The following is a 72,089-nucleotide window of genomic DNA, read 5'->3' as shown; positions in this document are numbered from 1 at the left end:
AACCATACTAGAAAATCATCTTAGTTAACACGTCCTTTTCCCCTTCAGGTCATGAGACCTTCCATATCCTGCATTGCTCAGAGACATTCTGAGCCGTTAGCACACTATTAAGTGGTGCAACGTAACTCCATTCCTTGTGTTGTTAATGGCCTAGTAAAAATGGCTACAATCTCGTGAAACTGTGCATTTCTTTTAAATGCATTATTTCTGTCTCTGATATCCCTCTTCATCTGTACACTCAATTCAAGTACCAAATACAACCGCCATTAAGAAGGTTAATTAGAATCCTGCTCTTTCCAAAGTTGTCACACTTTAAATAATTGCCTCATCAAAATTTTTAAGATCACACGAGAACTGTTCACATCAATATCGCAGTCCAGACATCTACAGGACGGATTGCAATAGCATGCAGGTTTTACAAAAACAATACTGCCACACAGACTATCAGTGTCAGTTTAAACAACTGGCTGACCTCTACACAAAACTGACTGCACTACGACTAGCTACCAGAACATTAAAAGTAAATGAGGACTAATTTTGTGTTCAAAGACTGCTCTTGAAAAAAGTTTCATTTACGTCCGACATAATTGGCCTTTTAAATAACTTGCTGACTGCACAGTATAAAGGGTTTAGAATCTCTTGTATGGATACCATCTCACAAATATAACCCAGCATAATGACAAACACTGCAGCCAAATTTGTGTGAAAGAAGGATGAAGGTGAAATAAACCTAGGTATCCTCATCTCTTAAAACTTTTGTTCCTAACAATCAGGTCCAACAGAAACTACACTTCCAACGGCCTGAAAACACCTGTATAAGAACCTGTGATTTGTTTAGATCCGAAACCTTTAAGTATGTTCAGCACAAAACGTCCACCACACTGACAGTACAGAAAATGTGTCAGGCCAAACCGACCTGCACAAGACGTTCTTAACATACTGAGATCCTGCACATTAACGACAATATATCAAGGCAACATTTGTCAGTAGACTTTGTAAAAGCCATCGACACACTGGCTTGACTACCAGAAAACAAGAATTATGAATGACCTTCCACTTCTGACCAAATATTTCTTTGACAACCACAAAATGAAAGTAAGATTCCTCCAGTACCCACACTGACTACTTTGACCGTAATCCTAGAGTGCCACAAGGCTGTGTACTGGCGCCAACTTTACACCACACACTACAGAGGGAGGGAAGGACGGTGAGGAGTGGCGGCCCTGCTAATAAGTCTCGAATTTCAAGGAGATGGGTACCCACGGCTGCGAGGAGTTCCGAGACTATGTAACAGGCACCATGACAATGGAAAGACCAAAGATAGCAGCTGAGATATATAACCCTCCATTAAATAACAGACCACCCGCAAGATTATGACAAACATAACAATACATATTATAACCGAAAGAGCAGACTTTGTCGCCAGTTAGAAATCGATCCCAACTCAATCATGGAGACTTCATCTATGGATAGATACAAGAACCGTATATTGGCACAGAATGAGCTAAACTATTGGACATTACAAGAAAATTTTTAAGCCAACATGTATGTGGACCCACGTGACTAAAGGTAATGATGAACCAGCTTGACTTTACCTAAATTTCACAAAACGATTCACTAAAGGGAAATGAATTCCGTGGCTCATGGAAATGAGTGATCACTGTATCGAAGTTTGAATATATTGTGGAAGTAGGGATAACTTACTCATGGAAGGGACCAGAAAGCCAAAGCCTGGCATACTGAAAGGGAAATTACAAGTTAACAAAATTTATAATATAAATACCATAGGTATCAAATCTCAATGATAAAGGCTGCATAGACAGAACCACTGAATCACCCCGTTAGAATATGGAGATGACAGTTTTGTCCTGGTATGAGGGAATGGAATTTCACGACTGTGTTAAGTTGTACGAGTGACTATGACCAGATGTATATCAGCGAGGAATCTCCAGGAGTGCATATCCATCCGAGCACTCTCCTGTATCGTCTGGGCTGGGACCAAAGTCAGCCTCGCTGGGTATCTATGGGCAGCCCTCGGGCTGGGATAGCCAAAGATATTACAAGAGTCGTTGCAATGACTTTATTACCAGGGTTGTTATTATAAGTCATCAGTGGAACTCAGGGGTTCCAGTCATAGGGACAGAACTTGGAGGGTTAGTTTCGTGCTCCCAGGGCCAGAAGGGTTCACTCACACGTTAAGGCAGGTCTCAAAACCTCACTGTGTACTTTTCCATGATATCAAGAAACAAAGATTACTTGTGTATGGAATTATCATTGGTTTAGGCATTTGTCTATTCGTTCATAGGATCATTGGACAAAGGTTAACTAGACCAAATGATGGACTTTTTCAGACAGGGGCTACCCGGCCAGTACCGTGCAGCAAGCACCGAACTGTTAGATCCACTCAACGGCATCATCTTAGAGAAAACCTGAAGCCAGGGAGTCTCTAACCTTGTCTGTATGTGATAATGATAGAACTAGTACTCCAAGCAGACCAAGATAAATTATGGACTAAGAATTTCAAGGCGTACCCAGGCCGTACTCTTACAGAAGGCTTACAGAACCATATTTTAACATCTAATAGAAGACGGTAGATTGGATGAAGTTTTAGAGCAATATCCTGATGAGGATACAAGTTGCTACTGAACTTAGAATGCAGGAATCAGATCTCCAGTTCAAGCAGATTGAGCTTGAGAAAATTAAGAGTGTAGAAGAGACTAAGCAGAGGTAGAGTTAGCTAAACACAGTAAACAAGAAGCTAAACATGGTAAAGAAGAAAAAACTAAGCAGTTATTAATTAAACAAATGGCTGAGGCGCAGAATATAGGAAACTAGAAGCTTCCTAAGAAGCTAGAAGGCAGTTCGTCAATTAGTGGACTTCATCTCCCTAAGGGTTTAGAGTTGCCCCAATTTAACGAGAAAGACCCAGAGCTATTTTTCCTGCACCTTGCCAAAGTTGCTACTAGTTTGAAGATTCTTGCCAGAAGATTCTTGGGTGACCATGATGCAAGGTCAGTTGCGAGGGAAAGTGCAGGAGATTTTTGCCGCCCTCTCCCTTTTAAGGATAGTTTTCACTACCCTACTGTAAAGAAACTGATTTTGCAAGCATTTGAATTAAATGCAGAAGCCTTAAGACAAAAGGTTAGGGGTCCTAAACGTACACCTGATCAGACTTACCAATTATGCTCGATTAAAAGTCATACTTTGACATGTGGTTAAATAGTAGGAATTCTCTTTATTTTGTTTCACTTAAACAGCTCATTAATAGAGGAACTCTCGTCTTGTTTGCCTGAGAAGTTGACCGTGGCACTAGCCACAGGTAAACGTGAATACAAAGATGTTCATGACCTAGCTATGTTGGCGGATGAGTACGAGACCATTCGTAGGATCTCTTATAGTAACCATCATATGGCACCTGTCAAAGTTCACCCCCTTCCAACCTGTGGTTGGGGTTGTCCCACGGGTCTTAGCTCCTCAGTACCGGTTGCCACTGCTCGCCCTTGGGCTCCCCCAGTCAACTAAGGGCTGGCCTTATACACCCCTAGCGAGTGGGGAGGTTCAAGCTTCTTATAACTCACTTAAACCTGCCTGTCCTGACACGAACATTTTCTCTTGCTTTATCTGGTCTGTCCTGAGGTCGCCAGCTGGGTGTTTATACTCGTGTCCCAGCAACACGTCAGTGGTCTCATTAATTATCTTGGCTAAGGACGCAATGTCACGTGCAGTGCAAGGTGTCACTAATGGTCTCAAATATATAATATATATAGCCCTAGAGAATGGAGGCTCACTTAAACTCCTCAATTAGTTTAAAAGTTTACTGAAGAAAAACATATATACACATAAATGGCATAATGAAATGTCTGTTTGGAATCATCCGCTGGCAGCAACCTTCTCGATGACACGTCTCTGGCAACACGGTCAGCTGGCTGGGTCCACTCCTCCAGCGCAGGCACATACTTCGCGCTTCTGGCAGCAGGATCAGCGGACGGCTCCAGCTGTCAGAACGTCGTGACTTTCCCACGCCTCCAGCGATGCGATCAGCTGTGCGTTTCAGAGTACGTTGCTGGCTCCTTGCACACCAACTACCCTTCCAGGAGCACTAACATCCCCCGCCTTAATGCTTACATACACCAACTCATGCCTAAATGAGTATTTGGCTCCTAGCCTAACGTCCTGTAACTTAGGCAATAAAATGATGAGTGGAAATATTCACAACATAAAATACTCTAACTCGCCTAGCTCTAAAAGGGGTAAGAGAGACAATTATCTACCTTATTTCACTCCAACCACAAAGCTGACTCGTCTTCTGTTGAGGGATGTTGAGGAGCCTGGTTCTGGCGTCTGCTCTGCCGACGATTAGCTCCCACCACACACACAGGTTCCTCCGTCGCCTTCGTGGTAACGCATCTTCACCGTGCTGACTACCAACAGGTACTGCCTTCCTCCTCCTCTTCTCTGGGGTACTGGAGACAGGTACCTCCGTTGTCGTCCTCCACTCTCACTGGCACTTTCGACACCTCACAGTCCAGCACACCTCCCCCTCGCCTTAACTGCCAGTAGATTTGGGCCCGGCCCTAGCTTCTCGCTTGATGTGTAAGACGTGGTCCTCTAGTGGGCGTCCCAGACGTCACCAGACCAACATTCCCTCTGCTGCAGACTCTTGATAGAGCTCTTGGCGCTCTCATCCAGTCCGTCCTTGCCTCTGGGCACTCTATGGAAGTTGGATGGCTTCTCAGACTGTCTGCAGAATCGAAGCGGAGCTTAAATCTACTGGTTAGGGCTCTCTAGGTCCGGAGATCGCTCGAGCGCTTCTCCCTTCTATGACGGCTCGTGACGTACTCTTCCCGCCCAGGTGCCAGCCGCCCCCAGAGCCCTCCGCCTCATGACGTCACACCGCCCGAGGGCTCTCTTCATTGGTCACTTCCGGCACGTGACCTCACCTGGCCAATCAGATGCCGGGAAGCGTCAGGACGTCTTGGCAGGAAACAGGATGGCTCGACACCGTCCTGTGCCTCAAAAGGCGTAACCCCCTTGCATTTTTAAACTTAGCAAGACACTTTTCAGCTAGCTATATCACGCTCCATGCTTTCCCACACATGAAAGTGTTCATTGAACATTTGGGAATACTTAGGCTACGGAGATATGACTAAGCTGGGAAGGAAGAAATACTGGGGTGGACACTGTCACACACCTAAAGGTTTCACTGCTAGACAAAATACTTCTGGGAAATCAGGGAGTAGTCAATATAATGCTAAGTCAGCTCTTACAGCCAGGGCAGACCAGGCATCTGGTAAATCTAAGGCAACTCTTAACTCGAATAGAGCCACCGCAGAGTCGAAAAATTCGACTGGTATAAACCAACGTACATTTTGTCATAAAAAAGAACAAGTTGTCCATAACTGCTTTAGATTACTCCGAGAATTACATCCAAATGCATTGATTGCGAGTAAACGAAGGCAGGGTTATCATTCAGAAACTTTTGATAAGGGCAAGCCAACATGGCTCGCTAGTTTTGACCATTTCATGATACATGCTAAAATGGTAGGAGTTGAAAATGAGTGTGCACTTTTAGTGCTCTTCAAGGATACTAGTGTATCTCTAACCTTCATAACTTCTCTTATGTTGTCCAAAGTCAAGAAGATTGACCTGGACGAAGTTATGGTTATACATGGCATAGCAGGGGTTGTCCAACATGTGCAAGTATATATTTCATCCACCTATACTCCTGGTCTATGTACTGTAGGTGTCAGAGATACCTTGCCCATACCTGGGGTAGATACAATTCTAGGTTATGACATTGTGGGCACCTCAATGAATAGTCATCTTTCCATTTTGATAAGTTATTTAGGTAAAGTTTTATCAGAGACCAGTCAAATTTCTCCAGTGGTGTATCCCACCTGCGCCGTCACCAGATCTCAAGCTGCCGTTTCTCAGATTGATGTTTCCAAATCTACAACTGGAGGGACGAGTGGAAAACCTCCAACGATAGAACCGGACATCGACTTGGCAGATACGTTTATGGCGCGTTTGGATGAGGTTAGTGCAGTTTAGAATGTTGTGTCAAGTGATGAAATTGTACCTTCTATGACTACCGATGCCCGTATTTCTACTGTTAAATCCCACACATTAGCTCAACTCCAGAAAAGTGATCCCAGTTTACGAGCATGTTTTTCCCGAACCTGTTCCAGAGGAAGAGCCTCTGACGGAGGATGTTGGTTATTTCTTCCGTAGTAAGATGTTGCTCAGACGATGGAAGTCCAAGTTATCTCCCTCTTCAGACGACTGAGAGGTTATCCAGCTCGTAGTTCCAAAAAAAAATAGAGAACAAATCCTCACAGCCACTCACGACGATTCCTTAAGCGGACACCAAGGGATAAGTAGCATGTTGTACCAGGTAACCAAATTCTTTTACTAGCCCAGTCTGAAGAAAGACATTTCCAGATATTGTAGACAGTGTGAAACCTATCTAGTGGTCGGAAAGCCCAACCAAGTTGTTCCAAAAGCTCCTTTACATCCAATTGTCATTCCACGTGAACCGTTCTCTCACATCGTGCTAGATTGTGTAGGACCTTTAAGTCGGACCAAGTCAGGTCATGTCTGCATAATAATTTGTGCGCTTTACAACAAGATTCGTTGAAGCTTATCCTGTACGTAATATCAGAGCGAAGAGTCATCCATCATATAGTCAAATTTTTTACCTTGTTCGGACTCCCTCGTGTGACAGTCCGACAATGGTAGTAATTTTTGTTCAGCAGAGTTACGACAATTTTGTGAGAAATTCCACGGAGAACATGGATTATCCAGTACGTATCACCCCTAAGGTCACGGTGTTCTCGAAAGATTTCATCAGACCATGAAGCAGATGTTGCGGACTGTTGGCGAAGACTCCGGCCGAAATTGGGATGAAGACTTGCCCTTTATTTTATTCGCAGCACGTAATGACTTACAACATTCTTTGGGATCGTCTCCAGTCCAGTTAGTGTTTGGACATCAAATGAGAGGCCCACTACAGTTGCTGCAGGAGAGAATGATAGGAAACGTTTCTCTCCAAGGGAAGTCGGATGTTGATTGACATTCATTCTAAGCTGAAGAAATGCCAAGCCGTGGCAAGTGAGCATCTGCAGATCTCGCAGCGTTAGATGAAACACCATGATAAAAAATTTCGGGTGCAGTTACGACATTTTAAACCAGGTGATATTGTTCGTGTTTTAAAAACTAGACAGGAGGCTACCCTAGAGCATCAATTTGATAATCCATTTGAAGTTTTGTGTAAACGCTCAGACTTAAGCAGGCGATGAGTGACAACGTGGCTGAAATATGTTGACCAGCCACACACTAGAAGTTGAAGGGACGACGACGTTTCGGTCCGTCCTGGACCATTCTCGAGTCGACTTGAGAATGGTCCAGGACGGACCGAAACGTCGTCGTCCCTTCAACTTCTAGTGTGTGGTCTGGTCATCAAGTCAGACTTAACTTATGAGGTCAAAAATATGCAGGACCCTTCCAAGATTCTAGTCCTACACATAAATTGCTTGAAGGCATTTAAAGGCACTAGGCCACTGACGTGTGTGGTGCAGGACAGTCTCCCGTGAGAACCATATCTCTAGCCGTACCTAATCCTACATTTTTCATTCTAGTTTTGAGGCGATGTTGAGACATTTGGATGAGGAGAAACGGAGAAATGAACTTATTAAGCCAGTACGAAAATTTGTTCGGGGACGTGCCTACCCAAACCCATGTATTAAGCCACGATATAAGGCTAACCGACACTATTTCGATTCGTATGCATCCATATCGTTTATCACCAGAAAAAAGGATATTAGGAAGGAAGTGGAGTTCCTTCTAGAGCATGGACTGGTAAAGCCTAGCCAGAGTTCTTGGTGTTCCCCCTTGCTTACTAGTCCCTAAACCAGTCGGGAAGTGGCGCCTTTGTACGGATTACAGGCAGTTAAATAAGACAACTGTAGTTGATTCCATTACCTTTGCTCGAGAAAGGTATTGAAAAGATTGGTCACTATAAACCCTTTGATATTTCTGGATAGGATGAAGGTATATACTTAGAAAATTTTACAGTGGTCATTGTATGTTCTGGCTGACGCCTTATCGTGTTTTCCTTGAGCAAACATTGCATTTGAAAAATTCACCCTAAAATTTCCTGCTTAATTAGTTTATATATTGTAATGGTTAAATTACGCATACCTTAGTACTTTTGTTTACTTTCCTATTGAGGCAGTAGTTGGTGCATGCACTACATGGGGTGCAGCACATGTGTTTGTTATGGTTTTCTTGTAGCACATACCTATGTTCATAAATTTCTTTTGCGGACCATGGCAAGAGAATGTAATCATCTCTTGCAATGGAGGGATATTTAATTGCTGTCCGTGGCAGGAGAATATTTACACCTCGTGTATCGTTGTACCCATTTTCTTGTGATGGAGAGATGTTACGACCCCACATAAACCATGTAAATATTAGTGTTCCTGTATGTGGAGGTCATAAGCTCAGTCACTTATTTAGGTTCATACACACATACTGAAGGCATGTATATACGGTGAATAAGTCATAACAATCAGTGACTGCGTAACTCCAGAAACTCCTCCATTATCCCCCTCTCCCCCCTTATCTTGGTAAGTAAGTAATTATCAAAAGAAGGCACCAAACCGGGAAGGCTATGTAGCACCATCAAATGCGCAAAATAATCAGAGGGCGCTAAATATCACCAAGGATGCCAATACAAGAACAAAAACGCATAAGGCGAACGATATCAAAAGTATCCGAGTCACCAAGAATTCTATTGAGGGACAGGTGACCGCGAGGGGCGGTCGAAAAGCAAGACACACGCTCGTCCTGGAAGTCAGGACATTCATGAGGGACATGCACTACATTAAGAGGGACAATGCAACCAGGACAATAAGGAGCAGGGCGGCGCTCCATCAAGTGATAATGGGTTAAGCGAGTATGGCCAATACGCAACCTCGCCAGAGCTGTTTCCCACCGCTGGTTACAGTGGAAGGAGGACGGCCACGAGGAAACACAATTAACAGTACGTAGTTTGTTACCAGTAACAGACAACCAAGAAGCCTGCCAACGGGTAAGGACGGAGGAATGGATAACCGTGTAAAAGTCAGAATACCTTTACCAGAGATGGTACAAGAGCGGACAGCTTCCTTGGCGGCAGGATCCGCACGCTCATTTAAAGACCCACCAATATGGCTGGGAACCCAACAAAACTCAACCGACTTAAATTTACTGTGAACAAGAAACAGCCAACGCTGAATCTCGACAACTACTGGATGAGCCGGATTAAAGGACCCAAGAGCCATGAGGGCACTACGAGAGTCAACAACTACAAAGGAAGACTGACAACGAGAAAGCAGGAGACGAAGAGCATAGAGAATAGCATAAAGCTCCGCTGTAAAGATGCTAGTCTCCGGAGGTAGGCGATACATATAAGTGCGATCAGGAAAAACAACAGTAGCCAACACCATCCGCAGACTTAGACCCATCGGTGAAGACAGAAACGGAGCGGGAGTAAGAAAAGTGCTCAAGGAAAAGGCGTTTTAGAACCGTAGGAGGGGTAAAAGCTTTAGTGATACGGGTCAAGGATGTACAAAACCGCGGGAGAGATACTCTCCACGGGGGCAAAGAAGGAACAACACGAGGAGAAACATTAGAAATACGAATGGAAAGAGTCCTGTAGGCGAGATAACCGGACAGAAAGAGGGAGGTAGTGAAGAGGAACAGGAACCGCAGGAGGGGTAAAAGTTAAAGCACGACAGAGGCGAGAGGAAGGATGTTGTAAGGACCGCGCAAGATAGCGAAGACAGTAGCGATCACGGCAGTCTTGGAGAGACAGGAAGCCAGTGTCAACATACAAGCTAAGGACGGGTGTCGAACGAAAGGCACCAGAACTGAGGTGCAACCCAGTATGGTGCAAAGCATCAAGACGGCGAAGAGTAGAAGGAGAAGCAGATGAGTAAGCAGGGCAACCATAATCGAGCTTAGACAGGACGAGAGAGGAATGTAAAGCAAGGAGTGCGCGCCTATCTGTCCCCCAAGAAGTATGGGACAAGACCCGAAGGAGGGTAAGGGCCATAGAGCACTCAACACGGAGGTAAGAGATATGGGGAGTCCAAGACAAACGAGTGTCAAGGAATAACCCCAAAAGCTTCGCGGAATCTTTGTACTCAAGGGGATGACCATAAAGTGACAGAGGGACGAAGAACGACCCGTTTCCGAGTAAAAGTCATGGCACAAGTCGTAGAAGTAGAGAACCTGAAGCCATGATCGGTGGCCCAAGACGACACGGCATCAATTGCAAGTTGAAGCCAGCACTAAAGGAGAGGCGAATCATCACCCTGACAGCAAAGGGTAAGATCATCGACAGAGAGCGGAGAAGACACCTGAAGGAAGAGAGGAAAGAACACCATTGAGGACAACCAGAAAAAAGAGTAGTGCTCAGAACACTACCCTGAGGCACACCTTCGTATTGCTGAAAAGAGGCAGAGAGAGCGGTACCAAGGCGTACCCGAAAGGAATGACGAGAGAGGAAGCTGCGGAGAAAGAGAGGGAGACGACCACAAAGGCCAAAAGAATGAAGTTCAGACAGAATATGATACCGCCAAGTGGTGTCGTAAGCCTTTTCCAGGTCAAAAAGGACGGCAACAACGGAGGTCTTCGCAGCAAAAGCAGTACGAATATAGACCTCCAAGTTCACCAGGACATCTGTCGTACTGCGGCACTTGCGGAAACCAAATTGAGAAGGGGAGGAGGAGTTGATGGTGTTCCAGGAACCACATCAGACGAACGTTAACCATACGTTCAAAGAGTTTGCAGACAACTTGTGAGGGCAACAGGCCGAAAGTCCTTAGGGGAAGTACCCAGAGACCCCAGTTTGCGAACAGGGAGGACAACGGCATCGAGCCAGTCCTCAGGGACTGACGACGACTCCCAGATCCTATTATACAGACTCGGTAAATACCGAGACGTGCACGGAGGGAGATGGCGAAGCATCTCAATGAATATCATCGGAGCCCGCTGCCGTAGAACCGCAGAGGGCCAGGGCAGAACGAAGTTCAGAGAGAGAGAAGGGATCATTATAGGGAAGCTGAAGACGAGTGCAGAAATCTAAAGGACGAGACTCAAGGACAGGTTTACGAAGAAGGAAAGATTGGCGAAGATGAAGACCAGAGCTAACAGAAGAAAAGTGGGAACCCAGTACGGAAGCGACCTACAACGGGTCTGTCACAAGAGTATCATGGAGGTGAAGGACCGGTGAAACATCGAGAACGAACTTACCCGCTATCTTGCGGATACGCTTCCAGATCTGGGCCAGAGGAGTTTCGGACGTAATTGTTGAGACAAGATGCCCAACACTCGCGTTTAGCCGTACGGATGGCCCTACGGGCCACCGCACTCGCTTTCCAAAAGAAAAGAAAAGAATCGGTCGTCTGCCTACAGTGGTGCCTCTTCCAGGCTGCACGCTTAAAGCGGACAGCCCGAGCACAGTCCGCATTCCACCAGGGAACGCACTTCCGTGGACCCCGAGAGAAAGAGCGAAGAATAGAGCGGAGGGCAGCATTGAAGACAGTGTCATGAAAAAGGAGGAGAGCGCGAGAGAGAGGCAGAAGGGAGAGGTCAGAGAGAGCAGCACTGAGGGTAAATAGCGTCCTGTTCGCCTTAGCAAACTGCCACCTAGGGAAAGAGAGGGAAGGGCGAAATGAGAAAAAGGAAACAAGGATGGGGAAATGATCACTTCCATGGAGGTCATCAAGAACCTGCTATGTGAAATCTAAGTAAAGAGAAGAAGAGCAGAGAGAAAGATCAAGACAAGAAAGGGTGCGAGTCCGAGAGTCCAAATGAGTGGGCTCACCAGAATTCAGAAGAGACTGGGAACAAGAGAGGAGAAACGGCTCAAGAAGGCGACCCCGGGTATTCGTCAGAACGTCACCTCAAAGAGAATGACGACAATTGAAGTCACCCAGCAGGAGCACAGGCTCCGGCAAGGAGTCTAGGTGGTGTTTCAAATGAGGAAGAGAAAGCGGGACACTCGGGGGGAGATAAATGGAACAAACTGTGTACCATTTCCCCACAAAGATACGAGCAGCAGAACAATGGAGAGGCGAAGGAAAAAGTAAAGGAACAAAGGGAACATCAGCACGAATCAAGAGAGCAGAAGAATTAGAAGCCCCAGCAACGACTGGGGGGGGGGGAGAGAAAGGAATAGCCACGAAAACGACCAGGACGAGCACCAAGCATCGGCTCCTGGCGACAGATACAAAGGGGCGAAAACCGCGAAATCAGAAGTTGGAGTTCGAGGAAATTGGCATAATAACCTCGAACGTTCCATTGAAGAATGGACAACGACGAGAAGAGAAAGGACAAAAACAGAGAACAAGGAAGAAACAAAGGCGAAAGAGCAACAGAGCACGTTAAAAAATATCAGGGTCGGGATCAGGGTCAGCAAAGTCAGGGTTAGGGGGCATGGGTAAACTGAGCAAAGACGGAGGGAACGAAACGGGAGAACAGATCAGGTGGGCGGGCGGGGTCCGGAGGAGGAGGAGGAAGAGGAGGAGACAACGGAGAGGAGCAGTCAAGGACAGCAGCAGGAAGAGGGGGGGGGGGTAGAAAGAGGGGAGCGCACCTCAGCAAGAGCAGCAACCGAAAAGGAAGCGGGGGCTAAAGAAACCTCCATAGCAGGAACAGGGGGCGCAACCACCGAAATGGGAAGGGAAGGAGCAAGAGAGGCAGAAGTAGGGGCCGAGGAAGAAAGCGAATCCTTCTTACCCGCCGGGGAGGAGGAAGGAGAGGAGCCAGGCTTACGCTTCTGACTTAAGGAGACAGGTGTCCCAGCAACCACGTACTGGGCAACGGATTCTAGCGTCTCAACAGGAGAAGCTGAACGAGAGCACACACGACGGCCGTTTGAAGAGCGATGGACATCAGCCCGCACCGACAGGCGGCGAGGAGAGTCAGGAGACGGAGGGGAAGGATGGGAAGGAGGAACGGAGGGAGACGAGGAAGAAGACACAGGAGACAAGACAGGCCGGGTAGAAAGAAGGGGAACCCCAGAAAGAGGACCAGGAGACGGATCCTTCGGGAGAGAACCCAAAGGAACAGAGGAGGGGGCAGTGGGTGTATCAGGGTCCAAGGCCCGGAAACGGTTGTGAGTCTGAGGAAGGCGGGAAGGACGAGGAGAGGAAGAGCGCAACACGCGAGCATAAGAGATATTAGCATAAGGCAGGAGTCGGCGAACCTGGCGTCTCGCCTCAGGAAAAGATAAACGCTCCTGGTGCTTCAAGTTGAGGACGGCTGCCTCAAGCTTGTAATGGACAAACGCACGGGAGAAGGTAGGATGGACCTCACTGCAGTTGAGGCAACGAGCTTGGGGAGAAGTGCACTCCGACTTGAGAGTGACCTTCACCCCCACACAAAGGACAGAGAAACAGTCCCAGAGCAGCGGAGGGCACCATGCCCAAACCTCCAGCACTTGTTACAGAGCCGAGGAGAAGGAATGTACTCCTGGACAGAGCACCTGGCACCAGCAAGAATGACAGAGGGTGGAAGGGTCCTACCATCAAAGGTAATCTTCACAACCCGGAGGGGTTGACAGCGACTAGAATGGCCCTGGGCAGCAAGGATATGTCGAATATCGTCGTGGCAGTCGCGCAGGTTCCGAACACCGGTCGCAACATGGGGCGGGAGCAGAATAGTGCCAACACTGGCATTCAACTGAGCATTCTTCGAGACCCGAACAGGGGTCTCGCCAAGGCAGGATAAGGCAGCCAAGCGGGAAGCAGCATCCTGAGAAGGAGCAGCAACGACACGTGTACCGAGACGAGTGGGGTTGAAAGTAATGGAGGCATCCACGGAATCAACGAGATGTCGATGGAGGGAGAAATCTTCAGGAGGCGGAGAATCAAGAGGGAGGAGATCAAAATATTTGGCCCACGAAGCGGGACCAAACAAGGCTTGATAGGTAGCAGAACTGGAAGGAATCGAGCAAGGGCGGCCATGACGAGGACGGCGGTGAGAACCCCCAGAGAGAGGGGTTAAAAGGCGCAGTAGTTACAACTAGAGATGGAGCCGCGCCAGGGGACGAGGTAGTCACCACTGAGGGTTTGGGGCTCGACCCAACCACAGAGGAGGGAGGGGAGCCAGGGGAAGGAGTCAGAGGCCAAAGGAGGAGCAAGGTCGGGGACCAATGCAGCGGAGGCTACAGAGCCTGGTCTTCCAACACGGACCGACTCGGGGGGGCTTGGTCGCCCACCCCACGAGCCTGAGAAGGAAAAGCAGAAACAGTCAAAACAGGGGTTATCATGACGAAAAGGAAAATTCAATCACGAATTTACCCCCACACCCACCATGGAGCCACAATTAGAGGCAGGACACCCAACAAGAAGCTATCGCCGATCTTGCCAGGGCCTCCTAGGGGTGCGTCGTGAGTATACGCCCCACAAGCGCAGTAGTAGGGATGGCAACGCACAGGCCCTTTTTTTCTGTGGAAAAAAGGGCCTGTGTGAGCCATGGTTTTCAGGTCCAAAGGGGAAAAAAGGGCCTGTGTGAGCCAGGGTTTTCAGGTAAATTTTAGAAATTCGTGTTTGTGAGCCAGGGTTTTTCAGGCGAATTTGGGCAGTCACAGATTTGGAATTAGGGAATTCTTATGAGAAAAGATAATTTCCGAGACTTTAGAAGTTTGTTGAAAGTTCTTGTGCTGAAAATAAGTTCATACAACTTTGTTAAAGTTCTTATGGGAGAAATTCAAATTCGTGTTTAAGAGCCAGCATTTCAAGGAGAACTCTACTGACATATTTTACCTGTTTTCAACTTACAAAATCCGTCTGTGTAAGCCATAGTTTTCATGTAAATTTAGAAATTCGTGTTTGCGAGCCAGGGTTTTCAGGTCTCGTACCTCACACCCCCTCCCTCCCCCCTTACCTCGCAATCTCTCGCGTCACCTTTATTTACCTTAGGCCCGGCCAGCCAGGTTACCTCTTATCATATCGTATCTTATCTTCCCCATAATATCTGGACCGTCCCTCCTCTCTCTCTCTCTCCTTTCATTCAGTTCAGCTATTTTCCAACATCGTATGTTTGCTCCTTTTCATTAAGCAAGTCAGTTTTTCACAAATAAATCGTGTTAGTAAGCAAGTTCTAGCTCACGTTTCCTGCCTTAGTCCCCTGTCGTATAATGAATACTATCATTCCAATCCCTCTAAAATTTAAAAATAATCATATTTCAAACGTATTTCAATACAGTAATTTAGTTACCGAGCTCCAGCGCTTGTCCTCCGCCTTAGCTCTCTCTCGTATCTTCGTTAATACCTATTCAAATTCCCCGAAAATTCTACCCGCTGTATTTCAGACATAGTTTAGTAAATGCAAACAATTATCAAACTCTAGCTCTTGTCCCCAGCTTAGTTCATTTGTACAAAATCATTAGTAACAGTCCAAATTCCCTGAGATTTTTACCCTCTGTATTTCAGACACCGTAAATAAGATCAAAACAGTTATCGAGCTCCAGCTCTTGTCCCCAGCTTAGTTCATTTGTACAAAATCATTAGTAACAGTCCAAATTCCCTGAGATTTTTCCGCTCTGTATTTCAGACACCGTAAATAAGATCAAAACAGTTATCGAGCTCCAGCTCTTGTCCCCAGCTTAGTTCATTTGTACAAAATCATTAGTAACAGATCAATTCCCCTGAAATTTTTTACCCTCTGTATTTCAGACACCGTAAATAAAATCAAGTAAGTTATCGAGCTCCAGCTCTCGCCCTCCACCTTAGTTCATTGTACAAGATCGTTAGTAACAGATCAATTCCCCTGAAATTTTTTACCCTCTGTATTTTCAGGCTCCGTAAATAAGATCAAAACAGTTATCGAGCTCCAGCTCTCATCCCCCGCCTTAGTTCGCTCTCGTATATTTGTAAATATCCCATCAATTTCCCTGAAATTTTTACCCTCTGTATTTCAGACATAGTAAATATGAAGTAAACAATTATAAAACTCTAGCTCTTGTCCTCTGTCCAAGTTCACTCCTGTAAATTCATTACTATCAGTCCAAATTCCCCTGAGATTTAAACACCCAACTACATTTTCAGACATAGTAAATAAAAACCAGTTCAGTTATCAAGTTTCAACTCTTGTCCCCCCCCAGCTTAGTTCATTTTGTACAAGTTCTTTATTTTCCAACTAAATCACCCAAAGATTTAAGATCACCTTATTTTCTAACGTAGTAAAATTAATCTGGACATTAACCAAGCTCCATTTCCTCAGCCTTAGATCATCAGACATAAATATATTCGATCAAGTTCGTCTCCAGCTTAACTCTTATCCGAGTACACACATAACCCCAACCTGTGTAATTATCTTTCACCCCCTCCCACCTTCCTCCATCTCATCTCACCTTATCCTTTCCCTCCCTTACCTTCTCATCCCCAACTTATCCAAACCTTCAATAATCGTACTGTATTTGCATATTTTCTCTATATTCACTGTGTTCTTCATATTCTCATCCGTGTTCACTCCATGTTCTTCAAATGTTCACAGTCCCATTCAGTTCATATTTTCACAAGTATCTCCATTTTTTCTGTAATCTTTCTCTTAGTCTCATTATGTTCTCTACAAATTCTAGTCATATTTTCTATGTTTTCATGTTCTCTTTACAACTTTTATACTCAATATTCATGCTAACTTCCATATTTTGTGTTCTTTGTCAATAATCATGTTCCTCTACAAGTTCATGTTCCTCACAAGATCACTTCGTTTTTCACCTTCACTTACATGTTTTCTACATTCTTTGTCATATTCTCCATGTTCTTCACAAGTCCATTGTTCATTCTTTGTATTCTCTATTCTCCTTATCATGTTTTCATGTTCTCTGTAATTTCATATTCCCAGCATGTTCACTGTATTCATCAACTTACATGTGTTCTTTGCCATGTTCCCCATATGTTCTCTGGGTTTTTCCCCTTACATGTTATTTAACGTTCCTTAACTAAAAAAATCTTTCGCCAATCAACTAAAACATAGTCACTTTCGTCATTTCTCAACTAAACTTATTATCCAGTCAACTAAAAATTGTAAAAGGAATCTTTCCAACACTGTTCATAACTAAACTTATTCCCCAGTCATCAGAAAATAACCGTGTTCATGTTTCATTGTCATTTCATAACTAAAAAATTATCCATCAATCAACAGAAAAAGCCATGTTCATCATGTTTTGTCTTTTTGCTTAATTAAAATTGTTTTGTCAAGTAAGAAAAAATAACCAAAGATATCTTTCATCGCTGTTCTTAACTGACATTATACTTTGGGGAGCACAAAAAATAGTCTCCCTCGTCATATTTTGTCTTTTTCCTTAACTAAAGTATTCATCAGTCAACTAAAAAATAGTTACTTCATCATGTTTCCTTGTCATTTCTTAACTGAAATATCACTTCTCTCATCTGAAAATAGTCAGGATTAATCTCATTCAACATCGTTCTTAACTAAAACAACCTTTCGCTTAGCTAAAAATTGTCAAAGGAATCTTTTCAGCACTGTTCATAACTAACTTTATCCATCGTCAAGTAAGAAAATATAGTCAAAGATATCTATCATCGTCGTTCTTAACTGACATTTATACTTTGTGGAGCACTAAAAAATAGTCAAATGTAACTTTTTCAACACTTTCGTAACTAAAATTTTATGTCGTTAAGTAAGAAAAATAGTCAAAAGTGCTCTCCGTAACACCAAAGTTACTCTTCGAGAAATCAAAGACACTCTTCGAGACATCAAGGACTTACTCAAAGACATCAAAGTTGCACTCAAAGACATCCTTTGAGACATCAAAGACATCCTTAAGACTTCAATGGGACTCTTCCATTCATCAAAGACATTCTCTAAGCCCTCAAAGTTATTCTCAGAGGCATAAAAGTCATTCTCAGAGCTATCAAAATTATTCTCGATGTCATCAAAAAGTATTTTCTCGTTCATCAAAGTTAATCTCAGAGTTAACAAAGGTAATCTCTAACTCACTCTCGTACATCAAAGTTGATCTCAGAGTTAACAAAGGTAATCTCAGAGTTATCCAAAGATATTCTCATGTCCACAAAAGTTATTCTGAGCTATCAAAGTTAATCTCAAACATCTCCGTTCATAAAAGTTATTCTCTAAGAGCTATCAAAAGTTATTCTCAGTCATCAAAGTTATTCCAAGAGACGTCAAAGTTAATCCAAGACATCATCTTTCATCAAAGATATTCTCTCTTAAGCCATCAATGTTCTTCTCTAAGACATAAAAGTTATTCTCTGTCATCAAAAAGTTATTCTCTGAGCTAACAAAATACTACTCATGTTCTCAAAGACATTCTCCAATTCATCAAAGTTGTTTCAAAGACATCAAAGTTAATCTCAGAGTTATCCAAAGACATTCTCAAAGTCATCTAAAGTTATTCTCTAAGACATCAAAGTTATTCTAAGAGTTATCAAAAGTTATTCTCAGTCATGATATGTTATTCTCTAACTCACTTCCATTCATCAAAGACATTCTCTAAGCCCTCAAAGTTATTCTCTAAGACAACAAAGTCATTCCCAGAGTCATCAAAAAGTTATTCTTCGAAACATAAAATTTGCTCTGTAAGACATCTTCGTTCATCAAACTTATTCTCAGAGATATCTAAAGTTATTCTCAGAACAATCAAAAGTTATTCTAAGACAACAAAAGTTATTCTCAGAGCTACCCAAAGCTATTCTCAGACTCACCTTCGTTCGTCAGAGAAACTTTCAAAACATCTTTGTTCATCAAACTTGTTTTCAAAGTCATCAAAAGTTAATCTAAGACATCTTTCATCAAAGTTATTTTCAGAGACATCTAAAAGTTATTCTCAGAGCTATCAAACTTGTTCTCAGAGTCATCAAATGTTATTCTCGAAGTCATCAAAGATATTTTCAGAGACATCTAAAGTTATTCTCAGAGACATAAAAGTTATTCTCATAGACATGAAAGTTATTTTCAGAGACATCTAAAGTTAATTTCTATGTTATAAAAGTTATTCTCAGAGACATCTAAAGTTAATCTTGCTCATCAAACTTGTTCTCTAAGACATAAAAGTTATTCTCAGAGTCATCAAAGTGATCTCCAATTCACCTTCGTTCTCCCAAAGTTGTTCTCTAAGACACCTTCGTTCATCAAAGAAACTCTCCTTCTTCCATCATGTTATTCTTTAAGACATCTTCAGTCATAAAATTTCTCTCCAAAATGTAACTAGTTCAGCTTTTCATACCAAACTTGCATTTCTGTTAAAATATATTTTCGCAGTCACTTCACCCTAAAACTGTTCTCTGAACTATCCTAACTTAAGTTACCTAATTTACCTAACTTATCCTGCTTAACCTAACTTTACCTATCCTAACTTACCTTACCTATCTTACCTAACTTTACCTATCTTACCTAACTTAACCTGCATAACCTAACCTGCTTAACTTTACTTACCTTACCTTACCTAACTTATTTAACTTATCTTACCTATCCTAACGTAACCTAACTTGCTTTACCTAACTTAATCTTACATTCCCAAACTGATGTATCCTAACTTATCTAGTCAAACCAGACATGATCTAACTTACATAAGTATTCCTTCTTGTCTTTTGTGTTTCGTCAATCATTGTCTCATATTCATTTACTCATTTCATTAGTTAATTTCTCAAATGGTCACTTATGCAGTTCAAGTGCTATTTGTTAGAGATTGGCTATTTAACCATTTCAAAGGATTTTTGTTATATATGGGAACTTACTCATTTCATTAGTTAATTTCTCAAATGGTCACTTATGCATTTCAAGTGCTATTTGTTAGAGATTGGATATTTAAGCATTTCAAAATTTTTTTGTTATATATGGGCATTTACTCATTTCAAGGGTTAATTTCTCAAATGGACGTTTTTGCATTTCAAGTGTTATTTGTTTAAGATTGGGTGTTTAACCATTTGAAAGGATTTTTGTTATATATGGGAATTTACTCGTTTCAAGGGCTAATTTCTCAAATGGTCATTTTTGCAGATCAAGGGTTATTTGTTAAAGTTCATCAAGTTGCTCATAAGTTGTATTTATTATGTTTATTATTTATTCTTATTCCCCAACCCCTTAACCTAACCTCTTGTAATCTTAGTTTATTTGGTAGGTTCTATCATATGTTCTTATTCCCCAACCCTTTAACCTAACCTTTCAGATGTAGTTTATTGTGTTTTTGACATATTTGTTGAATATATTATCCTTTTCCTAACCTTTCAGAAGTAGTTTTGTTTCTCCTTTTTGTATATTTTTACCCAAACCCACCATCCCACTTAACCTTCTTTTACTTTGTTTTCACATATAAGTTCATTCTTTATCATAGTAATAATAAAAATTACAATAGTAAAGAATCAGATCTACTAAGACTTGAAATTGAGAAACAAGAGCTCAAGGGAGTGAGAGCATGAAAGAAGAGCAAGGAGTAAGAGAGAGGGGGTGGAAGAAAATGGGACCAAAGAAGAGAGAATGAGAGAGAGTGTGGGCATGGGAGCACTAAGACTTGAATTTGAGAAAAAGAAAAACTAAGTGAATGAGAGTGAGGGTGTGAGAATGGGAGCACTAAGACTTGAATTTGAGAAAAAGAAAAACTAAGTGAATGAGAGTGAGGGTGTGAGAATGGGAGCATTAAGACTTGAATTTGAGAAACAAGAGAGCAAGTGAGTGAGAGCATGAAAAGAGGAGAAAAGAGTAAGAGAGAGGGGGAGGAAGAGCATGGGAGCACTAAGACTTGAATTTGAGAAAAAGAAAAACTAAGTGAATGAGAGTGAGGGTGAGAGAATGGGAGCATTAAGACTTGAATTTGAGAAAGAAGAGAGCATTTGAGCAAATGAGGGAGAGAGAGGGGGAGGAAGAGAGAGAATAAGGGAGAGAGATAGAAAAGGAGGTTAGAAGGAATAGGAGAATCAAAGTAAAAGAAGGAAAGAAGGTTTGGGTAAAAATATACAAAAGGAGAAACAAAACTACATCTGAAAGGTTAGGAAAAGGATAATATATTCAACAAATACGTCAAAAACACAATAAACTACATCTGAAAGGTTAGGTTAAAGGGTTGGGGAATAAGAACATATGATAGAACCTACCAAATAAACTAAGATTACAAGAGGTTAGGTTAAGGGGTTGGGGAATAAGAATAAATGATAAACATAATAAATACAACTTATGAGCAACTTGATGAACTTTAACAAATAACCCTTGATCTGCAAAAATGACCATTTGAGAAATTAGCCCTTGAAACGAGTAAATTCCCATATATAACAAAAATCCTTTCAAATGGTTAAACACCCAATCTTAAACAAATAACACTTGAAATGCAAAAACGTCCATTTGAGAAATTAACCCTTGAAATGAGTAAATGCCCATATATAACAAAAAAATTTTGAAATGCTTAAATATCCAATCTCTAACAAATAGCACTTGAAATGCATAAGTGACCATTTGAGAAATTAACTAATGAAATGAGTAAGTTCCCATATATAACAAAAATCCTTTGAAATGGTTAAATAGCCAATCTCTAACAAATAGCACTTGAACTGCATAAGTGACCATTTGAGAAATTAACTAATGAAATGAGTAAATGAATATGAGACAATGATTGACGAAACACAAAAGACAAGAAGGAATACTTATGTAAGTTAGATCATGTCTGGTTTGACTAGATAAGTTAGGATACATCAGTTTGGGAATGTAAGATTAAGTTAGGTAAAGCAAGTTAGGTTACGTTAGGACAGGTAAGATAAGTTAAATAAGTTAGGTAAGGTAAGGTAAGTTAAGTTAAGCAGGTTAGGTTATGCAGGTTAAGTTAGGTAAGATAGGTAAAGTTAGGTAAGATAGGTAAGGTAAGTTAGGATAGGTAAAGTTAGGTTAAGCAGGATAAGTTAGGTAAATTAGGTAACTTAAGTTAGGATAGTTCAGAGAACAGTTTTAGGGTGAAGTGACTGCGAAAATATATTTTAACAGAAATGCAAGTTTGGTATGAAAAGCTGAACTAGTTACATTTTGGAGAGAAATTTTATGACTGAAGATGTCTTAAAGAATAACATGATGGAAGAAGGAGAGTTTCTTTGATGAACGAAGGTGTCTTAGAGAACAACTTTGGGAGAACGAAGGTGAATTAGAGATCACTTTGATGACTGAGAATAACTTTTATGTCTTAGAGAACAAGTTTGATGAGCAAGATTAACTTTAGATGTCTCTGAGAATAACTTTTATAACATAGAAATTAACTTTAGATGTCTCTGAAAATAACTTTCATGTCTGAGAATAACTTTTATGTCTCTGAGAATAACTTTTATAACATAGAAATTAACTTTAGATGTCTCTGAAAATATCTTTGATGACTTCGAGAATAACATTTGATGACTCTGAGAACAAGTTTGATAGCTCTGAGAATAACTTTAGATGTCTCTGAAAATAACTTTGATGAAAGAAGATGTCTTAGATTAACTTTTGATGACTTTGAAAACAAGTTTGATGAACAAAGATGTTTTGAAAGTTTCTCTGACGAACGAAGGTGAGTCTGAGAATAGCTTTGGGTAGCTCTGAGAATAACTTTTGTTGTCTTAGAATAACTTTTGTTGTCTTAGAATAACTTTTGATTGTTCTGAGAATAACTTTAGATATCTCTGAGAATAAGTTTGATGAACGAAGATGTCTTACAGAGCAAATTTTATGTTTCGAAGAATAACTTTTTGATGACTCTGGGAATGACTTTGTTGTCTTAGAGAATAACTTTGAGGGCTTAGAGAATGTCTTTGATGAATGGAAGTGAGTTAGAGAATAACATATCATGACTGAGAATAACTTTTGATAACTCTTAGAATAACTTTGATGTCTTAGAGAATAACTTTAGATGACTTTGAGAATGTCTTTGGATAACTCTGAGATTAACTTTGATGTCTTTGAAACAACTTTGATGAATTGGAGAATGTCTTTGAGAACATGAGTAGTATTTTGTTAGCTCAGAGAATAACTTTTTGATGACAGAATAACTTTTATGTCTTAGAGAAGAACATTGATGGCTTAGAGAGAATATCTTTGATGAAAGATGATGTCTTGGATTAACTTTGACGTCTCTTGGAATAACTTTGATGACTGAGAATAACTTTTGATAGCTCTTAGAGAATAACTTTTATGAACGGAGATGTTTGAGATTAACTTTGATAGCTCAGAATAACTTTTGTGGACATGAGAATATCTTTGGATAACTCTGAGATTACCTTTGTTAACTCTGAGATCAACTTTGATGTACGAGAGTGAGTTAGAGATTACCTTTGTTAACTCTGAGATTAACTTTGATGAACGAGAAAATACTTTTTGATGACATCGAGAATAATTTTGATAGCTCTGAGAATGACTTTTATGCCTCTGAGAATAACTTTGAGGGCTTAGAGAATGTCTTTGATGAATGGAAGAGTCCCATTGAAGTCTTAAGGATGTCTTTGATGTCTCAAAGGATGTCTTTGAGTGCAACTTTGATGTCTTTGAGTAAGTCCTTGATGTCTCGAAGAGTGTCTGATTTCTCGAAGAGTAACTTTGGTGTTACGGAGAGCACCTTTGACTATTTTTCTTACTTAACGACATAAAATTTTAGTTACGAAAGTGTTGAAAAAGTTACATTTGACTATTTTTCTTACTTGGCGACATATAATTTTAGTTACGAAAGTGTTGAAAAAGTTACATTTGACTATTTTTTAGTGCTCCACAAAGTATAAATGTCAGTTAAGAACGACGATGATAGATATCTTTGACTATATTTTCTTACTTGACGATGGATAAAGTTAGTTATGAACAGTGCTGAAAAGATTCCTTTGACAATTTTTAGCTAAGAGAAAGGTTGTTTTAGTTAAGAACGGTGTTGAATGAGATTAATCCTGACTATTTTCAGATGAGAGAAGTGATATTTCAGTTAAGAAATGACAAGGAAACATGATGAAGTAACTATTTTTTAGTTGACTGATGAATACTTTAGTTAAGGAAAAAGACAAAATATGACGAGGGAGACTATTTTTTGTGCTCCCCAAAGTATAATGTCAGTTAAGAACAGCGATGAAAGATATCTTTGGTTATTTTTTCTTACTTGACAAAACATAATTTTAATTAAGCAAAAAGACAAAACATGATGAACATGGCTTTTTCTGTTGATTGATGGATAATTTTTTAGTTATGAAATGACAATGAAACATGAAGAACACGGTTATTTTCTGATGACTGGGGAATAAGTTTAGTTATGAACAGTGTTGGAAAGATTCCTTTGACAATTTTTAGTTGACTGGATAATAAGTTTAGTTGAGAAATGACGAAAGTGACTGTTTTAGTTGATTGGCGAAAGATTTTTTTAGTTAAGGAACGTTAAATAACATGTAAGGGGAAAAACCCAGAGAACATATGGGGAACATGGCAAAGAACACATGTAAGAAAAGTTGATGAATACAGTGAACATGCTGGGAATATGAAATTACAGAGAACATGAAAACATGATAAGGAGAATAGGGAATACAAAGAATGAACAATGGACTTGTGAAGAACATGGAGAATATGACAAAGAATGTAGAAAACATGTAAGTGAAGGTGAAAAACGAAGTGATCTTGTGAGGAACATGAACTTGTAGAGAAACATGATTATTGACAAAGAACACAAAATATGGAAGTTAGCATGAATATTGAGTATAAAAGTTGTAAAGAGAACATGTGATGAACATGAAAACATAGAAAATATGACTAGAATTTGTAGAGAACATAATGAGACTAAGAGAAAGATTACAGAAAAAATGGAGATACTTGTGAAAATATGAACTGAATGGGACTGTGAACATTTGAAGAACATGGAGTGAACACGGATGAGAATATGAAGAACACAGTGAATATAGAGAAAATATGCAAATACAGTACGATTATTGAAGGTTTGGATAAGTTGGGGATGAGAAGGTAAGGGAGGGAAAGGGTAAGGTGAGATGAGATGGAGGAAGGTGGGAGGGGGTGAAAGATAATTACACAGGTTGGGGTTATGTGTGTACTCGGATAAGAGTTAAGCTGGAGACGAACTTGATCGAATATATTTATGTCTGATGATCTAAGGCTGAGGAAATGGAGCTTGGTTAATGTCCAGATTAATTTTACTACGTTAGAAAATAAGGTGATCTTAAATCTTTGGGTGATTTAGTTGGAAAATAAAGAACTTGTACAAAATGAACTAAGCTGGGGGGACAAGAGTTGAAACTTGATAACTGAACTGGTTTTTATTTACTATGTCTGAAAATGTAGTTGGGTGTTTAAATCTCAGGGGAATTTGGACTGATAGTAATGAATTTACAGGAGTGAACTTGGACAGAGGACAAGAGCTAGAGTTTTATAATTGTTTACTTCATATTTACTATGTCTGAAATACAGAGGGTAAAAATTTCAGGGAAATTGATGGGATATTTACAAATATACGAGAGCGAACTAAGGCGGGGGATGAGAGCTGGAGCTCGATAACTGTTTTGATCTTATTTACGGAGCCTGAAAATACAGAGGGTAAAAAATTTCAGGGGAATTGATCTGTTACTAACGATCTTGTACAATGAACTAAGGTGGAGGACGAGAGCTGGAGCTCAATAACTTACTTGATTTTATTTACGGTGTCTGAAATACAGAGGGTTAAAAATTTCAGGGGAATTGATCTGTTACTAATGATTTTGTACAAATGAACTAAGGTGGGGGACGAGAGCTGGAGCTCGATAACTGTTTTGATCTTATTTACGGTGTCTGAAATACAGAGGGTAAAAATCTCAGGGAATTTGGACTGTTACTAATGATTTTGTACAAATGAACTAAGCTGGGGACAAGAGCTGGAGCTCGATAACTGTTTTGATCTTATTTACGGTGTCTGAAATACAGAGGGTAAAAATCTCAGGGAATTTGGACTGTTACTAATGATTTTGTACAAATGAACTAAGCTGGGGACAAGAGCTAGAGTTGGATAATTGTTTGCATTTACTAAACTATGTCTGAAATACAGCGGGTAGAAATTTCGGGGAATTTGAATAGGTATTAACGAAGATACGAGAGAGAGCTAAGGCGGAGGACAAGCGCTGGAGCTCGGTAACTAAATTACTGTATTGAAATACGTTTGAAATATGATTATTTTTAAATTTTAGAGGGATTGGAATGATAGTATTCATTATACGACAGGGGACTAAGGCAGGGAACGTGAGCTAGAACTTGCTTACTAACACGATTTATTTGTGTAAAACTGACTTGCTTAATGAAAAGGAGCAAACATACGATGTTGGAAAATAGCTGAACTGAATGAAAGGAGAGAGAGAGAGGAGGGACGGTCCAGATATTATGGAGAAGATAAGATACGATATGATAAGAGGTAACCTGGCTGGCCGGGCCTAAGGTAAATAAAGGTGACGCGAGAGATTGCGAGGTAAGGGGGGAGGGAGGGGGTGTGAGGTACGAGACCTGAAAACCCTGGCTCGCAAACACGAATTTCTAAATTTACATGAAAACTATGGCTTACACAGACGGATTTTGTAAGTTGAAAACAGGTAAAATATGTCCGTAGAGTTCTCCTTGAAATGCTGGCTCTTAAACACGAATTTGAATTTCTCCCATAAGAACTTTAACAAAGTTGTATGAACTTATTTTCAGCACAAGAACTTTTAACAAACTTCTAAAGTCTCGGAAATTATCTTTTCTCATAAGAATTCCCTAATTCCAAATCTGTGACTGCCCAAATTCGCCTGAAAAACCCTGGCTCACAAACACGAATTTCTAAAATTTACCTGAAAACCCTGGCTCACACAGGCCCTTTTTTCCCCTTTGGACCTGAAAACCATGGCTCACACAGGCCCTTTTTTCCCCAGAAAAAAAAGGGCCTGTGCGTTGCCATCCCTACTACTAAGCGCCACCTTAAGAACCGACAGTCCGTCGTGATCGGGTTCAGTGACGAAAGGGGGATTGACAATAAAAGGTTCCCCTCGCTCTCGACGTCGGGTACTGCAGTTCTACGGGTGCAAGAGTATGCCTCTTCCAGCACCCGGGCGTCAAAATAGAAGTAGTCCAAGGGAAGAACCAGAACAAGCAAAAGGTCGGCAGGAAACGGCAAGCAGATAGGAGAAGAGGGGGGAGAAAAACGAAACAGAAGGAAAAGGAAAATGTGCTCAGCAGAATTGGAGAGGACGGCAGCAGGAGCACAAGGCTAGAAAAGGACAGAGGACTGTCCCAAGGAGCATCACACTCCGGCAGCCGCCCACTAAGCCCCCCCTCACGGCAACAACGAGCCGAGCGGGGAGGGGGGTGACCCTTGGTAAACTTCTCCAGCAGGTGTACCAACTGTATATAAAAAATGACTTGCGTGTTCCCACATTGACGTATATGTCTATCATACGTCTAGTCCTCTGGTTGTATAGTATATTATCTTATAATGTGCATTTATTTCTTAATGTTGAGTTTCCGAGAGTAATGCTATGTAAATGGATCATGCTAACCGAGTTATCACTACGTCAGATGGTAGGTGATTGTGGGTACTTATGGATTATGGAGTATTGTTATAGTGTTAAAGAATGTGATCGATTCCTTTTCCCACCTGTGTCACCCTTCCCAACTTATGTATGATAGTGTACCACTGCGCCGGGTTGCAGTCTGGTGTGAGCTATGCCTATGTATTAGCCGTTACTGATATGATAGCTGATTCAATATTTGTTTGTTTCCGAGTTGTTAACTGACGTGTAGGTTAACTGATTTGATAGTTGACTGACACTAAATTGATAGCCGATTTGCTAGTCGAGTGACAACTGATTTATGTGACTAGTTGAGCCATGTGTTGAAGCTCTCTTCTTTCTGATGAAAGTATCAACTTTAGTGCATCAGTTATGTATACATTAGTTCTACGGTGACCTAAATAAATTCTACAGTAAACTGGCATTGTTGTAACTAGCCTTTTTATTAATTCCCCTAGAATCTTAATTGAAATTGACCAGGCTTTGACCAGGGGTGTTGGGTTCATGAGGTCATGACAGATGGCCACGTAGATGCAAGTGATCAGTCTCCCAAAACTGTGTCCGACGTATATTCAGCTTGCTAGGTTTTGCTCCAGTACTTTCCCCTCACGCTAAAACTTTCATCTTGCCAGTCTCCCCTAATCCCAGCAGATATATCACCCTCTTGGGTATTTTCATTTATATACATTTAATTGAACTGGTGGGATAGAAGACAGACTAACAGAAGTATGGATAGAGAGAGGGGGGGGGGAGAAAAGAATTGGATTGATTGGAACACAACAACTGAATGTTCAAATAATGGGCCAGATGAATTGTTTACCACTCGAGTGGTTAACGCATAGAGTACTTTAGACTATACCTATTAGAGGATCACCGCTTCAAGGTATAGTGTTAAACTATTACAATTATTAAACGTGTTCCTTTCACCTATTGTACTTAGGTAGGAATATGTATTTACTACACAATGCCCTACCGATTTGAAAAAAGTTTTTCCAACTTTAATCCCTCCATACCTGCAGTAGCATTGCAAGAGAAATTTCTTGTGTCTGGCTGACCATACCTGCAGTGCCGTTGTACTGATGCACCCTCGTACATACCTGAAATTACACATTAAATGTATTAAAACACTAAATTGGAAAACTATGTAAAGTTTGAGAAACATCCTGTAAGACAATCCATCAGGTCAGAATATGGTTCATCTATAAAGCCAACTTACCACAGAATGGCAATACCCAACCTCAGACTTTACTCATCCACGGCCCGTTCTCAACACAACGGCCAAGTGGTCGTTAACCCGGCAGCCAAACATGAACGTTCTCAACACAACGGCCAAGTGGTCGTTAACCCGGCAGCCAAACATGAACGTTCTCAACACAACGGCCAAGTGGTCGTTAACCCGGCAGCCAAACATGAACGTGAAGAACGCTTCACATTTAACTTGTCCTCAGTCTATGCTCGTTCTTGCACTGACCCACAACAGTTCATACATTTTAACACTAATTAAAATAGTTTGATATGAACTATTATATTTATTAGGCGAGGGAGACAAGTTGTAATACACACGTACAATAATTTCATTCAACAACTATCGTAGACCTATACACAATATAAATATAGATTAATATTTACTTATATTGGACAAAATATAGTACTTGGTTACACTTGACGTTAATGTTAATTAAGGCGTCTCTGGGGTTGGCTGCAGCGTGGACGACACTGACTCAGGATGGCTAGTTTCATTCATATAGGATGGCGTTAGAACTGTGACGCTTGCTAGATTATAAGTCTTTGGTCCGTGTTTCAAGGATTGAAATCTGATGGTTCACAAGAAACGCCTTAAAACTGCCAGAATTTATCTACTATAATAATTTTGCATTTTTTCCCCACCTGCTTTTGATCGAACGGTCAATTTCACTATGATGTTGACACTCTAACTGTCGTGGAACTGTTAATCACACATCAGTCGTTTTAAAATTTATTGTTTTAATAATTTTCATCAGAAGTCTTAAGCTAGGTAAAAGTCTCTATTAATTAATAGACATAGGTATAATACTCAATATCATTACCTTAAATGAGTAAACCATAGCTTATTTAATTATTTTAAATAAAGTCTTAACATCTTGTAACTATGTTTATTTAGAGTCAGCAAATATAGACTATTGTACCAACAGAATACAATGTGATAAAATAACTAATCATCTAGAGTAACTTGCCCGTAAGCCTGACGCAGGTAACCTCATGCACAGGACTGTCCAGGTGACTAATTTAGTAAAACCAATGAGGCGGGCGCTGAGCAGCACCTCTCCCCACGCCGGCCCGCGCCACACTGCCCGCCGCGCCTCTTGACTAGCTTGGCCTGATGGGTCAACTACCTGTGACGTCATTCACCTCACCTGACATGAGGCCGCCTCACATACAAATAATTCACAATTAAAGTCACTTCAACAATATTCAACCCGTCCTCGACTCAAGTCGATTACATTCAGCAGTCGACCCCACAGACGCATTAATATATTTTAACATGCTGTTTATTCAAAACGGGAATTTTCTCAAGTATAAATTAATATTATAATATATTGGCATATTGTTTATATATAGGCATAGGATAGGTTAGGTTAGGTTAGGTCTTTGGGTTCTGTTGGCGATTATTTGTATTTGTAGTACGTGGGTGAAGCATTTATAGCGTTGTGATTCGAACAAAATTCGTCAGTGAAGCACTTGTTCCGGATATGTTCGAACGTCAGCAGTTGTGAGTCGTGTGTAAACCACTTTTCATTCATAAACAGGGGGTTTGGTGGGTGCATGGAATCACTTTTGGATCTTTGTTTGGAGGACGGGCTGCAATATATAGTTTATTTTTATTAATGTGAAGTATGAGCAAGTGTGAGAATGTATTAAAAGCACATAATTCACTACTGGACATTAAACCCACTACCACACCCACCTAGTAGCTTGGAAGCTCCATAACACCTCCTGTATGTTGGGGTCTAGGCGAGAGGCCAGGTACAGCAACCAGTTACCGTGTCCAGCGTCCTGTGTGTGTATATATGTATTTACTGTGTGGCTGTAGGGTCGAACTCTTAGCTCTTGGACTCCGCCTTTCTAATTTTCGGTTGTCTAATTTACCGATTCAAGACCTATTTTTTCTTTGTCATATCAACTACTTATACACCCCCCCCCCCCCCCCCCCCTAGGGAAGGCTGCTAGGAAGGCTCCTAGCCTCTCGCCTTCTAAACATTCTTAGATTATTGCAATGTTTCCTTTCACACAACTTTCATATTTGTATTTAAAACTTTGAATCTAACTAGCTTCAACGACTTTTACATCTTACCAGTAAATTGACAACTTTTTGACAGCTCTAACATTGAAAAAGATCTCTGACGTCCTTGTGACTCATTGGCTTCTAGTTTTTATCTATAAACCCTCGTTTTGCTGTTCCTAGCTTTGAAGAATACAGCGTTGTGTACCTTGTCAATTTCCTTTAGAATCTTGTATATTGTTAACATATTCCCTTTTCTCCTTTCCTCGAGTGTGGTAAGGTCGAGTTCCCACAATCTTTCCTCATATTTTATGGCCTTTAACTCAGGAACGAGTCTCGTTACATATCACTGAATCTATCTAGACTATTATGGTCTTTTTTTTTAGGTAAGAGTTCCATGTTGTGAATGCCTATGTAAGTGCAGGTCTCACCTTCGCTGTATATAGGACCTAAAAAAGCCCCCCCCCCCTTGTCAAATTTTCTGAAGGATGAACTCAAGGTGTTCAGTATGACATTATGCAGCTGCTATTCTGCTAATGTGGACTTCTGGCATCACAAATGGGGTTATGTTCACTCCCAGGACTTTCTTTCTGATGTAAGAAATTGTTTTCCCTTTTTCCTATATTGCTGGTGTTAATACGCCTGTTACATTTTTCGTAACTTTGCATTTGACTGGGTTAAAATTAGGCAGCCATTTTCTCAGAACATTTCTGAAGTATGTCTAAATTTGATTAAATATCTCAAGCTATCACTGTCCTTTCTTCTCGTCAGCTTTGCGTCATCTGAAATACTGATATGAAGGAGCCAATTTCCTGTCAGGTGATTGACAAATAGAAACAGCATGGGACCAAGAACGGAATTTTGTGGTGCTCCACTTGTAACCTCTCTCCACTCTGATGTCTCTGCCCTTTTGCTTCCTTCTTGATTGATTCTCTCTGACCCACCTTAGGACTTTTTCTGTTACGCCAGCCTCTCTTACTATCTGTCTAGCAACTTGCAGGCAATATTTGTTAGTAACGTGGGCCTGTGTAACTGTTTGTCTTCCCCATTTCTTGTATATTGGAACCACATTAGCCATTTTCCTTCAGTCAGGAAGTTCTCCCATTTTTATAGAGGAATTAATTATTACGCCAAGTGGCCTGCTGAATGCTTCAGTTGCTTCTTGGTATGCATAACAAAATTGTGTCTGGTCCTAAGGCGTGTGACCAGTATTGACAGCAGCAGCAATCTAGTAGGGAAGCAGGAATGAGTCTACAGTCTAGCCTCTAGGGAGGTTGTAAAGCCGAGGCACGGACTGTCGCTGCTGCCAATGTACAACAACACAGAGGAAGCGGCAACCCCACAGTATTGAATGCCTTGAGCTTTGCCTCTCAGTTGACATCGTGGAAGTCCGTCTCTCCCTAGGTTATGCCAATATCACTTGACACGCCAAGATCTACCCATCCAGTAGGCACACAGACACAAATGAGGTCCCTATCACCCCCTCCCCCACCACCACCAACGGATTTGTTGGAAAATACACAACCCTAGACCGCCAACACACCAGAGAGACTACATTTCATCCGCGATCCCGAGGCGTACCTTCCTAAGGGACCCACGAAGATGATGGGCTGCTACACACCACAGGAAAAACTCCTGAGAGAGGTGCTCTGTTATAAACCCTTCATAACAAGGTTGTTTTTAAACTATGATCCTACTGAAGTTCTGAGGACTAACGTTGATGGAAATATAGTGTAATGTTTAAGGTAAATAAAAATAAAAGCACTTAAAATAACCCGTTATTTTACCCATCACCATAATATGTACAAGTCTATATGTGAGATCATCCTGAGCGGCGTTACTAGCCCTCATGCTAGCCTGCTTCACGGATGACTGACACTATGCCTCTGACGAGGTCTTCAGGGCACCATTAGCCCTTACGCTAGCTGCCGTTATGGAGCAGTCTTAAAAAGTGTCCCCCCCCTCCTTTGCGCACTTGATAGTACGCTCATCCGGCAATGTGCAAAGCGCTCACCTAGCCCCACAGGCTAGCACCTTCCAATAGTGAAGTCCACAGTGTTTAACCATAGCACTCGCCTAGCTCCACTGGCTGGTACCATCAGGAGTGAAGTCCACAGCTCCCAACCACTGCGCTTACCTAGCCCCACTGGCTGGTACCTCTGGGAGTCCACAGCGCTCACCTAGCTTCACTGGCTAGTCCCTCCAGGAGTAAAGTCCACAGCACTCAACAAGCCCACTTGGCTAGCACCTTCAGGTCGACCCAATTACTCTTCCCATGTCCCGGCTTCACTGATTTCTATTGCCGGTCCCTGATTGGTCGTCACCTTCCAGCCCAGTCAACTAGAAGATGGGAAACTATGATTAATGGAAGGTCAACTGCTATAGTTCGGCATCTAGATCGTAGATAGCGCCGAGATCCGTCACATACCCATTCTTGGGCCCCCCCCTTCTCAGGGCTCTATCAAACAGGGCAATGTCGTGCCTCGCCCAAGAGCCTCCTCTACCGACTCCTTACAACATCGTTACGACAGCCGACATGCGCTTGGATCACACGGGTACTGTACGAGCTTGCACACAACACTAACAAAGATCCGTAAAATAAATATTTAATGGCAGGACATACAACATTCGACACGTAGTGGCTGATTTCATCGAGTCTGACCAACCCGACGTGCAACCATTAAGCAGCACGTGCGTCACAAATGCTCACATAATCCGTCACTACGGATACACTACAAACCAGTCACCGGATGAGGCACACGATGGAATTGTCATACTAATCAGACAAAATTATTGACCCATTATGGCAATTCTGACACTTCAGGCCATAAAACTTCACTCACACCCAGAATCATTATTAGTACCACCTACAATCGTCCCAACACCAACATATCACAATATAACTTGACTAGACTCTACAACTACACCAACTTGCCCGTCATTCTGATGGCTGACCTGAATGCTAAACACCCCACATTTCACCACAACACTCCAAACCAGTACGGATATATTTTCCACCAAATATACCTGTAAAGCGACTAACGTTCCTGGGACCAGACATCCACACGTCCTATGCTAACAACGGCCTCAGGCGACCTGACTTCATATTCACAAACATATCAGGCACCCCACCTACACCACACAACTCCCTACCCCCCCCCCCTCATAGGTTCGGACCACATTTCTGTCACCCTCCATATCTCACAAAAAAATATTCATACAGGGCCTCCCACGTTTTGCATACAACAGAGCTGACTGGGCAGTATTTACAGTATGCAAGAGACAGACCAAACATTCACATATGATAAGACGCCCGAGGACACTGACACCCAACTACACCTTATACAATACAGTCACAAGCAGCGGGTGCAACAACACCGCTCATCACCCACATGAGAAGGTACTCGTTTACCTCTTCCATATGATCCAGGAGACTTATTACACACTACTGTGACGGGAAAAAATAGTTGTTATTGTAGTCTTCTCTAGGCAGATGGAATGCCTGTCACAAATTTAAAAATAAAAGTAAAAAAAAAGTTAAACTGCAAGTTGTCTTCACTGTGAGGTTAACTGTAGAACACTTACAGAACAACAATACAGAACAAAAATTTAAAAATACTTTACTTTAATAGAAATCTTATTTTAACAAATTACAAAATAAAAATGTTATCAAATTTGGCTTTATACAGAGTGCAAAGTAAACAAGATACAGACAAATTTACGTTACGTTAATACTAGAAAATATGGTGCATGAATACTGTGAGTCAAACTGAATAGCTCTGTTACCACACCGGGGTATGTCAACAGGTCTACTCAGCAAGAGCACTCAGGAGTAATCTGAATCTTGGAGAGCTTGGTAGCCCTATTTATACAGAATATTGGCCAGGTAGGTGGCGCTCATAGCTTCTTTAACTATGAACCTGCTCACTTAAACTGCTTGTTTTGGAGGGCATGGCCTCCCAGCAACCTAGGTGGGGTGACGGGCAGTGGGAAGGGGGGTGGTAGACTGGTGGTATTGTCTAGACGTCTGTAAGTAGTAGTAGTAGTTGTTCTTGGCTGCAGTTCTTGATTAGACATGTAGAGAAGTAGTTGAGTAGAATAGGTGATAATGGTTTAGGCCGAATGTCTTCCTAGAGATTTTACTGTGACACTACCAAAACAGATTCATACAAAACCAGCACAGACATGGCCAAGTACTCTTGGGCCTCACTATACTCCGCAATCATGTACTCAATAGTCTGGTCAATGATCACACCAAGCACTGGACACGCCTAGTTTTTTATTATTTATAAAATAAACACAAATTGTTCAAATACACAGCACAAATACAAACCCTCAAGAATTTTGGAACTTCATTAAAAAAAATCAAGGTAAACAACTACACCTCTTTAAAACAAATTACTTACTCGCAACGACAAACATCACAGACCCGGCAGATGTCATACAAGTTTTCCGGCAACACTGGCAGACAATCTTTCACCCACACAGCCAACTGCACTTCAGAACCGTTGACACCAGGAGAAGTCAAGATGATGCTACTGAGCACCCCCCCCCCCCCCTTCCAACAGAGCCCCGGAGGCCTCGGGTATAGGGCATGAACTCATTAGACGCCTCCCTATGACGCTTATCAACGGCCTGACTGCTCTCAATAATGCCTCCCTTGTTCCAGATAATTTTCTCAACTCTTAAAAAACACCTACTATTCTCATCCCAAAACCAGGAAAATCACAATGACCCCAAAACCTACCGACCAATCAACTTACTTGAAACGCTTGGGAAGGTTTTCGAGCATCCAGTAAACCTCAGACTTTGACATCATCTTGAAGACAGTGACCTACTAAATGAAAGACAGCTCGACTTCTTGTCCCACAGGTCGACGCATGACGCTCCAATAATAGTGCTGAACTACATACTAATCAACCAGAAAAAATGCCACAAGACAGCCCTAGTGACCAAAGACGTCGAGAAGACCTTCGACAGGGTATGGCACGAGGGACTTTTAACAAGATGTGTAACAACTCTGACCTGCCCTTGAACACTAAGAAACAACTCTGCAATTACTTGGACGACCGACAGATAAGGATTCGCTTTATGAGCCTCCACTCTCACTACTTCCCTCATCACTCAGGGATCCCACAAGGCTCCGTTCTTGCACCAAGACACTGTGCACTACAGAAATGAAATTCCCGATCAAATACAACCAAAAATATCTCGCGTTATGCTACACAGTTGATATGAAAACTAATAACAGAGTCCGCGCATCGATGACCTTTCAAGCCTAACACAATGGGAAATATACATTACATGGAAGTACGACTGGTAAATACAGTCGAACCACATTAAATCCACCATCACATACTTCTACCAGAAATGTGTTAACACAATGGACAAACTCTACTAGCAATCAATCCCAACATATATTCCCGTCACCAAAAACACTACAATACTCTGCCTAAATCTTAATAACTTACGAATACACTGCACACAAACACACCAAAGCAAAAAGTCTCTCCTTCGACTATGCAGACTCAAACACCAACCCATCAAAAAAAAAAAAAAAAAAAGCTACACATGTCTTAAGCCCTAATTCGTCCTCTCTTAACATACGCCCCAATGTACCTAATGATCTCGGCCAACAACACAAGCAAGTAATTATCAAAGAAGGCACCAAGCTGGGAAAGTTTTGTAGCACCATCAAATGTGCAGAATAATCAGAGAGTGCTAAATATCACTGAGGATGCCAATACGAGAACAGATACACATCAGGTGAACGATATCAAAAGAATCCGATTCACCAAGAATTCTATCGAGGGATTAATGACCACAGGGGAAGGTCGGAAAGCAAGACACACACTTGTTTTGGAAGTCAGGACATTCAACAAGGATATTCACAACAGTAAGAGGGACAATGAAGTTAGGACAATAAGGAGCAGGGCAGCACTCCATCAGGTGTCCATGAGTTAAGCTCGTATTGCCAATACGCAGCCCTGCCAGAGCTGTTTCCCATCGTCGGTTACAGTGGAAGGAGGAAGGCCACAGTGGACGCACTACGTTTAAGAGTACATAGTTTGTTACCAGTAACAGAAGACCAACAACCCTGCTACGGCAAGGATGCCAGAATGAATAACTGGGTAAAAGTCGGAATAAGGATTACATTTACGGGAGATGGGATAAGTGCCGATAGCTTCCTTAGCGGCAGTGTCCGCACGCTCATTTAGAGACACCAATATGGCTGGTAACCCAGAAAAAAGTCAACTGTTAAAACTACTGGAGATAAGAAACAGCCAATGTTGAATCTCGATGACTACCGGATGGACTGGATTAAACGATTCCAGATCCATGAGGGCACTGCGAGAGTCATCTACAACTACAAAGAAGGATTGACAGCGAGAAAGCTGGAGACGAAGAGCAGAGAGAATAGCATAAAGTTCTGCCGTGAAGATGTTAGTCTCCGGAGGCAGGCGACACATACAGGTGTGGTCAGGAAAAACAACAGTAGCCTACACTGTCTGCAGACTTAAGACCCATCTGTGAAGATAGAAACTGTGCAGTAATGTCAAGGAAAAGGCGTTTCAGAATTGTAGGAGGGGTAAAAGCTTTAATGATGTGGGTCAGGGATTTGAACTATAGAGGAAGGGGAACCTCCACAGGGGCAAGGAATGAACAAAATGAGGAGAAATATTAGTAATGCTAATCGAAAGAGAATATTGCGGGCGAGACAACTGGACAGAAAAAGAGGGGGTGTTGAGGGATAACAGTAACTACAGGAGGGGGAAAAGTCAAAGCACGACACAGGCGAGAGTGAGGGTGTTGTAAAGACCGCGCAAGGTAGCGAAGACAGTAGCGATCTCGGTGGTCCTGGAGAGACAGGAAGCGAGTGTCAACGTACAAGCTGAGGGTAGGAGTCGAATGAAAGGCACTAGACCTGAGGCACAACCCAGTATGGTGCAAAGGATCGAAGAGAATTAAGAGAAGCAGAAGAGTAAGCAGGGTAACCATAATCGAGTTTAGACCGTATGAGAGAGGAATGCAGAGAGGAGCGTACGCCTATCCGCTCCTTAAGAATTATGGGACAGAACCTTAAGTAGGGTAAGGACCTTCAACACGGAGGTAAGGGATATGGGGCGTTGAAGACAAACGAGTGTCAAAGATTAACCCCAAAACCTTCGCAGAATCTTTGTACACAATGGGAAGACCATAAAGCGTCAAAGAAGGACGAAGGAAGAAATGCTTATGAGTAAAATTCATAGCACAAGTCTTAGTTGCAGAGAACCTGAAGCCATGATTGGTGGCCCAAGACAACACGGCATCAATCGCAAGTTGAAGCCACCGTTGAAGAAGAGGTGAATCATCACCTCGACAGCAAAGAGTAAGATTGTCGACATAAAGAGCGGAGAAGATGCCAGAAGGAATGGAAAAAAGAAGACCATTGAGAGCAACCAGAAAAATAGTGCTCAGAACACTGCTTAGGGGTACATCTTCGAATTGCCGAAAAAGAGGCAGAGAGAGTGTGGTACCAAGCCTGACTAAATGAACGACGAGAGAGGAAGCTTTGGAGGAAGAGAGGAAGATTACACAAAGGCCAAAAGAAAGAAGTTGGGATAGAATATAGTATCTCTAGGTTGTGTTATCTCCAAGTTCACAGGACATCAGTTGTGCTGTAGCACTTGCGAAAACGAAATTGAGAAGGAGAAAGGAGGTGATGGTGTTCCAAGAACCACATCAGACGAACATTTACCAAACGCTCAAAGAGTTTGCATACACAGATCATGAGGGCAATAGGACGGAAGTCCTTAAGGGATGTCCCGAGAGACCCCGGTTTCCGAATAGGAAGTACAACGGCATTGAGCCAGTCCTCAGGGACTGACGACTACTCCCAGACCTGGTTATACAGACTCTGTTAATACCGAGACGTGCAAGGAGGGAGATGGCGAAGCATCTCACAATGAATGTTATCCAAGCCCGCTGCCGTAGAAGCACAGAGGGCCAGAGCAGCCTAATGCTCAGAGCGAAGGGATCGTAGTAGGGAAGGCGGAGATAAGTGCGGAAATCTAAGGGATGAGATTCAAGAGCAGGTTTTCGAAGGAAGGAAGGATTGAGGAAGACGAGAACCAGAGCTAACAGAAGAATAGTGGGAACCCAGCTCGGTCGCGACCTGCACTGGGTCCACCAGAACAGCACCATGGAGGTGAAGAACCGGCGAGATATCTGGAACGAACTTGCCCCCAATCTTGCGGATCTTCTTCAAGCTCTGCAGCAGAGTTGTATCGGACGTAATGGTGGAAACATAAGTTTTTCAACTCTTGCACTTTACTGAACGAATGGTCATACTGGCCACCGCACTTGCTTTCCGAAACAAAATAATAGAATCAGCCGACTGCCGGCATCGGTGTTTCCTCCAGGCCGCACGCTTACAACGGACAGCCCGAGCACAGTCTGCATTCCACCAGGAAACGCACTTCCGCCTGCCCAGGTAGAGCGAGGAACAGAGCAGAGGGCAGCGTCGAAGACGGTGTCATGAAAAAGGAGGAGGGCATGAGGAAAAGGCAGAGAGGAGAGGTCAGAGAGAGTACGCTAGCACGAAGGGTGAATAGATTCCAGTCAGCTTTGGCAAACTGCCACCTACGGAAGGAGAGGGAAGGGTGGAAAGAAAAAGGAAACAAGGATGGGGAAATGGTCTCCGATATGGAGATCATCAAGAACCCGCCATGTGAGATCTAAGTAACGGGACGACGAGCAGAGAGAAAGATCAAGACAGGAAAGGGTGCGAGGTCCAGAGTCCACATGGGTGGGCTCAAAAGAATTCAGAAGAGACGGACGAAGAGAGGACGAACGGTTCGAGAATGAGGCCTCGGGTGTTTGTCAGCACATCACCCCAGAAAGTATGCCGACAGTTGAAATCACCCAAAAGAAGCACTGGCTCTGGCAAGGAGTCCAGGAGGTGCTTAAGATCAGGAAGGGAAAGCGGGACATTGGGGGGGGGGGAGATAAATGGAACAGACTGTATACCATTTAATCACAAAAACACGGACAGAAGAACAATGGATAGGGATGGAAACAGTAGGAAGATGAAGGGAATATCAGAACGAATGAAGTGAGCAGCAGAGTTATGGGCCCCAGCAAGAGCTTGGGAGGGGGGGGGGCGAGGGAGAAAAAAGGAATAACCAGAAAAGTGACCAGGACGAGCACCAAACATCGTCTCCTGGCGACAAACACAAAGTGGTGAAAACTGTGTAATCAAAAGTTGGGAGTTCATGGAAGTTGGCATAAAATCCACGAATATTCCATAGAAGAATAGACATTGCAGGCGATGAGTCACAATAACGTGGCTGAAGTATGTTGACCAGACCACACACTAGAAATTGAAGGGACGACGACGTTTCGGTCCGTCCTGGACCATTCTCAAGTCGATTGTGATGAGGAGGTAGGGACAGGCAATAAATAGGCAAGAGAGAGCTGAGGAGGAAAGTCAGGTGTAGGGGATAGTAGTAATGGAAACTGCAGCAGGCCTATTGGCCCATACGAGGCAGCTCCTATTATAACCACCGAAGGAGAAGTAATAGGAAAAAGAAGAGGATAGCAAGGGAGCGTAGGAGAAGACAATGAACAGAAAAAGGGAGAAGAGAGAAAGAAAAGGAAAGAGAAAGAAAGAAATGGAAGGGGGAAAGCTTATGTTAAGTCACGTTTGTTAGAAAGATTAGAGCATTTGAGTATATACTGTGAAAGGGAAGAGTCCACAGCAACAAAGCCAGGACTTAAGTTCATGTTGGGTACATTGTTTATAAGAGCCGATTCTACAAGACGGCGTCTGTGTAGAGTAGAGGCAGGAAAGATTATTTTGGAGGAAGACCAATCAATGGGATGATTAGAATCCCTCACATGGCAGAAGAGAGCATTGTTAGTGTCTGCAGACTTAACACTTCTCTTGTGTTCTTTAAGTCTGTCATTCAGTGTACGGCCAGTTTCGCCAAAGTATTGGAGAGGACAAGATGAACAGGAAATAGAGTAGACACCAGCAGCATTAGAAGCAGGAGGAGCAGTGTGAACTAGATACGGACCAGGACGGATTTCCTGGATTTCTACGGATTTCTACGGATTTCAGGACGGACCGAAACGTCGTCGTCCCTTCAATTTCTAGTGTGTGGTCTGGTCAAGAATAGACATTATCAAAAAGAGAAAGGACAGCAACAGAACAATGAAAAAACAAAGGTAAAGAAGAACACAGTATATTAAATTGGCTCAGGGTCAGCAAAATCAGGGTTAGGGGCATGGGTAAACTGAGTAAGAATGAAGTGAAGGGAACGGGAGGACAGACCAGAGGTGGACGGGAAGGGTCCGGAGGAGGACAACCGAGAGGGGTGGTCAAGGACAGGAGGAGGAGGGGGTGGGGGGCAGAAACCAGGGAGCGCACCTCAGCAAGGGCAGCAACCGAGAGTGAATCAGGGGTTAAAGAAACCTCCATTGCTGGGATAGGGGCACGACCACCGAAATGAAAGGGGATGCAGCGAGAGTCAGAGGTGGTGGGCGAGGAAGAAAGTGATGCCTTCTTACCAGCCGGGAAGGACGAAGTAGAGGAGCCAGGCTTACGTTTCTGACACAGAGGCAGTTGTTCCAGCAACAATGTACTGGGCGACAGACTAAATTGTCTTGACAGAAGATAAACGGGAGTGAACAACATGAAGATTGCTGGGAGGGTGATGGACATCAGCCTGGACAGACAGGCGGCGTGGAGGGCCATTAGACTGGGGGGAGGGATGGGAAGAAGGATTGGGGACAGAAGGGAAAGAAGACACAGGAGACATGGCAGACTGGGCAGGAAGGGGAGAAACTCCAGATGGAGAACCAGAAAGGGAGGTCCCATCGGGACAGAACGTAATAGAACAAGGATGGAGGTGGTGGGCGTGTCCGAGTCTAAGACCTGGAAACGATTGCGAGACCGAGTAAGGTGGGAAGGACGAGGAGAGGTAGAATGCAACAAGCGAGCTTAGGATACGCCAGCAAAAAAGGCGAGATGGTGAATTTGGCGTCTCGCTTCAGGAAAATACAGACGATCCCGTTGTTTCAAGTTGAGGACGGCTTCCACATGTTTGTAGTGTATACACGAGCGGGAGAAGGTTGGGTGGGCCTCACTGCAACTGAGGCAGTGAGCCTGGGGAGAATTGCAATCTGACAGTGACCATCGTCCCCACACATGGGGCATAGATACTTAGTACTTGTGCATTTGAGGACACCATGCCCAAACTTCCAGCACTTATTGCAAAGTCTAGGTGAGGGAATGAACTCCTAAATGGAGCATCTGGCACCAGTAAGAATTACAGAGGGTGGAAGGGTCTTACTATCAAAGGTGATTTTCAAAACTCGAAGGGGCTGACGGCGACGATCACGAGGGGGTCGAGTGAATGTTTACACCTGGAGGACAGAATGGCCTTAGGCTTCGAGGATATGTTATCCTCGTGGATATTAATATCTTCATATCACCAGTTTCAACATGGTGCGAGAGGAAAACAGTTCCCGCACGGGCATTTAACCGAGCTTTTTTTTTTACCTGAACACCCCCTCCCCGCTCAGCTCGTTGTCGCCGTGTGGGGGCTTAGTGGGCGGCTGCCGGAGTGTGATGCTCCTTGGGACAGTCCTCTGTCCTTTTCTAGCCTTGTGCTCCTGCTGCTGTCCTCTCCAATTCTGCTGGGCACCTTTTCCTTTTCCTTCTGTTTCGTTTTTCTCCCCCCTCTTCTCCTATCTGCTTGCCGTTTCCTGCCGACCTTTTGCTCGTTCTGGTTCTTCCCTTGGACCTCTTCTATTTTGACGCCCGGGTGCTTGAGGAGGCATACTCTTGCACCCGTAGAACTGTAGTACCCGACGTCGAGAGCGAGGGGAACCTTTTATTGTCAATCCCCCTTTCGTCACTGAACCCGATCTCGACGGACTGTCGGTTTCTTAAGGTGGCGTTTGTGGGGCGTATACTCACGACGCACCCCTAGGAGGCCCCAGCAAGATCGGTGATAGCTTCTTGTTGGGTGTCCTGCCTCTAATTGTGGCTCCATGGTGGGTGTGGGGGCACATTCGTGAATGAATTCTTCTTTTCGTAATGATGATGACCCCTGTTTCGGCTGCTTCTGGTTTACCTTTTCAGGCTCGTGGGGTGGGCGACCAAGCCCCCGAGTCGGTCCGTGTTGGAAGACCGGGCTCTGTAGCCTCCGCTGCATTGGGCCCCGACCTTGCTCCTCCTTTGGCCTCTCTGACTCCTTCCTCTGGCTCTCCTCCCTCCTCTGTGGTTGGGTCGAGCCCCAAGCCCCCAGTGGTGACTACCTCGTCCCCTGGCGCGGCGGCTCCTCTAGTTGTAACTACTGCGCCTTTTAACCCCTCTCTCTCTGGGGGTTCTCACCGCCGTCCTCGTCACGGCCGCCCACGCTCGATTCCTTCCAGTTCTGCTACCTATCAAGCCTTGTTTGGTCCCGCTTCGTGGGCCAAATATTTTGATCTCCTCCCTCTTGATTCTGCGCCTCCTGACGATTTCTCCCTCCATCGACATCTCGTTGATTCCGTGGATGCCTCCATTACTTTCATCCCCACTCGTCTCGGTACACGTGTCGTTGCTGCTCCTTCTCAGGATGCTGCTTCCCGCTTGGCTGCCTTATCCTGGCTTGGCGAGACCCCTGTTCGGGTCTCGAAGAACGCTCAGATGAATGCCAGTGTTGGCACTATTTTGCTCCCGCCCCATGTTGCGACCAGTGTTCGGGACCTACGCGACTGCCACGACGATATTCGACATATCCTTGCTGCCCAGGGCCATTCTGTTCTCCAGGTGGACACGTTTACTCGTCCCCCTCGTGGTAGTCGCCGTCAACCCCTCCGGGTTGTGAAGATTACCTTTGATGGTAGGACCCTTCCACCCTCTGTCATTCTTGCTGGTGCCAGGTGCTCTGTCCAGGAGTACATTCCTTCTCCTCGGCTCTGCAACAAGTGCTGGAGGTTTGGGCATGGTGCCCTCCGCTGCGCCGGGACTGTCTCTCTCTGTTCTTTGTGTGGTAGCGCAGGTCACTAAGTCGGAGTGCACTTCTCCCCAGGCTCGCTGCCTCATCTGCAGTGAGGCCCATCCTACCTTCTCCCGTGTGTGTGTGTCCATTACAAGCTTGAGGCAGCCGTCCTCAACTTGAAGCACAGGGAGCATTTATCTTTTCCTGAGGCGAGACGCCAGGTTTGCCGGCTCCCGCCTTATGCTAATATCTCTTATGCTCGCGTGTTGCGCTCTTCCTCTCCTCGTCCTTCCCGCCTTCCTCTGACTCACAACCGTTTCCGGGCCTTGGACCCTGATGCGCCCACTGCCCCCTCCTCTGTTCCTTTGGGTTCTCTCCCGAAAGATCCTCCTCCTGGTCGTCTATCTGGGGTTCCCCTTCCTTCTACCCGGTCTGTCGTGTCTCCTGTGTCTTCTTCCTCGTCTCCCTCCGTTCCTCCTTCCCATCCTTCTTCTCCGTCTCTCGACTCTCCCCGTCGCCTGTCGGTGCGGGCTGATGTCCATCGCTCTCCAAACGGCCGTCATGTGTGCTCTCGTTCAGCTTCTCCTTTTGAGACGCTAGAATCCGTTGCCCAGTACGTGGTTGCTGGGACACCTGTCTTTACGTCAGAAGCGTAAACCTGGCTCCTCTCCTTCCTCCTCCCCGGCGGGTAAGAAGTTTCGCTTTCTTCCTCGGCCCCTACTTCTGCCTCTCTCGCTCCTTCCCCTCCCATTTCGGTTGTTGCGCCCTCTGTTCCTGCTATGGAGGTTTCTTTAGCCCCCGCTTCCCTCTCAGTTGCTGCCCTTGCTGAGGTACGCTCCCCTCTTTCTACCCCTCCTCTTCCTGCTGCTGTCCTTGCTTGCTCCTCTCCGCTGTCTCCTCCTCTTCCTCTTCCTCCTCCTCCTCCTCCTCCTCCTCCGGATCCCGCCCGCCCACCTCTGATCTGTTCTCCCGTTTCCTTCCCTCCGTCTTTGCTCAGTTTACCCATGCCCCCTAACCCTTACTTTGCTGACCCTGATCCCGACCCTGATATTCTTTAACGTGCTCTGTTGCTCTTTCGCCTTTGTTTCTTCCTTGTTCTCTGTTTTTGTCCTTTCTCTTCTCGTCGTTGTCCATTCTTCAATGGAACGTTCGAGGTTATTATGCCAATTTCCTCGAGCTCCAACTTCTGATTTCGCGGTTTTCGCCCCCTTTGTGTCTGTCTCCAGGAGCCGATGCTTGGTGCTCGTCCTGGTCGTTTTCGTGGCTATTCCTTTCTCTCCTCCCCCCCCCAGCTGTTGCTGGGGCTTCTAATTCTTCTGCTCTTTTAATTCGTGCTGATGTTCCCTTTGTTCCTTTACTTTTTCCTTCACCTCTCCATTGTTCTGCTGCTCGTGTCTTTGTGGGGAAATGGTACACTGTTTGTTCCATTTATCTCCCCCCGAGTGTCCCGCTTTCTCTTCCTGATTTGAAACTCCTCCTGGACTCCTTGCCGGAGCCTGTGCTCCTGCTGGGTGACTTCAATTGTCGTCATTCTCTTTGGGGTGACGTTCTGACGAATACCCGGGGTCGCCTTCTTGAGCCGTTTCTCCTCTCTTCTTCCCTGTCTCTTCTGAATTCTGGTGAGCCCACTCATTTGGACTCTCGAACTCGCACCCTTTCTTGTCTTGATCTTTCTCTCTGCTCTTATTCTCTTTACTTAGATTTCACGTGGCGGGTTCTTGATGACCTCCATGGAAGTGATCATTTCCCCATCCTTGTTTCCTTTTTCTCTTTTCGCCCTTCCCTCTCTTTCCCTAGGTGGCAGTTTGCTAAGGCGGACTGGACCCTATTTTTCCTCAGTGCTACTCTCTCTGACCTCTCCCTTCTGCCTCTCTCTCGCGCTCTCCTCCTTTTTCAAGACACTGTCTTCAACGCTGCCCTCCGCTCTATCCCTCGCTCTTCCTGCCGGGGTCCGCGGAAGTGCGTTCCCTGGTGGAATGCGGACTGTGCTCGGGCTGTCCGCTGTAAGCGTGCAGCCTGGAAGAGGCACCGCCGTAGGCAGACAATCGATTCTTTTCTTTCGGAAAGCGAGTGCGGTGGCCCGTAGGGCCATCCGTATGGCTAAACGTGAATGTTGGGCATCTTATGTCTCACCAATTACGTCCGAAACCCCTCTGGCCCAGATCTGGAAGCGTATCCGCAAGATAGCGGGTAAGTTAGTTCCCGATGTTTCACCGGTCCTTCACCTCCATGGTACTCTTGTGGCGGACCCGTTGCAGGTCTCTTCCGAACTGGGTTCCCACTTTTCTTCTGTTAGCTCTGGTCTTCATCTTCCCCAATCTTTCCTTCTTCGTAAACCTGTCCTTGAGTCTCGTCCTTTAAATTTCTGCACTCATCTTCAGCTTCCCTATAATGTTCCCTTCTCTCTCTCTGAACTTCGTTCTGCCCTGGCCCTCTGCGGTTCTACGGCGGCGGGCTCCGATGGTATTCATTATGAGATGCTTCGCCATCTCCCTCCGAGCACGTCTCGGTATTTACTGAGTCTGTATAATCGGATCTGGGAGTCGTCGTCAGTCCCTGAGGACTGGCTCGATGGCGTTGTCCTCCCTGTTCGCAAACCGGGGTCTCTGGGTACTTTCCCTAAGGACTTTCGCCCTATTGCTCTCACTAGTTGTGTCTGCAAACTCTTTGAACGTATGGTTAACGTTCGTCTGATGTGGTTCCTGGAACACCATCACCTCCTCTCCCCTTCTCAATTTGGTTTCCGCAAGTGCCACAGCACTACAGATGTCCTGGTGAACTTGGAGGTCTATATTCGTACTGCTTTTGCTGCGAAGACCTCCGTTGTTGCCATCCTTTTTGACCTGGAAAAGGCTTACGACACCACTTGGCGTTATCATATTCTATCTCAACTTCATTCTTTTGGCCTTCGTGGTCATCTCCCTCTCTTTCTCTGCAGCTTCCTCTCTCGTCGTTCCTTTCGGGTGCGCCTTGGTACCACTCTCTCTCCCTCTTTTCAGCAATACGAAGGTGTGCCCCAGGGTAGTGTTCTGAGCACTACTATTTTTCTGGTTGCCCTCAATGGTCTTCTTTCCTCTCTTCCTTCTGGTGTCTTCTCCGCTCTCTATGTCGATGATCTTACCCTTTGTTGTCAGGGTGATGATTCGCCTCTCCTTCAACGCTGGCTTCAACTTGCAATTGATGCCGTGTCGTCTTGGGCCACAGATCATGGCTTCAAGTTCTCTACTTCTAAGACTTGTGCCATGACTTATGCGGAAACGGGTTGTTCTTCGTCCCTCTTTGTCGCTTTATGGTCATCCCCTTGAATACAAAGATTCCGCGAAGCTTTTGGGGTTATTCCTTGACACTCGTTTGTCTTGGTCTCCCCATATCTCTTACCTCCGTGTTGAGTGCTCTAAGGCCCTTACCCTCCTTCAGGGTCTTGTTTCATACTTCTTGGGGGGCAGATAGGCGCACTCTCCTTGCTTTACATTCCTCTCTCGTCCTGTCTAAGCTCGATTATGGTTGCCCTGCTTACTCGTCTGCTTCTCTTTCTACTCTTCGCCGTCTTGATGCTTTGCACCATACTGGGTTGCGCCTCAGTTCTGGTGCCTTTCGTTCGACTCGCATCCTTAGCGTGTATGTTGACACTGGCTTCCTGTCTCTCCAGGACCGCCGTGATCGCTACTGTCTTCGCTATCTTGCGCGGTCCTTGCAACATCCTTCCTCTCGCCTCTGTCGTGCTTTAACTTTTACCCCTCCTGCGGTTCCTGTTCCTCTTCACCACCTCCCTCTTTCTGTCCGGTTATCTCGCCTACAGGATTCTCTTTCCGTTCGTATTTCTGATGTTTCTCCTCGTGTTGTTCCTTCTTTGGCCCCGTGGAGTCTCTCTCCCGCGGTTTTGTACATCCTTGACCCGTATCACTAAAGCTTTTACCCCTCCTACGGTTCTAAAACGCCTTTTCCTAGAGCACTTTTCTTCTCACTCCCGCTCCGTTTCTGTCTTCACCGATGGGTCTAAGTCAGCGGACGGTGTTGGCTACTCTGTTGTTTTTCCTGATCACACTTTTATGTGTCGCTTACCTCCGGAGACTAGCATCTTTACAGCGGAACTTTATGCTATTCTCTATGCTCTTCGTCTCCTGCTTTCTCGTTGTCAGTCTTCCTTTGAGGTTGTTGTTGACTCTCGTAGTGCCCTCATGGCTCTCGGGTCCTTTAATCCGGTTCATCCAGTAGTTGTCGAGATCCAGCATTGGCTGTTTCTTGTTCACAGTAAATTTAAGTCGGTTGAGTTTTATTGGGTTCCCAGCCATATTGGTGTGTCTTTAAATGAGCGTGCGGATGCTGCCGCCAAGGAAGCTGTCCGCTCTTGTCCCATCGCTCGTAAAGGCATTCTGTATTCCGACTTTTACCCGGTTATATATTCCTCAGTCCTTACCCGTTGGCAGGCTTCTTGGTTGTCTGTTACTGGTAACAAGCTCCGTACTCCTAAGTGTTGTGTTTCCTCGTGGCCGTCCTCCTTCCACCATAACCGGCGGTGGGAAACAGCTCTGGCGAGGTTGCGTAATGGCCATACTCGCTTAACCCATGGTCACTTGATGGAGCGCCGCCCTGCTCCTTATTGTCCTAGTTGCATTGTCCCTCTTACGGTCGTGCATGTCCTGACTTCCAGGACGAGCGTGTGTCTTGCTTTCCGACCGCCCCTCGCGGTCGCCTGTCCCTCGATAGAATTCTTGGCGACTCGGATACTTTTGATATCGTTCGCCTTATGCGTTTTTGTTCTCGTATTGGCATCCTTGGTGATATTTAGCGCCCTCTGATTATTTTGCGTATTTGATGGTGCTACATAGCCTTCCCGGTTTGGTGCCTTCTTTTGATAATTACTTACTTACTTTACCTGAACAGGGGTCTCCCTAATGCAGTACATTGCAGCTAAGCGGGTAGCTGCATCCTGAGAAGGAGCAGCGAAGACACGTGTACCGAAATGGGTGGGGTTGAAAGCCACAGAGGCATATACTGAATCAACAAGGTGCCTATGGAGGGAGAAATCGTCAGGAGTAGAATCCAGATGGTGGAAATCATAGTATTTAGCCCATGTAGCGGGATCAAGCAAGGCGTGGTATGTATTAGTGTGGGAATGTATGGTGCGAGTGCAGCCGTGGCGGGGACGGCGTTGAGAACCTCCAGAGAGGTGTTAAAAGGCGCAGTAGTAACAATAAGAGATGGAGCCGTGACAGGGGACGAGGTAGTAACCACTGGTGGGTGTGTTACTCGACCCTACCACAGAGGAAGGAGGGAGGGGAGCGGGTGGGCAGTAGTCCGGTCTGGGCCCAATGTAGGGGGGCCTACAGAGCTCTGTCTTCCATCACAGTCCGACTCAGGAGCCTGGTCGCCCACCCCATGAGCCTGGGTAAGAGGGGTCATGTCAGTATCCATATACCATGTATTGTAAAAGGTCTGGGGCCTGGAACAAAGGGATACCACCTACCAGGGCAGCCAGGGAGGCCGAGCGCAGGCCAGTGCCGGAAGGGGTGCTCCCCCTTTTAAACAGAGTCCTACTGCTTCGTTCACTCTCCTACACTGGTGCAAAGACCTCATTCTTCCTTCCACCCTTGCCTGGACACCAAGCCATCTGGGTGTCCAGGCAAAGAAGCACAGCTTCCTCCACCACCAGAACACTCACCAAGGAGGAGATTTGAGAAGGGACAGAAGAAAGTGAGCCTCAAGGCAATGTACACTGACATAGATGGAATTACAAATAAAGCAAATGAACTTGGAGAATGGATACTAGAGGAAAACCCAGAAATAATAGCTCCCACGGAAACAAAGCTGACGAAAACAATAACAAATGCAGTGTTCCCACAGGACTATTATGTTATGAGGAAAGAGAGGGAAGGAAGAGGTGGTGGTGGTGTAGCCCTGCTAGTAAGAAAAGGCTGGGATTTTGAGGAGTTGGTTGTTCAGGGATGTGAAGGTTTCAGTGACTACATAATAGGAACAATAACAACTGGAGGGCAAAAAATTATAGTCGTAGTCATATATAATCCACCACCAAATGGCAGAAGACCCAGACAGGAATATGATAGAAACAATAAGGACACCATTAACATAATAGAGAGAGCAGCTTCTGTTGCTAGCAGGCAACCCGTTCTCGCAAATTCGTAAAGTCAATATTGACTTATTAACTACGTGCATAGGTGATATACTAAACATAATAGATACCCCTAAAAAGATTCATAGAAAACACCAACCTTACCTAACCTTGTTAGTATCTTAAGATAAGCATCTTATTGCTTCGTAATTACAATTATTACTTAACCTATACCTATTATAGGTTAGGTAATAATTGTAATTACGAAGCAATAAGATGCTTATCTTAACATACTAAGTAGGTTAGGTAAGGTCGGTGTTTTCTATGAATCTTTTTAAGGGTATCTATTATATTAAGTATGTCACCTATGCACATATTAAATAAGTCGATATTGACATATTAAATTTGCGAGAACGGGTTGTAGCAGGAATGGATCTGGACTACTAATCATGAGAAACTTCAACCATGGGAAGATAGATTGGGAGAACAGAGACCCGCATGGGGGACCAAAAACATGGAGAGCTAAGCTGTTGGACATGGCAATAAGAAACTTTCTAAGCCAGCACATCAAGGTTCCAACAAGAATGAGAGAAGATGAACCAGCAATGCTTGATCTGATATTTACCCTAAATGAGTGGGATATAAGGGAAGTCAAGATGGAAGCACCCTTGGGAATGAGTGATCACAGTGTATTGAAATTTGAGTACCTGGTAGAGCTAGGAATTATCCCCCCCCCCCCGAAAAAGAGCTAGCAAACAAAAGGCTGGCTTACAGAAAGGGAAATTATGAGGAGATGAGAAGCTTCCTAAGGAAAATACCTTGGGACACAGACCTCAGAGCTAAGTCTGTACAAGATATGATAGACTATGTCACCCAATAGTGTCAGGAGGCAGTAAGCACATACATCCCGGCCCAAAAGGAAAAATCCGAGAAGCAAAAGAAGAATCCATGGTATAATTGGGCATGTATGGAAGCAAAGAAACTGAACAAAAGGGCGTGGAGGAACTTCCGGAATAACAGAACACCAGAAAGCAGAGAGAGATACCAGAGAACCAGGAATGAGTGCGTCAGGGTGAGAAGAGAAGCGGAGAAAAGTTATGAAAATGATATAGCAAACAAAGCCAAGACCGAACCAAAGCTACTCAACAGTCACATCAGAAGGAAAACAGTGAAAGAACAGGTAGTGAAACTTAGAACAGGCGAGGACAGGTATACAGAGATTGACAAAGAGGTGTGTGATGAACTCAACATGAGGTTCCAAGAGGTCTTCACAATAGAACAAGGTCACTGTGGTCACAAGGTGAGGTCACTGTGCTAGGAGAAAGGGAAGTAAACCAGGCAGCCTTGGAAGAGTTCGAAATTACGAGAGAGGTGGTCAAGAGACACCTGCTGGATCTGGATGTTAGAAAGGCTGTTGGTCCAGATGGGATCTCGCCATGGGTACTGAAAGTGTGCAGAGGCACTTTGCTTGCCACTCTCCATAGTTTATAGTAGGTCACTAGAGATGGGAGACCTACCAGAAATATGGAAGATGGCAAATGTGGTCCCAATATACAAAAAGGGCGACAGGCAAGAGGCACTGAACTGCAGACCAGTGTCCTTGACTTGTATACCATGCAAGGTGATGGAGAAGATCGTGAGCAAAAACTTGGTATCACATCTGGAGAGAAGAGACTTCGTGACAAATCGCCAACAATGATTCAGGGAGGGTAAATCATGCCTGACTGGCTTAATAGAATTCTACGACCAGGTGACACAGATTAAGCAAGAAAGAGACGGCTGGGCGGACTGCATTTTCTTGGATTGTCGGAAAGCCTTTGACACAGTACCGCATAAGAGGCTGGTACATAAGCTGGAGAGAGAGGCAGGTGTAACTAGTAAGGTGCTCCAGTGGATAAGGGAGTACCAAAGCAATAGCAAGCAGAGAGTTACGGTAAGGGGTGAGACCTCCGATTGGTGTGAAGTCACCCGTGGAGTCCCACAGGGCTCTGTACTCGGTCCTATCTTGTTTCTGATATATGTAAATGATCTCCCAGAGGGTATAGATTCATTTCTCTCAATGTTTGCGGACAATGCCAAAATTATGAGAAGGATTAAGATAGAAGAGGACTGTTTGAGGCTTCAAGAAGACCTAGACAAACTGAAGGAATGGTCGAACAAATGGTTGTTAGAGTTTAACCCAACCAAATGTAATGTAATGAAGATAGGTGTAGGGAGCAGGAGGCCAAATAGAAGGTATCATCTGGGAGAGGAAATTCTTCATGAGTCAGAGAAAGAAAAAGACTTGGGAGTTGATATCATGCCAGACCTGTTTCCTGCAGCCCATATCAAGAGGATAACATCAGCGGCATATGCCAGGCTGGCCAACATACGAACGACATTCATAAACTTGTGTAAAGAATCATTCAGAACTTTGTATACCACATATGTCAGGCCAATCCTGGAGTATGCAGCCCCAGCATGGAGTCCATATCTAGTCAAGGATAAGACTAAACTGGAAAAGGTTCAAAGGTTTGCCACCAGACTAGTACCCGAGCTGAGAGGTATGAGCTACGAGGAGAGACTACGGGAATTAAACCTCACTTCGCTGGGAGAGAGAAGAGTTAGGGGGGACATGATCACCACATTCATGATTCTCAAGGGAATTGATAGGGTAGATAAAGACAGGCTATTTAACACAAGGGGCACACGCACTAGGGGATACAGGTGGAAACTGAGCGCCCAAATGAGCCAGAGAGATATTAGAAAGAACTTTTTTAGTGTCAGAGAGGTTGACAAATGGAATGCATTAGGAAGTGATGTGGTGGAGGCTGACTGCATACTCAGTTTCAAGTGTAGGTATGATAGAGCCCAATAGGATCAGGAATCGGTACACCTATTGATTGACAGTTGAGAGGCGGGACCAAAGAGCCAGAGCTCAACCCCCACAAACACAACTAGGTGAGTACACACACACACACTGCTGGTTGCGCATTCCGGTGCTGTTGGGACTTTCCTTGATGCATGGGTGAACTTGTTTGGTGAATGTATACCATAATTCAAGGACTGTTTTTGGGTTAAGCTCAGGTACTATTCGCTCTGATATGCGAACTTTCCTCTCTGGCCTACCCTTCCCTCTGGTCCAACTTCCCGCTCGCCCAAATGGGCACTTTACCAGTTCATTTACATACATACACAGGTATATACATTATAATATACATTATAATATTTTATATAATACCATCTACTAACTCACTCACAATTACTTTATCCAGCTTCTCAACAACTGGGCATAATCAACAACCGGTCTGGAAACTGCATACAATCTCCACTAGCCGACACCAGGCTCTATCCTGGCACAGTGGGTACACTAGTGCCTATTATGCTGCTAATACCAAAAAAAGGGTGGTGGTGTCACAACCAGTAACAGATGAGGTATGAGAAAACTATCAAATACAGCACCTTGCCATTACTTAATTTAAGTTCCTCAGAATATATCACCTCACTAAGACATATGAAAGCCTACCACCTGGTATAAATGATGCACAACGGTAGAAAAGATCCACGGCAATACATTACAGCAACATGACTAACATCCTAGCAGTCAAATAACACAAATAAGGTCACAATCCCCGGACTGTAACGCCACAGATGCGCTCGCCTGAGATGATCAGAGAGTAGTGCCACCTTTAGCCAAGCTAGCGGAGGCGCAATACTGTATCCAATCTCTGAGTCAACCGACTCATCATTCAAATATCTTGTTACGCCCCTGGGTTCCTCAGTGGAAACCAGAGGTCAAAATTGAGCTAATTAACCGCCTTTTAGTATTGAAAACGCATCACGAGGTGCATTTGTTTGTATCTTCCCTGCCAGATGTAAGACTATTCTTGTTTCTCAAAGAGCATTTAAAGACTGAGCTTGGGGTTGATTATTAAATAATAAAATAGGCACCAACTATGTTTACTAATACTTTCTAATCATTTGTAAAGTAAACCTGAGTAAACTTGGGATAGGAATGCTGTACAATTGAGTAGTCTGCTGGCAGCGAGTGAACTGAGAAGAGTGGAGATGATCGCTCTCGCTGGCTGGCGTTCGTGGTGTCGAGATATACTCTGTGGCTGCACCTCTCCTCTTCTACCTTTCCTTTTACTTATTTCCCTTACCTTAAGTTAAGTATATCCTGTGTTGTAAGTGTGCCTACTCTGGTAGTAAGATTGGTGAGACCTGGGGGTAGTATTTGCCAGTGTTTTGGTTACCTCTAAGTGTTGTGTTGTGTTGTATTAGGGTACCACGTGGTCTCACTACCCTAAGCTGCATCAAGCTTCAGTTCTTAACCAGTAGTACTTTACCCTAGCTTGTTCTCAGTGTAAACCTTGTATCCTGCATATGTGGACCAAGGCTTTTAACCTAAGATAGTGTGGTAAAGTAATTGTTATTGGTGTGAATGTATATGGAGGGTTGTTAAGGGGTTAATAAATAAGTTAGTTAAAGGAGTATCCATTTTTCCTTGGTAGGAGATCTATGATCAACCACAAGACGGACATTGGGTAGCCAATTATTATTCGGTGGATATTCCACTTGGGGGCCAGGCCTTTTGGATCTCCCATATGTGATAACTCTTAATGCTAACTACTGCCCCTACACTCATGTTATACTATATTCCCCATAGTACAGACTCTCATCTTTAACAAGTGGTTGGCCTGACTGGGAGGAAGAGTAAATTGAAAAAAAAAATATTAAACTTTTGAGTGCCAAAACTAAAAATTCTTGTTTTCCGCAGAACGGTTGTGTTAGCCTAGGGTCCAGATCGCAAAGGATTTATTTTTACTGACTGGACACCTAGCTGGATCTCTTCACGATTGAGGTAAGTGTGGCCTTGTGTTAGGGGCCGTGCAATTTTTTTGTTTTTTCCAATTTTTATTTTTTAATTTTTTCTTTGGCTAGGAGCTAAATTAATTAGTGATGGAGGCTAAAATGCAGGAACTGGCAAAGGATCCTTCAGTGGTAGAGATAAAGAAACTTACCAAGTCTAATTTAGTATTGTTAGGCAAGGAATTTGTCCTAGAATTAAATGACGCGGATAAAAAGTGGACTTCGGTGAATGAAATATTACAACACTGTATTGATCAAGAACTATTGGCAAGTGATACACCTTTATGCCAGCCTAGCCAAGCGGAAAGTGCAGCTCATAGGGACAGAGAGATAGCTCTAGAGTTAGCAAAAATAAAATTAGAGGAGCAAAGACTCAAAACCGAGGAGGCTAGAATTAGAGCGAATGCCACTGGACCTCCACCTGCCAGGGATTCAAACCCCAGGCATTATGAGAAAAAGCATAACTTGCCTGAATTTTCAGAGTCGGACCCTGAAAGGTTTTTCAACCATTTTCAGAGATTGGCCATTTCCATGACCTGGCCAAAGGAAGAGTGGGTGAAAATCCTACAGGGAAGACTTAGGGGTAAGGCCCAAGATATTTTTATAAATATGCCTGACGAAGAGTGTTTTGAATATGATAAAGTCAGGGAACGTATTTTGCGGGCATATGAAATTACTCCTGAAGCTCACCGCCAAGCTTATCGCAACCTTAGGCCTACTCACAACCAACCGCTCACTGAATTTGCTAATGATCAAATTAGATTGTTTGATAAATGGATTCGCTCGGCGAAAGCCGAAACATACGAGGCACTCTGGAACATAGTTTTAATGGAGCATTTTATAGATAATATGCCAAAGAATGTTACACAATTTATTAGAAGTAGGATAGAGGTAGATTCTAAAATAGGGGATTTGGCCAAGATGGCAGAAAACTACCAGTTGGCAGGCAAAAGGCCCAATAAAAATAATTATACCCCACAGAGTAGCAAAACTTGTACCCACAGCCAGTCCAGACCAGCTCATTCTAACCCTTTATCTAATGCACCTTCTGTTTCAGACATAACTAACCCTGTTAAATTGTCTAACCCCACGACACCTAAGAGTGAACCGAAGGGTAATTCTGTTAGTAATATCTCTTCTCCCCGACGTATCTGTGGTCACTGTAAACGTCCAAACCACGTTATTAGCTGTTGTTGGCAACTGTACTCTGAAAAAAAGACCCAATGCTCTAGTTGCGACACAGGGCTTGAGGCTTTCGGAAGGGTTAGGGAGTAAGACCTCCAACCCGCAGTGGTTGGACCTGCTTACCTTATTGACATTCTTATTGAAAGGGAGACTACTTTTGTCTGAGGGTTCTTCCTGGAAGGACGTGGTGATCTTCCGAGACACCGGTGCCATCCAGACTTTAATTTTAGAGAGTGCTTTGCAAGGTGCCAACACTCTCGACACTGGAGAGGTGGTACTGGTCGAGGGTGTCACTAGTGATACTCGAGCAGTACCCCTCCATAAGATTACCCTGGAATCTGATTTCCACAAGGGTGTTTGTACAGTCGGAGTCACTTCGTACCTACCTTTCCCTAATGTTGATGTAATAGGTGGTAATGATTTAGCAGGGGATAAGGTAGGGGACTCCAGACTGCCTATTATGTTGCCTACCCCTAAGGTTTGCCTGGATCCACCTGCCGCAGAGGATACTGTTGTGTACCCTGCGTACGCGGTGGCCCGGTCTATGGGACTTAAATGTAAGGGCAGCCCTGTGCTTGCCAAGGTGGTAAATCCCGAGGACACGAGGAACTTTCCGAGTGGTGAAAGCCAAGTGGACTTTGCGGACACATTCATGGCCCGACTCGATGACGTGGCTGAGGACATTGTGGAGAGCCTGCCACCGCCGCCTACCGAGAGTAGTGGGGAGGTGGAGGAGAACACTGTTGAGCCTCGGCCAATGGCATCTGACCAAGGTCTGGACTCCTCCTTGAGTGAGTTACAGAAAGCTGACCCCAGTCTTGCAGATTGTCATGAGGCAGCCGTCTCTATGGAGGAAATTGTAGACGCAGCAACTGGGTACTACTACAATGATCTGATTTTGATGAGAAAATGGAGACCACAGAGTGCTCCCTTGTCAAATGAGTGGGAGGTAGTCCACCAGGTTATGTTGCCGACCTGCTATAGAGAGTTTTGGCAGCTGCTCATGATGATCCTATGGGGGGACATCAAGGTATTAATATTACGTATCACAAAATCTTAAAGTATTTTTTCTGGCCCAAGCTGAAAAGCGATGTGACAAAATTTTGTAATGCATGTATTGTTTGTCAACTTGTTGGGAAACCAGACCAGACTCCACCTAAAGCTCCTCTAAGGCCTATTGTCATGCCAGAGGAACCATTTTCTCATGTGGTAATGGACTGTGTTGGTCCATTACCTAGAACTAAGTCTGGTAATATTTACCTGATCACGATGATGTGTATCACGACTCGTTACCCAGAGGCTTTTGCTGTAAGGAACATCCAAGCAGAGACTGTTGTTGCTCGTATGTTGCAATCTTTTCCCACTTTTGGACTGCCTCGGGTCGTGCAAACTGACAATGGTACTAACTTTAAGTCTGATATTTTTTAACAATTTTGTAAGGACCATGGAATAACTCATAAGGTTTCCAGCCCATACCATCCACAGAGTCAGGGGGTAATTGAACGTTTCCATCTAACTCTGAAGCAGATGTTGAAGACATCGTGCGAGAGTTCCCACACCTTCGGGGATGAGAATTTACCTGTATGTTTTGTTTGCAGCTAGAGAGGGATTACAAAGTTCACTGGGTTGTTGTTCTTTTGAGTTAGTCTTTGGCCATAAAGTTCGTGGACCCTTGCAAATGTTACAGGAGAATCTGTTAGGGAATGTAACGTTAACCGAAGGTTCAGGCTTTCTTTGCGCAACACCAGAGACTCAGGGACTACAAGGCGGCGGCACTAAAGTATCTTGGGAAGGCCCAAGAAAAGATGAAAGAATGAAACGATGCTAAGGCTAAGTGGCGGGTATTTCAGCCTGGCGACCCTGTCCTGGTATTAAAGCCTCGAATAGGGAACACTATGTCCCACAAGTACGAAGGCCCCTACATTGTGACAGAAAAGACTGGGGACCTCACGTACAAAGTGAGGCACTCTGACAAGCGTAACCAGGTAATGCTCGTACATGTAAATCGGCTGAAGAAGTTCCAGGGCCCCAGGCCCATTGCACTAACCAATGTTTCCATATCCAGTGAGGGAGGGGATGATTGTTCTGGGGACCCAACTAATTTCATTCTCAATAATTCTAGTTCTGTGAATGTTGTGGAGGGACTGTCCCATTTGCAGATGGCCCAACGTGAAGTGGTGCAGTCGTTGCTTGATGAATTCTCCAGTCTGTTCGGGGAGGTCCCGACCCAGACCGATGCCATTTGCCATGATGTCAAGTTGACAGACTACACCCCCATTCGCCTTCAACCCTATCGGATGAGTCCAGAAAAAAAGGCCATCGTACGGAAGGAGGTCGACTTCTTGCTCCAGCACGGCCTCATCCGGCCGAGCCAGGGCTCTTGGTGCTCGCCCTGCCTTTTGGTCCCCAAACCAGACGGCTCCTGGCGATTATGCACCGACTACTGGCAGCTCAACAAGGTGACCATTGTGGATGCCTATCCGTTGCCCCGTCTCGAGAACTGCATCGACGAAATCGGGAACGCCACGTATGTCTCGAAATTCGATCTCTCAAGGGGGGTACTATCAAATCCCACTCACTGAACGTGCTAAACAACTAACTGCGTTCATGACACCCGAGGGTGTTTTTGAGTATCAAGTGTTACCGTTCGGCTTGCGTAATGCCCCTGCCACGTTCCAGAGGCTAATGAACTCTTTGCTCGCTAATGTGCCAAATTGTCGGGCGTATTTAGATGATATTGTGCTCTTTGATAGTAATTGGGCTGACCACATAGCTAGGTTACACCAGTTCACAATTTTGAAGAATGCAAATCTAACCTTAAATGCAAAAAAAGTGTCATTTTGGCCAAGGCACAGTGACAGACCTTGGTTATGAAGTGGGCCAAGGAAGTGTTACTTTGGCAAGATAAAATCAGTGCCATTCTCGAGTATCCCGTGCTTCAGTCTAAAAAGGACATTCAACGATTTATCGGTATGTGTGCGTACTATCGACACTTTTGTCAGAACTTTTCCAGTGTTGCCACTCCTCTCACGGACTTGTTGCGGAAGGCTGTTCAATTTAAGTAGTCATCAGACTGTGCAGAGGCATTTAAAAATTTGAAATTGATCTTAGCTTCCGCCCCAGTGCTTGTTAGTCCAAGGTTCGACCGACCGTTTAAAATTCATGTTGACGCGTCTAACTCGGGTGCTGGTGCAGTGTTGTTGCAAACTGGGGATGATCAAGTGGAACACCCAGTATATGTTAACATGTAAAAAGTTTGAAGTTTACCTCACAGGTAATATAGTGGAAGTGTACACAGACCATAACCCACTAGTCTTCCTGACTCAGATGAAGGGGAAGAATAAACACATCCTCAGGTGGGCATTGTACCTACAGGACTTCAATCTGTCTATTATCCACCTACCGGGCTAGCTCAACGTGATAGCCGACGCTCTGTCCCGGTTGCCTGAATAACATTCATCTGGGGCCACAGGAAGCCATTTACCAACTGTCATGCTTTAGTTTTTTTTTTTTGTAGGTTCTCCTGTGACATTAAATATTCTGTGTCCAATTTATTTACTTCCCTGTTTTTTTGTGTGTTTTTTTTTCTTTCAGAGAATTCCTTTGTACTTTTCTTGCAGAGAAATTGTTGTTTTTGATTGATTTTTTTTGTCATTAATTTTCCTTTTTATTCTCTGTATACTCTTACAAAAAAAATATGACTACTATTCCAGTAGTCACTTTTTTTTCTGAAGGGGGGAGGAGTGTTACGACCCTGGGTTCCTCAGTGGAAACCAGAGGTCAAAATTGAGCTAATAAACTGCCTTTTAGTATTGGAAACGCATCACAAGGTGCATTTGTTTGTATCTTCCTTGCCAGACGTAAGACTATTCTTGTTTCTCAAAGAGTATTTAAAGACTGAGCTTGGGGTTGATTATTATTAAATAATAAAATAGGCACCATGTTTACTAATACTTTCTAATCATTTGTAAAGTAAACCTGAGTAAACTTGGGATAGGAATGCTGTATGATTAGTTGAGTAGTCTGCTGGCAGCGAGTGAATTGAGGAGAAGAGTGGAGATGATCGCTCTCACTGGCTGGCGTTCGTGGTGTCGAGATCTGCTGTGGCTGCACCTCTCCTCTTCTACCTTTCCTTTTACTTATTTCCCTTACCTTAAGTAAGTATATCCTGTGTTGTAAGTGTGCCTACTCTGGTAGTAAGATTGGTGAGACCTGGGGGTAGTATTTGCCAGTGTTTTGGGTACCCCTAAGTGTTGTGTTGTGTTGTATTAGAGTACCACGTGGTCTCACTACCCAAAGCTGCATCAAGCTTCAGTTCTTAACCAGTAGTACTTTACCCTAGATTATTCTCAGTGTAAACCTTGTATCCTGCATATGTGGACCAAGGCTTTTAACGTAAGATAGTGTGGTAAAGTAATTATTATTGTTATTGGTGTGAATATATATGGGGGGTGGTTAAGGAGTTAATAAATAAGTTAAAGGAGTATCCATTTTTCCTGGGTAGGAGATCTATGATCAACCACTAGACTGACATTGGGTAGCCAATTATTATTCGGTGGATATTCCACTTGGGGGCCAGGCCTTTTGGATCTCCCATATGTGATAACTCTTAATGCTAACTACTGCCCCTACACTCATGTTATACTATATTCCCCATAGTACAGACTCTCATCTTTAACATATCTCAAGCTCATATTCAGACCTATCAAGAACATTAACTCTCATAATTTAACATATAACTAAATTAAGATTATAATACACAGCCTTACATAATAAGAATACATATCAAGAACTCGGTAAATTAAAGATTTTATCACTATATAAAATTAGGTGCACAAAGAATTCATATTGGTAAGACAAGGTAACATTGGCACAAGTCGGTACTCAAGGGGGGGGGGGGAGGGGGGTTAAGGGAGGAACTTCAAGACGTCGGCCAGTCGTTAATACATATGTATACAATAATATATATATACACCATGTGTATCAAAAGTTTATCTAGGTGGAGGCATCACAGTGCCATAACTTCATTTAATATGACAAGGACAATGCAAGGAACAACAATGAAATGGAAATTACACAGTATTTATATGAATAATGCATTCGAGACCTAATTGTATACATTTCCCATCATGGTCCACATAATATTACCTATACAGCATTTATGTAGCATTACATACAATAAGCATACAAGAAGATTTTTCAAGCTACATGACCTTAGGCTTCTGCTATACACTAGACTTGTAATATATATCCACAATTACATGGCATACAACTTTGACACAGAAATATAATACAGTAGGTTGTGCGCGCCTTGTTACGTACCCCTATTGGATACGAATATTAAATAATTTACTTGTTCCATGCATCATTACTTGTATGTGCTTATATATTATATCATTACTTGTATGTGCTTATATTTTATATCATTACTTGTATGTGCTTATATATTATATCATTACTTGCATGTGCTTATATATTATATCATTACTTGTATGTGCTTATATGTTATATCATTACTTGTATGTGCTTATATGTTATATTTTTTGTAATGATCATCTAGTAGGCTTTACCGTGAGAAAGTTATATTTTGTAATGATGTTATAGTTGGCAACACCGTGAGAAACAGTTATAGTTGATCACCTAGTCGGCAACACCGTGAGAAACATATACTTCCTGCTATGTTGGGCAGTTGCCAGCAATTTCCTCTTTATTTTTATAAATATATAACTATTATATTAAACTACATTACCTCTGTTTATGCATGTGATCTGATCATTCTTTAATTTAGTTAATTAATGATAGCCTTACTCCCATTATATGGCTCCATTTAAGTAAAATTAATAAAAAATTGTCAGTCGATATGTTGTGAGGACGCGAGAAGCGACTCTCCGCCTGGGAATTTAGTCAGTATCTGGTAGACTCACGGAGGATAAACATCTAGGAGGTTAAGTGGCTGTTATATATATATTTTGTTTTGCTGTAGTATATTAGTCTGTGGAGACATAAGTTTATTCTGATTTACATGTGATAGTGCCCATCTGTTGATTGAGAGATATATATATATATATATATATATATAATATATATATATATATATATATATATATATATATATAATGCTGACAATTAACTGAAATATTATTTTAATATACAAATTATAGTTTATGTGTAATTGATTATTCCTGGGGTGATTAATTCTAATTCTTGCATGTACGAACCATGGGTTTATACTGGTGACACCTTGAGATTACAGCGTTGTTCAATATCCCTGGACTAAAATATATTTGTCGCTGTTACGTGTCACGAGCAATAAAGTACGGTCAGTAACATGCCACACATTGGCAATACACAATTTAACAATACTGTAATAGACTGTCAAAGAAGATTGACTAATAAATACAATATTCGTGATAGTAGGCTAATCAGCCAAGGATATCACTATATAGTTTGAGCACATCACACACCAGCCACAGTATGATCATACTGGTGTATGCGTGGGCATAACAACCACGAGACCACAAGTCTGGCTGGCCTACTCACGTAGTCTACACCGGCTCCATTAAGATTGTCGAAGCCTTCTAGTCAGGTAAGTCTATAATTCATTCATACTAACAATATACACTAACTAATTGATTATGGTTAAGTGAAAATAATAATGTTAACCCGTTCAATTATGGTATAACCAAATTTATTAATTATAACTCCCTATATTTGTGTGAAAGGAATTTTACGGGTGATATTAAATTAAACACAGTTCACTCCGAAGTTATAAATAAGCAATAAGCAAGTTATAAAACAAAATTACAACAGTCCACATTAAATTAATATAATTCACCGGTAGATTTCCCACAGGGGGGGGGGGGGGGATGGGGGACCACATGTGTGTGTTCTCTCGGTAGTGTAGGTAGATATTGGTGTGTTCCCCGTAATATTGGCATAACATGGGGGTAGACGGACCACTAGTGCTCTAATTGTGGTACCAAGGAGTTCATGAGGCATTTTAATGGGTGTCAAGTAGTTGGCTATTAGTAATTGGGGAAGGCGTGTACCCCGAATGTAAAGATGTTACCACTGGACATGTGGATGGCCGACATTACGTAGGCTTCGGCAAGGGCCATCATCTCGTCCACCTTCGGACTGTACATGTGGTGTGGCATTAGTTGTTGGTGTTGGCAGGTAGATGCAATTGCGGGTGTGGACTGCAGTGAGGCGCTGAGTTGAGGGCTTTGAGGTATAGTCTGAATGTGAGATTGGGGTTGGAGTGGTTTGTGTGTGGGGTGGAGGAGAGGTGCTCGAGCTTCTTGTGCTTTGCTTCGCACTTTGCTCAGAATAGCCTTCTGTGACATCAAAATCTGTGGAGATATGACACAATATCGTCGTTATCTGGGGGAATGCACTCCAACTCCAATTCTTGTAGGTGTGACGAGGACATCATCATCTATTGGTGAAGGTGTAGCAAGGTCAGCCCCATCTGTGGAATGCTCCTGATCATATTCATTTTAAAGGTGGATCAATGACAATGCTCACTGGTGAGGGTGGTGGTGATATCGACGCCATTTTTATTTATATATAGGAAGATACATTGGGGCACCACGGCACTGAGAGCGGCCACTTGCTCTGGGTGTGTAAACATGACCTGCCAGCTTGGAATATCCTAAAAAAACCTTCTAGATGACATGGCGCATGATCGGAAAACATCATTCATTGGAAGCCTACCAGCCATCCAGAAGGAGTGGGAAAGGAACAACAACAATTCTAATATACCAAGCGCGGAGGCTATAGTCAGGGATGAAACTGAGGCTGAAACTCAGGAAGTTGTAAACCCTGACTCAGTAGGCCAGGATGTAGATGACAGTAGACTAGAAAGTGTACCAGACAGCACTGACAGCTCGATAGGTATAGACACTACGACAGTTCCCGATAGAGCAATTCAGAATAGAAGGACAGACTTATGCAAATTTTATGCAAAGGTCATATGCAGACATAGATATGCTGGTAATAAGAAAGGATTAGAATGCAGTTACCAACATCCCAAAAAATGTTTAAATATGCTTAGGAAAGGTGAGTGCTCGATTTGGATCAATATGTAGGTTGTTCCATCCTTACATGTGCCAAACCTCACTGGAGGACAGAAAATTCTATGACCTCAGCTGCCCACACTTTCACGTGAAAGGCACGGAACGCTACATAAAGAGTGGCAAGCAGGGTAATGAATTTGGAGGAAACTATAATTTTTTTATACCAGACCGACAGAGAATTCAAAAGGAGCAGCATGGAGAGTGTATGGAACTGGAATGCCAGATCCACTTGCATTCCAGAATTACAGATTCAATTACACACCGACAGGGAACTACAACTACGACAGACAACTGCCCTACAACAATCAGTACTGGTCAGAACAAACTCATTATGTCCACGCATAATGGGCTTGCCGAAAAAGTCTCCCATTCAAACTATCACTAATAGAGTAACCTCATTCATCTTTGCCAACATACAAGGACTGAAAACAAGAACAAACAACAAAGTACAGTTCATAAATAGCCTCCTCACGGAGTCAAATGCAGTATTTGGAGCTTTCACAGAAACCCATGCAAGGGAATTGTTGGACAGTGAGATCTGGATTCCAGGATATAACCTATACAGGTGTGATAGGAAAATTAGGTCACATGGAGGAGTGGGTCTGTATATTAGAGAAGACCTTGTATGCTCGGACCTCCTAAACGTTACAAATGAGGTGGTAGAGGTACTGGGATTAAAAATAGAGAAAATAAATTTAGTGATTATTCTAATATACAAACCGCCAGATGCAACGGCTGAGGAATTCACAGAAAGATAAACAAAATAGAGAATAGCCTTGATAATTTGGAGAACCCGATACCTGATATTATCTTCCTAGGTGACTTCAACTTGCCTAGTCTCAGGTGGGAAAATAGCAAACAATAATATTATACCAGGAAATCTATCGGGACCTAACCAACCACAGATTAGAAAACTACTTAGATTCTGTGACAAATTTTCACTCGATCAGCAAATATCGGAGCTAACGAGAAATGAAAATATTCTAGATCTGGTCTTTACGAACAATGAAGACATAATCAGAGACATTGATATATCAGATACCACATATACTCAGATCACAAGCTCATTGAAGTGCAAACGACCATCAATACTCAGAATAGACCTAAAACGTTGATAAAGCGAGAGGGGCTATTCAGTAAATTCAATTTTAATAATAAAAGGATAGACTGGGAGATAATAAAAGGATAGACTGGGAGATAATAAACAGGGAACTTACAAACATTCCATGGGAAACTATTCTAAGTAATACAAGTCCTACAGAAGGAATAGAAAAACTGACTTCGGAAGCGTATCAAGTCTGTCTGAAACATGTTCCTTTGAGGAAAGCCAGAGAGATCTAACGTAGAAAGAGAACGCAGACGACACTATAAACGCAGGAAAAAAATAACGGAACTGCTTATGCAGACACGAATTTCCCCGTCAAAGAAGGAATAATTTAAATAGGGAGATTGAAGAAATCGAGCTGAAATTGAAACACTCATATGAAACTGAAGAAAGGCAGTTAGAACAGAAAGCAATTCAGGAAATAAAGAAAAATCCAATTTCTTCCTTCTCATATGCGAAATCAAAAGCAAAAACCACTGCCAATATTGGACCTATTCGTACAAGTGAAGGTTCATACACGAAGGATGACAAAGAAATTAGTGAAATCCTAAAAAAGCAGTATGAGGACATGTTTAGCACTCGAATAAACAACATGAAAGTGGAAGATCCAGACAATTTCTTTATGCGGGATATTCAAACCCCTGTAAATATAACCGATATCAACACGAGCGCACTAAATTTTGAAAGAGAAATTGAAAACATGCCCATGCACTCGGCCCCAGGTCCAGACTCATGGAATTCAATATTTATAAAGAAATGCAAAGTGCCGGTAGCACAGGCACTCAGTATAGTGTGGGGGAAGAGCTTTGACACGGGGGAGATACCAGATGAACTTAAAGTAGCAGACATAGCCCCTCTACACAAGGGAGGGAGCAAAGCATTGGCAAAGAATTATAGACCAGTTGCACTAACATCGCACATCATAAAAGTATTTGAGAGAGTGATTAGGAGTCAGGTCACCAATTTCATGGAGACAAATGACCTTCACAACCCAGGCCAACATGGATTTCGAGCGGGAAGATCGTGCCTCTCACAGCTACTTGAGCACTACGACAAAGTCACTGAGGCATTAGGAGAGAAACAGAATGCTGATGTGATATACACGGACTTCGCAAAGGCTTTCGATAAATGTGACCATGGCGTGATAGCACACAAAATGAAGTAAATGGGAATAACCGATAAAGTAGGACGCTGGATACTCAGTTTTCTGTCAAACAGGACTCAGCGAGTAACGGTCAACCATATAAAATCTAGTCCAAGTGACGTTAAAAGCTCTGTACCTCAGGGTACAGTCCTTGCACCGCTGCTTTTCCTTATTCTCATATCGGATATAGACAAAAATACAATGTCACAGCTTCGTATCATCCTTTGCAGATGACACAAAAATCAGTATGAAAATTACCTCGGCTGAAGACATTGAAAAACTTCAAGCTGATATTAATAAAGTTTTCGACTGGGCATTAGAAAATAACATGATGTTTAACAGTGATAAATTCCAGGTACTCAGGTACGGTAAAAATGAGGACCTTAAACATAATACAGAGTACAAAACACAATCAAATGTACAATAGTAGGAAAACAGCATGTAAAGGATTTGGGAATAATAATGTCTGACGACCTAACGTTTAAGGAGCATAACCAAGCAAATATTGCAACAGCCAGAAAAATGATAGGATGGATTACGAGAACTTTCAAATCCAGGGATCCCATCACAATAGTTGTACTCTTCAAGTCACTTGTGTTGTCCCTGTCTTGAGTACTGCTCAGTACTCACTTCCCCCTTCAGAGCAGGAGAGATTGCTGAAATAGAGGGAATACAGAGAACATATACGGCACGCATAGACGCAATAAAGCACCTAAATTATTGGGATCGTCTCAAAGGCCTCCAAATGTACTCACTAGAAAGAAGACGAGAGAGATATCAAATAATACACACCTGGAAGATACTGGAGGGCCAAGTACCAAATCTACACAGTAAAATAACAACGTACTGGAGTGAACGATATGGAAGAAATTACAGAATAGAACCAGTGAAGAGCAGAGGTGCCATAGGCACAATCAGAGAACACTGTATAAACATCAGAGGTCCGCGGTTGTTCAACGTCCTCCCAGCAAGCATTAGAAATATTGTCGAAACAACCGTGGACATCTTCAAGAGGAAACTAGATTTATTCCTCCAAGGAGTGCCGGACCAACCGGGCTGTGGTGGGTATGTGGGCCTGCGGGCCGCTCCAAGCAACAGCCTGGTGGACCAAACTCTCACAAGTCAAGCCTGGCCTCGGGCCGGGCTTGGGGAGTAGAACAACTCCCAGAACCCCCATCAACCAGGTATCAACCAGGGGGGTTAAGAGGGTACATAGTAATGATGACTTTACATTCTCGTAAAGCACGCACAGTGTTTCGGGCACTATTTCGGGCAGAAATGGCAGAATCTATTGCGTGCACCCGATCATATTTTCGGTTCCCCGGTGAAAGGCCACCATCATGTTATACTTATGCACTTCCTGTCTTGCTAATGACTTGTGTCCACATAAGTGACGAGGGAGGCGTCTTGTGCTCTAGAAATCAGTTCATCTGAGCAGTCGAAAACTCCTGGCTTGTTTCAGCAAGGACAAGTGGTGGCTGTGTGTAGAGACAGTGCTTTGTCTTTGAATTGTTATTAGTTGGACTGACGTTCCCAGGATAGGCGAAGTTCAATAACGAGACGGCAGGACTGGCCGTCTATTGAGAAGTTTGTCTTAGTGTGTTGCTGGATACTTCTGCCAGGGTGTTGCTGGAGAGACGAAATGGGGTGTCTGACACATTGATGTTACGATGTAGGTCTGGCCCATGTTGTGTTGAGTATGTGAACTCACCAGTGTGAGGACCATTGAGCGTGGGTGACGTATAACACAAGACAGTGGACTCCCAGCAGTAGAAGACTGCAGAATTTGTCGTATTAGTGTCCTGTGCAAAAGTGACACTCGCAATGTTCATATGTAAATATATAGTGATTATACAGTATATATTATATCTGGGAAAGTGCTGATTAGTATTGTCTACCCCCCGCCCCCTTTTCCTTCCACGATTACTGGCTACTGCCAATTCTAAGTAACTTACTATTGACTTGAGGTGAGATCAATGAAGAAGAGGCATCAAGCCCATTAGCAGCGATTGAGATAACCCGGTTACTGGTCGAGTGAGGCCCTAACACCTTCCGTGTGAGGCATTGGTTGTAGTAGATAAATAGGCATAATAAGGGAGATATTAATAAGGTATTATATATTTCACTGAATAGAACGTGAAATAATAGAAACAAATTAAACAAATTTAGATTTAGCAAAGACCTGGGTAAATACTAGTTTGGTAACAACGTTGTTGACTTTTAGAACAAATTACTGGGTAATATAACAGTGTAGGATCTCTTGAGTTTGGGTGGATATTAATAGAAGCTGCTTCGTATGGGCCAATAGACCTTCTGCAGTTTCCTTCATTCCTATGTTCTTATGTTTTAATTCTTGTTACCGATTTGTTCATGCTCTATCAAATTAATTCCATGATTACGAGATTCAAACATACTGGAATAGTATACACACGGCTTTAAAAACGTATCCTATAACAGCACCATTCACTTCAAAGAATATTATGTCCGCTGCTTGACAAAATATTTAGTTTAATATTTTAAAAAATTTCAGTACATACTTCTTTTGTTGTCAGTCTTTGAACATTATCAACAGCATCTTCATCATTAATATGAAACTAGTAAAATCTCCCAGAGTTCTTTTACTGATGTCTAATGCCCTATGATACGAAACATCTGAATTGATGTTAATACATCTAATGTTGTCCTCAATGATTTAAAACCTACATTACTTGTATACTTTTCATACCTGCAATGTGTTCCTGCATTGTAACCCGAACTCCTTCACACACCTGTAGCGCCCTCGCACATACCTGTAGTTCCCTCACACACCTGTATACATATCATACCTGCAATGTGTTCATGTATTGTAACCTGAGCTTCCCCACGTGTTGCGAGAAGTGGTTTTAACAGCAGTGACCATGTGGAGGGGACGGTGGACATTACATGTAGCTCCCTCATACACACCTGAAGAGCCCTTGCACACACCTGAAGCTCCAACACACCTGAAATAGAAAAGACCTTTTAAGCATATCTCGAGCAAATTAATTAGTGCATAACCTTTAAAATGTATATATAAATCTATACAAGTACATATATGTAAGGGACATTTGCAGACATTCAGGAAATATAAAAGAATTAGAATGCAGTTATAACCATCACCAGAAAGTGTTTAAATATACTAAGGAAAGGAAAATGTCGCTTTGAATCAACATGCAGATTTCTCCATCCTGTCATGTACGAAACCTCACACAAGGAAAGAAAGTGCTACGCCCTCAGCAGTCCATACTTTCACGTGGAAGGCACAGAACGCTAATTAGAGTGGTAAACACGAAAATGGCTTTGGAGAAAAGCCAGTTTATATATATACCCAGGCGAAAGAGGTTTCAAAAGGTTGAACATTGTGCATGGAACTGGCTGGAAGACCCACTTGCATACCAGAATCACACGCAATTACTGCAACAATCAGTACTGGTCAGACCAAAACCGACAATCCCCACACATAATGGACCTGCCTGAAAAATCATTAAATTACCCCAAATAGAGTAACCTCGTTCATCTTTACCAACATACAAGGTCTGTAAACAATAGAAAATAACAAAGTACCGTTCATAAATAACCTCCTCACTTAGCCAAATGAAGTATATGGACCTTTCACAGAAATCCATGCAAGAGAACTTTGACAGTGAGATCTGGATACCAGAATATAATCTATATAGATGTGATAGGGTAATTAGGTCACACGGAGGAGTAAGTTTGTATACAAGAGAGGACCTTGTATGCTCTGAGCTTAACTCTAGAAATGAGGTGGTAGTTAACTACTGGTAATAAAAAAAAAAACTTATAAATTCTAATATTCAAACCACCAGATACAACGGCTGAGGATTTCACAAATCAGAGAATAGTCTCGATAATCTGGCAAACCTAATAAATAATATCTTTCTAGGTGATATCAACCTGCCCAGTCTAAGATGGAGACTAGCGACCAAGATTATTATACCAGGAAATCTGTCTGGACATAACCAACCACAGATTAGAGAACTACTTAGATTATGTGACAAATTTTCACTCAACCAGCAGATAGTAAACTAGTTATGAAAATATTCTAGATCTGAACTTCACAAACAAAGGAGACAATCAAGGACATTACAGTCTCATACCACATACTTAGATCACAAGCTCATTTAAGAGCAAACTAACATAATACCTGTACTAAGCCTAAAACAATGATCATGTATGAGGGGTTATTCATAAATTCAATTTTAATAATAGGATAGACTGGGAAAAGATAGACGGAACTTAAAAATAATTCCATTGAATGTTTTTAGTAATAATAATCCCACACAAGACATAAAACAACTGACTTCCCAAGAATACAGTCTAAAACTTATTCCTTTCTTGAAAGCCAGAAAGAGGACCAACGTAGAAAGAACAATCAGACGCGACTGCAAAAGAAGGAAAAAAACTGCTAAGGAGACATGACTATCTCAGCAATAAAAACAATAATTTAAACAGTTTTAAAAAATCTAGCAATGACTAAAGTAATCATATCAAATTTTAGAAATGCAATTAAAACACAAATATGACATTCAGGAGAAGGAAAAGAAAATATTCCTTCACATATGCGAAAAAAGCAGAAGCCACAGTCAATATTGGACCTATTTTTACAAGTGAAGGTTCATACAGAGGATAACACGGTAATCGTGATATCCCAACTCCTGAAAATATAACTGATACAGACACGAATTCAGCAGATTTTGAAGGAGAAATTGACAAAATGCCCATGCACTCAATAGGTATAAAGGAATGCCAAGTGCCAGTAGCATTGTGTGGAGAAAGAGCTTGCATACAGGGGAGATACAAGATTTGTTTAAATCAATAGGTTTCATATTTTGCTCCTCTTTACAAGGGAGGGAGCAAAGCAATGGCTAAGAATTATTGACCAGTCGCTCTAAAGTCCCACACAATAAAAGTATTTGAGAAAGGGATCAGGAGGCAGGCTTCCAGTTAAATGGAGACCCATGACGACCTCAACCCAGGTCAACATGGATTTAGAGTGGGAAGATCATGCCTCTCGTAGCTACTTGACCACTACGACAAAATCACTGGGGCATTAGAAGAAAAACAATGCAGTTTGGTATATGCAGACTTCACAAAGGCATTTGATACATGTGACCAGAGTGATATCACAAAATAAGGTCAATGGGAATATCAGATAAAGTAGGTCGGTTGTTATGGTTGAGGCTGAATAGAAACAATCTTCATCCACATGGTTTTATTCTCAGCCAATCACAACAACAACAAAACAATTATCAGGTACATGAAATATTATTAACAAGATCATAAACAAAAGAGCATCTGCTCCAAACATGCTACCTCCAACATCTGTAGTACTCAATCCCAACATTCCTCCCCTTTTAAATAAACTATCCCTACAGGTAAAGTCTATCAGGCGGTCGTATGACTTCCTTATTTTCTCAACTGGGAGTCCTGACCTGTTACTTCTGGGAAACATTCTTCTGAATTACTCTTTGTAGACTCCATAGGGTTAACTGTATCCCCATTACCCTCTACTGCCCCCTTGCTCTGCCTCCCGGTCTCCTGCAGGTGCTGCTATCCCTTCATTATAAGGATGGATATCACTAGTTGCCCCACCCCCACCTGAAGGGTCTTCAAAATTCCCTGTGAACCTTGGCATGAGCTGATCGGCATGCCTTTTCCAATTAATGTTCCCAAAACTCTGCACTTGCACAGAGAAATTCCTGCGGCCCAGGACTTCCCTAATTTTTCCTTCCACCCAAGGCTTTCCACTTCCAAAATTCCTTGCATATACTGCATCCCCCTCATTAAACAACAATTCCACTGACTGGCCAAGCTAGTTACCGATTTCTCTTTTTCGGGATCTGTCTTTTAC

The 72,089-nt window shown here is 43.2% G+C and overlaps 1 long non-coding RNA gene across 1 annotated transcript; it reads right to left on the bottom strand.

The window, feature by feature from the left end:
- Positions 1 to 27,112: 27,112 nt before the first annotated feature.
- On the bottom strand, positions 27,113 to 69,180 carry LOC138364146 (uncharacterized). Its single transcript, XR_011228322.1, has 2 exons — positions 69,025 to 69,180; positions 27,113 to 28,630 (listed from the first exon to the last, which is right to left on the bottom strand). It is a non-coding gene; the product is annotated as an uncharacterized lncRNA (long non-coding RNA).
- Positions 69,181 to 72,089: the final 2,909 nt, after the last annotated feature.

Source organism: Procambarus clarkii, chromosome 12 (genome assembly GCF_040958095.1).
Source record: "Procambarus clarkii isolate CNS0578487 chromosome 12, FALCON_Pclarkii_2.0, whole genome shotgun sequence".
Taxonomy (NCBI): Eukaryota; Metazoa; Arthropoda; class Malacostraca; order Decapoda; family Cambaridae; genus Procambarus; species Procambarus clarkii.
Note: the sequence above shows the minus strand (reverse complement) of the source record. Positions and strands in the feature narration are given on the sequence as shown.